The sequence below is a fragment of the Lynx canadensis genome, chromosome B2 (genome assembly GCF_007474595.2).
Source record: "Lynx canadensis isolate LIC74 chromosome B2, mLynCan4.pri.v2, whole genome shotgun sequence".
Classification (NCBI taxonomy): Eukaryota; Metazoa; Chordata; class Mammalia; order Carnivora; family Felidae; genus Lynx; species Lynx canadensis.
Window position 1 is genome coordinate 128,688,331 of NC_044307.1, and position 60,948 is coordinate 128,749,278.

The 60,948-nt window shown below is 36.5% G+C and overlaps 1 protein-coding gene across 1 annotated transcript; it reads right to left on the reverse strand.

Annotated features, from left to right (window-relative positions):
* Nucleotides 1–34,254: 34,254 nt before the first annotated feature.
* On the reverse strand, nt 34,255–51,625 carry NMBR (neuromedin B receptor). Its single transcript, XM_030314627.1, has 3 exons — nt 51,204–51,625; nt 37,711–38,059; nt 34,255–34,677 (listed from the first exon to the last, which is right to left on the reverse strand). Exons 1-3 carry the CDS (start codon nt 51,623–51,625, stop codon nt 34,276–34,278), a joined length of 1,173 nt encoding a protein of 390 aa, XP_030170487.1. The 3' UTR covers nt 34,255–34,275.
* Between the last annotated feature and the right edge of the window lie 9,323 nt (nt 51,626–60,948).

Below are 60,948 nucleotides of genomic sequence, written 5' to 3' on the forward strand. Positions count from 1 at the left end.
TTTATCATAGCTATGATTCATCTACTCATTATTAGTAAGAGTAATCTCTTTCCAGTGTTAATGAACCATACACCTTCCTATTTTCATAGTTTGTGTGCCTGGCTCAACCAGCTGTGGCTTACTTTAGGGCATTTTTCCCTGTGTGAAGTGGTTTAATGTCTTTGTAAATTAAGAATCCTAACTATCTGTCACATTTTATTTCAAATACACTTCCATATTTCTTCATTTAATTCAGGTTTTGTTTTGCTTTACTTTATTGACTTGAAGGAATTTACATACCGTGAAGTGCATTGGTCACTTGTAGGTGTTTGATTTTATTCAGATTCATAAAGTTTGTCTCCACTGACAAATTAAAATGATATTCTCGGTTTTTGTTTTTGAGTTTCAATCTCTATGTTTAGCCCTTGCATCCTTTTTAAATTTATTTGGATAAAATGGAGTGAAGTAAAATCGAAATGGATTTTTTAACTAGCTCCTCAATACTCTCAGCAATACATTTTGAAGGATCCATCTGGTTCACCTGATTCATCAGGTCTCATTTATCATGAATTACACTAAAGGATCTGGTTTCATGAGAGCTATTCTATACCATTGATCTGCCAGTCTATTTTTCACCCGGTAATTACTAGAGTTTAATCATTTAAATTACACATTTAATTATACTCGTCTAAGAAAAAGTTTTATCTTATAGGACTAGTCCCTACATATTATTCTTCCTTTCTTAAAGCTTTGCAATGTTTCGCATCTTCGTATTAAGATAGGAATGAAGTCCCCATTTTTGTTGTCATTTTGTACAGTGATTAAGAGCATTGATTCTCAACCAGTCTGCACAGATTCAAAACCCCAGCTCTATCACACACTAACTCTATAAACTTGGGCAAATTATATGAACTCTACATGCCTCATTTTCACATTTGCAACATGAGTATAATAATAGAACCTATCTCATAGAGCTGTTATAATGATAGAGTGATTGATTAAATATATGTAAAGCATTTAGGAAAGTACCCGGCAACATAACAGAGAACATTACATAGAAGTGTTTCCTATTATAATTTAGTGGCATCCACTTTGCTAAGCTTTATATGCATCCATCATTGAATCCCTGCTTGGGCCCACTTCTTAGGACTCTCTCCTTCTGACTTAATGATCTTGTGAAAGCAACCAACTTAAAATAATTCCATGTTTGGTCATAAGAATAGTCTCACAGGAGAAAAAAAAATCCAAGACTTATTTTCCTATCTCCACTGAAATGATTTATAGGTATTGCCTCACCTGAAGTTACTGATTCTCTTGACTTTCCACTCCATAGGACAGGAAGAAAAACACAAAGGCTCACAAAAGTGTGAGTATGCATGTTTAAAATAACTCCCAATTCATTTTTGTTGAAACACTGCATTATCATCTGTCTTCCGTTATGATTTTATGCAATCTATAAAACAAGATTTTAAGAATAACTCTTAAAACTATCAGATCATAGTTTGTCCCAAGTATACACTCATATATACATAGCATTATCTGAATTGGCCTGTTATGATGCACTCCCAATAGTTTGGGTTCTCAAATGCTAAGGGAGAGAGAGAGAGAGAGAAAGAAAGAGAGAGAGAGAGGAGAGAGAGAGAGAGAGAGAGAGAGAGAGAGAGAGAGAGAAAGGAGATTTACCAGGAGAAGAGAATAGGTTAAAAATGGAGATTCAAAACAAAAAAAGGAGGGGGGCACCTGGGTGGCTGTCAGTTAAGCGTCTGACTTCAGCTCAGGTCATGATCCTGCCGTTAGTGAGTTCGAGCCCCACGTCGGGGCTCTGTGCTGACAGCTCAGAGCCTGGAGCCAGCTTTGGATTCTGTGACTCTCTCTCTTTCTGCCCCTCCCCTGCTAATGCTCTGTCTCTGTCTCTCAAAAATAAATAAACATTAAATTTTTTTTTAAAAAAATGGAGATTCCAGAGATTCTGGGTTTGCACATTCAATAAGTCCTTGCCTTGCCTCCCAGGTGATAGAATACAGATGGTTTCAAGGAACATATTTTGAGAAATACTGCCCAAAGGAGGGACCTAAAGGAAAGCATTTTCTATCATTATGATCGCTTCCTTAAGAAAAGAGAAAGACAAACTTCTCAGACTAAGGAATGTTATCAGATTACCTGTGGAACACAGTGAGTCAGGGATGGGAAGAAGATAGACACACCCAGATATGCTGCTGGTGTTGCAAGAACAGATACTTAAAATCAACGGCTGCCATGTCAAGCAGAGTCTGCAGATCATTTTTCTTTCTCCAAGACGTGGAATCCTTGCTGCAGGGAGCTTCCTTCCTCAGGGCCACCTCTTCTGATTTCCACTTCCTCACAAAAACAAAAACAAAACCAGATTGTACTTAGGAACTGTACAATCTACAATCTCCACCTTTCAGATAGTGTCTCAACACATTCCCTATTCAAATTTTGTCTCTTCAGGGGCGCCTGGGTGGCGCAGTCGGTTAAGCGTCCGACTTCAGCCAGGTCACGATCTCGCGGTCCGTGAGTTCGAGCCCCGCGTCAGGCTCTGGGCTGATGGCTCGGAGCCTGGAGCCTGTTTCCGATTCTGTGTCTCCCTCTCTCTCTGCCCCTCCCCCGTTCATGCTCTGTCTCTCTCTGTCCCAAAAAATAAATAAACGTTGAAGAAAAAAAAAAAATTTTGTCTCTTCATAAAGACCCCAAAAGTATGGGTGTAGCGGTTGTGTTTTCACCATCCATGACTGGCACCTCATCAAACTATGGCCAGTTCAAGAGGAAGATGGGGATATCATTAGGTGTCTGTATACTTACACATAAATATGTGGACATTCTCTTTCAAAATGCTTCCAATACATATCCAGAATTCTACATTCAATGATTTCCATACAAATTGAGACTTTAACTCAATACCATCACCAATATGTCATGCAATACGAGTTAAACTGTCTACTTTTCCAGGTGGCCAACTCAGATGTCTTCTCTTGCATATATTACCTCCTCTCTTTGCTCACTTCTCCTACCAACAGCACTTAATTGTAATGAATTCCACATGTCAGTGAGATCCATTGATATTTTGAGAACTAGTCTAAGGATTAATGTTTCAGCAAGTTCAGAAAAAGTAGAGTAAGAATTATGAGAGAAATGGGTTCCCAGAGAAGTATTAATCATGTTTAACTTGAAACAAGTTAAAATTCTCATGGTCTAACATGCTTCAAGTGTATGATGAACTTTTATAGACAGAAAATTATGCCAGTTCCCCCCCCCAAATTGGTTATCATTCACTGAGTTTCTCTCAATGGTTTAATATTTGCTTAGAGTTTTACAGACCATTCATTGGGTTATGTGAGAAATATTCATCTTTAAAAGATACTTAAGGATGGTAGATTTTAACTCAGTCAGTATCTGGGCAGTGATAAAATAGTCGTAGGTAATAACATCCATCATCCTCAACTCACTGAAGGCAGGTTGCTTTAGTGAATGAGTTGTACATTTCACGGACCAATTTGCTTCACTTAGGGAACAACCTTAGTAGTAACATAAAGCCTGTGGAGGAATACTTCAAAGGAATACAGAATGGACAAAAAAGAATGACATAAAGGACAATGGACCAATATCTATGACAAAAAAAAAAATACCGCACAGGATTTAGTGAACACAAAAGTCTGAAGTATGAAAATAATTAGCTTCTAAATAGAATGAAACCGATTCTTTTTTTCTTAGGCCTTTTAACACACTTTTATGATGTTAACTATACCTGAGAATAATTTCTACCATATCGAGGAACCAATTAGGAACCAACGACTGACAACATTTTAAAGTTACTAGAGTAACATTTAGGAAGCATAATATGACATTTTAATATCCTGAAAACTCTTTTTATGAGCAGGAATCTTCCCTCTGAAACTTGCCATAGCCTGGTCAATCATACATAGAATAGTCTCCTATTCTCAGTGATTATGACTTTCCTCACTCCCATCCTTGTCACACAGACTTGGTTCGGGCCGATAGATACCACAAGAATCTCCTAAAACGCCAGGGGAACTTTAGAGCTGAAACAGAAAACAGCCCAGGAGCACCACTTCCTGACAAGGTCAACTTTTAGCTGGCTAAGGCACAGTGAGAATCACCCCAGACCTGAGATCAGAATTCCCTGGGATCAAATTCAGATTCCTCCGTGTTCTATATGTGCCATCTTGAGCAAATTGCACCACCCTCTAAGCCTTGGCTTCCTTTCCTAAAGCGGTGATGGCAACATCTAAGTGTGAAATTGTCTTGTCCAGAACTTGACCTGTAGCAGCTACTCAGAATTGTGGCTGAACCTAAAGGTAAATGTTGGGAAAATTCCAGGATCCCTCATTTAATTTCTACTCTTCCTCAAACCTAAGAGTTTATGTTCACCTTAACATAAGGGACAGTTCTTCTCCAGTGTATACACAGTTTCAGTAATTGTCCTGTTTGTTATACATAGGGGTGTGCAGAGCCCTGCCACATATTTCATTTACTGGCAGAAGTATTTAATAAATGTTACTGACTTGAATGCAAATAAGAGCAAACACTATGTGCCAGGCACTATTCTAAGTGCATTACCTGTATTAATTTATTTAACCCACACAATAAGCTAATGAAAAAAAGAGTCAATTTATTTGTGTGTGCCTAAAAGCTCAGGCAACAAAGAGAACAGAATCCCTTGCGTCTTAGAAATGCTTCTAAATAATGAGGAGCCTGATTTCGTGCAGCTGTTCTTTTCTGCATCCCCTAAGCTCGTTTGTTTTGAGAATGCATGGAATCACTCCAAATCCAGGATGCAGAATTCCATAGAAATGGTCCAGGTGGCTGGCTGTTGAAGAGAGAGGTATATAACAGCTATAGATGTAAGCATTTGCAGCTAAGGAAGAGGAAAGGTCAACCTAATTCTATCACAATACCATTAATCAAAACAACTTTTCCATAAATCACTGGGGATTATAAAGGATGAAGGGAAATTTTCTTCCCTTCACTTTTTAGCCTTCCTTGATTTTGTGTATGCTCCAAATCAAGAACTCTTTTTTTTTTTTTTTTTTTTTTTTTACATTGATGGTGGGTATAGTCTTTTCTCAGATCCATCAGATGGTTGGGAGTATTAAAAAGATCTCATTTGAAGATGTCAAAGAAAGAGACAGAATAAAGACAGGCTCATGTTGAGAGCATTCAATGGCATTTGGTGACACTTTCACCTGTAAAATAGTGTGCTTCTTATTGTTCTTTTTATTCCACTAAACTTGCAGCTGTTACATAAATGTTTCCCAGGATACCAAATTTTTGCTTAAAGTATGAAATTAAAAAGACAATTATTGAACCATCCACCAGCTATACATAACTTTATTATTCAAAACAGACATAAAACACTGAGACATTACCAGAATATACAATGCTTTTTAAAAATCAACAAATTTTGACAGCCTTGTTTATATTAAATTTTCCAATATGATAAGGAGACAATGTTTCTTTCTATGTTATAATACTTCTTGTTTCTTCGTAGCAAATTCTTTTGCTTTAAGTTTATATATTCTGAGAGAGAGAGAGAGAGACAAAGAGAGAGAGAGAGAGTGCACATGAGCAAGGGAGGAGCAGGGAGAGAACACCAAGCAGGCTCTGAGCTGTTAGCACAGAGCTTCAAGTGGGGCTCAAACTCACAACCTATGAAATCATAACCTGAGCCTAAGAGTGGGACGTGTAACCCACTGAGAAACCCAGGCACTCCCCCACCTTTTTTTTTTTTTTTTTACAATACACTATTTAACTATAGTTACCCTGTTGTAAGTGGCTTCTCCAGATTTATTTACCTTATAACTGAAAGTTTGTACCTTTTGACCACCTTCATCCACTTCTCCTCACCACCCACCAACTTCTTCAGCATATGATAACTCTACTTTCAAAAGTACAAAGCTCATTTTTTTTCAATGTTCTCTTTTTCAGTATAATGCCTTAATATAAATCCAGGAATTATGTTATTATACTGCCAATGTCTACATTTCCATATAAATTGGATTCTCTCTCATTATATAATTAATGTTTTAAGAGGTGCATTGCTTTCCTGTGTCTCTAAGTTTATTATTGATAAAGATACTAGACAGCCATATAGTTTTAAATAAATTTTTACTGAAATATTATTTCAATGTTAGGAGTAAAGTGATTTTTCAATTGTTTAAGTTATTCTGTGTCAATATCATGTGATGGGGTTCTTGAGCAAACAGCTAAGAATTTTTGAGATGTCTTTGGTGCAAAAAGGTGATTTTATTAAAGTAATGGGATAGGACCCATGGCAGAAAGAGCTGCCTTGGGGTTTGAGGAGTGACTCATTTTACACTTTTAAGTTAGTGAGGGTTAGGAATAGCGTAAGTCTCTAAGGAATTTGAGAGCAAGAGCTTTCAGGACCTTGAGGGGCTAGCTACTGTTAAGATAAGGTTACTTTATTTATTTATTTATTTATTTATTTATTTATTTATTTTATTTTTCTAACGTTTATTTATTTTTGAGACAGAGAGAGACAGAGCATGAACAGGGGAGGGTTAGAGAGAGAGGGAGACACAGAATCTGAAACAGGCTCCAGGCTCTGAGCTGTCAGCACAGAGCCCGACGCGGGGCTCGAACTCACGCTCCTCAAGATCATGACCTGAGCCAAAGTCGGACGCTTAACCAACTGAGCCACCCAGGCGCCCCACTTTAGTTTTTAATAAAACAAAAACATCAAGGAAGTAAGGCAGCTATGAATTGCTTGAGGAAGATCACTCTCTGTATGTTTCAGGTGGCTATCTGTGGGCTGCAAGCTGTAAAAAGATTTAATTTAAGCTACATTTCTCTTGCCTTTGTTTCCCTCATCATTTTCCTACCTTGACCCTTAAATCTTTAAGGTTGCTGAAGGCTGAAGGTCTTATTTTCTTAGCTTCTTCCTGCTGAATAAGGGCACAAAGATGTCTCTACCCATGGGTCAAGGTTGGTCAGTTGAGAATTTAACAGGAGTTAAGAAAAGCTAAGGCAGCTGTATCTAGAGTTGATAACATTTAGGAGTTTTCTTGAGTAGAAAGAATCATCTGTTGGCTTGAAGTTGTGACACTGAAGGAGTCTTGGCACCAGGTGGAGAGACATGGGAGAAAACAGCAAAACATGATTAAAATAACAAAAGAAAGAGAAGCCCACATAAGAATACTTTGATATTGACAAATATCTCTCTTTAGTCCAGGAATTTAACCAGCTACTAAAGGAAAGAGAGGAATAATTTAAAGCACCAATTTGAGTATTTGTTAGAAACTCAGAAATATTTTTGTGTAATCTCGAATGTATACACAGCATTCTGTTTTTATGAGAGCACAAGCTCCACCTTGTGCAGCAGTTAAAACATCTAATGCCATTTTATTTTGTAGAACTGTTTGATGCATTTGAATTATTTTAGTGTTTAATAATATACTGTTATTTTTTGAGAGTCATTTAAGGTCTTGATTGTGTAGTAGGTGGTGTTAACCATCATACAGACTCTGTTTCTCTCAGTCAGCAGTCAGGTAATTAATAAGAAGCACTGTTATAGAAACAAGAAACATATAGGTTAATGGTTATAGCAAAATTATAAACCCAGTGTCTGCCAGTGCCATCAGTGAGAAGATTTCTGGATGTCAGGCTTGAAGCATCCTCAGATGGATCGGGAATAGGCAGAATCAGATGGGCTGTTTGTTTGCTTGCTGGTTTGTTTGTCTTTACTTTGTAATTCACATGTCTGTAGTGATCTTTTAGAATGGCCCATAGAGCAACAGGCACAAAGATTGTCTATATATGAGTTTTGGGCTATTTCTCTGAAGGGTACCTCAAGTTGCCTAGTGTGGGCAAACAATAAACATTTAAAGACAATCAGACCTAGAACTTACCATCCATAAAGATGCAATATTGAAACATAATTTTTCTCTCTAATAGCTCTCATTTCTAGAGATATCCAAATCAAGACTAATTCATATGTAGAACAAGTTCAGTTTTAACAAACTTGGCCTAATTATTTACATAAGCTCAGCAAGAGCAGTGATTGGTCATATAGATTTTTTAAAATCTGCTTTGCGGGAACTTTTTATAAGGAATCTATATTGAACTTTTAGTAGCCCCTCCAGGCCAGAAACCAAGCCAAGTACTTGCCATCAGACATGCCTGCGATACCTGTAGATTTGGGCAAATTTCTTTTCACATGGTCCCCAAGATATCCTGAGGTTCCTGCACCTGCCAGGAAGTGACATTCTTTACTTGCCCAGTAAGGCTGCTGGGAACTCTGTAAGCAAGGCATCAGGCCAGCATTTCCAAGGGGCTTTATCGCTCCATGTTTCATAAAGTCAACCTTAGTTCCTTAAAACTGGTCATATCTGAGTCTATGCATGTTGCTCTCAAATATGACATTCTAGTCAAAGACTTGGTAAAATAACCAATATTTCCAATGGTGGCCTGTTACAAGGAGAACAGATTTTTATTGAACTTATGCAAATAACTGTAATTGCCATGAAAGAAGGAATTCTTACTGAGAGCTTTTGAATTTCAAAGCGTTCAGGTAGAAGAAAAGTTAAATGCCTCAGTTTGTTTATAAATGAATACTTTATCACATTTTTGTATGTCATAGATATTTTAAGAGAAAGTTTCCTTAATCTGGAAGAGCAAACATTAGAGAACCAGCAATATTTCCAACAAGAGTCACAGGTTACTAATTCTTGTTTAGTTTGAATGCAGCTTTTTAATTCTGAAAATGTTTACGCATTTGTTTTTTGATCTTAGAGATGTCAAATACTTGTATTTGTCCTAAAAGTCCTTTTATAAATCTCCTTGAAGATGAAGCACATTTTTAAGAGCATCAGAACAATAACCGTAAATGACAAATACTCAGAAGTGGACATGGTTAACAATCTGATATGAGAGTTCACTATGATGCAATTCACAAGGAAACTCGATTATTTCTGTGATACATAACACTTTGATAATCAGAATATCAACCGATGACCTCAAATCAAAACAAATTAAAACTTTTGGAATTTTATGTATATATTTGAGCATTTACTAAGGCAATATAACCTAAAGTTTACTATTATTTATTTGACAAGGCTTTACAGGTAGTATACCAAATAAAAAGGCCCAATTGGTCAAAAACATTTTATTTAAAATTTAAATCCTGGGAGGTTTGTTAAAACCTTAGAAAGTTATAAAGGTCATCCCAAATAGGATAACAGATCATTATAAATCTTAATTATTTATTTAACCAACATGGCAATAAGAGATTCTCAAGGCAAATATGTAGGTTTATATAGTTGTTAGCAAAACCTAGCTCCTTTAACTTTGAGAGTTTTAAGTAAGCAGTCAAAGACTTTATAAAGCTTTGGTTTTCCTGGTAGACAAAAGAGAAAAAACTTTTGATTACATTTTTTTAATCAAGAGCAGATCCACAATCCAAGAAAGAGAAAAGCAGAATTTTAATCTTATACCAGTGTATTTTTAAAATCCATCCATTTCAACCTTAGTCTGTTTAACCACACATAAAATTCCTTTCCAAAGATTTCCTTTCAAGAACCTTATACAACTTTCCTTTGCATTCAGATATTGACCCAAGCATTTTTCTCCAAACAACGATTCTTATTTAGGACAAATTTACTTTCTTTTACCTTTAACAAAATTTATTTCCATTCCTTACCTCTTTCTTACATGTCTCCTGCTCTTTGATATAGCAAGTTGTTTTCCTCATTTCCATCAGTCTTAATTACATTTAGCAGAGTTTTAACTCTTAGAAACTTTAGTCTCCAGTGAAAACTAGGTAGTAACCAATTGTGAACTGTGATGCCAGAATTTTTTCGATGGCAAACTTATGAATTAATTAAGCACAAAGCAGGTTTTCCAACAGACCCAAATATCCTTAGTTTCACTGTAAAGGCACAAATCTATGTTTAATAATCAGTGCTTCAGCATTTACCAAAAACCCTGAAAGCTGTTAGCAATTACCCATGAAAACTTTGAGACAGACAAAATTAGCCATCATTTTAAGTTGTCTTTTTGTTAACAAATGTCTATCTTAATTAAACCAACGAACTTAAATTACTTTAAATACCAAATACTTTCCACTTGGGTCCACTTAAAAGTCAAGCAATTTGTTCACCATTGTCAATTTTTGCCTGGGACATTGGTGGGGAGATCTGAAGTGGACAGTGTAAGTCCAAGAGGGTGCTCTTCACTCCTTGACAGCGAGGGAAGGCAGAGGATCTGATGGTGCCAGAGGCATGGAAGATGCAGGTTGCACCCAAGTGGTAGAGAAACAGGAAGGGGAGGGGAAGGGAGAAGAGGTGAGGTGCAACCAGAAAGGCTGGAGGTGTATTAAAGCCCAGAGGACAGAGAAAGATGTCTCCCAGTCTTAAAGTCTGTCAGCTCAGACAGATGAGCAGATGCAGATTTTTTTTTCCCACCAAGTGGAAATAGGCCATGTCAGGCCAGAGAAGACAGGGGACTTCCCCAAAACAAAAGGAGTTTCAGCAGCTGCTTAGGAAAATTCCTTAAAATCTCCTTCCTGAGGTAGACTAACCAGAGACAATTGGCTCCAATTAGCATAGTCATTAACTCAGTAAATGAATGAAGGAGAGACCCCACATACAGCTAGAGTAACCCGAGTCTGTTAGGAAGGAGGAATAGTGAGAGAGGGTATCAGAGTCCCCTTCACTAGGGATGGACTGTGTTTCTTCCAGCAACCTGAGTTTATTGGGAAGCTTGTTTAAACAAGGTTCCAATATATCACTAGGGAGTTTATCAGCCTGGTCAGTGGCCAAACACACTCTGCAAAAGGCCCTCAGTCCTGGATCCTGGTTTAGGACCATGAAACCTGGACATAGGGTACCTCAGTCCATTTGCCCGGTTTCTTGCAGAAGAGATCTAACTGATAGATTGTATTAAGGTCATTCAGTGTTTCAGAAGATCAGTCCTTTCCTAAATTTTGCAATCCAACTCGATTCCAGTAGGTTGAAAGACATCCCAAGGGATAGTCCTTAGGGACTGAGGAAGAAGATCCCATGTTTCCAGAGAAGTAGAGAAGGTCCATTACCAAAAATTCCCCTGACTCCGGGGTGGTGTCCCACACACGATATGTCAGAGATTCCTGGTATCAAAGCTACAGGAGGCATCCCTCAAACAAAAATCACTATGATCCCTGACCAGCCGCTAAGGGTCCCTGGAGAAGGGATCCTAGCATCCCTTCACTTCCCCATTGCATCCTAGGCTACAAATGGGTGCCTGGCATATGGACTGAAATACTGTGCCATGCTGTGCCATCTGTGCCTTGAAAGCCATACTGTAAAAGGCCGTGCTTTAGTTTACCTTGTCTTAAGAAGCATGCCATGAAGGTCATGCCTTTGTTTTCTTGAAGGCTGTGCCATTTTTAACCCATGGAAAAAGACTAGAAAAGTTTTACAATGGGGAATACCCAATTCTGTAATTTAAGTAGTAGGTAAAGGACATTGACAGAAAACAATAAAGATTGCAATCCATCATGATCTAAGTGACATTCCAACACATAGAGTCTTTACAGCCAACTTCCCTAGGAAACATCCCAGTTGGGTTTTAATTCAATCGGGTACTGGTTTCAGCAGGCTCTCAGTGGAGGTCTCACAGCCAGAAGCCACTAGACCAGGGATGTGGAGGGAGTCTTAAGATTGGCAGTGTGCTAGTCACTTAGGTGGCTGTCCCGTGCCCAAGACAGACAGTTTTGTCTAAGGACAGGAATAAAGAGAGGGCATCAAGTTTCTGAGTTTTATTACCATTCCAGCCAGGGTACTAACTTCCAACCAAAAGGCAGGCTTTCTACTCCCCACAGGGTAGCCCCCGGCTAGATGATTTCAGCCTGGGCAATCAACGTGAAAATATTCCGGTAAGATCATACTCCCTAAAAAGCCCCTGAATTGAGAGTAAAGAAAGAAAAGAGAAAATACTCACCAAGTTTGCACCAAGGCTCAGAGTCCAGATGAAAGGACTCAAAGCCCCACACAAGGGCGCCAAAGTGATAGGGTTCTTGAGCAAATGGCTAAGAAAGAATTCTTGAGATGTCTTTGGTTAAAAAAAAAAAAAAGTGATTTTATTAAAGCATGGGGACAGGACCCATGGGCAGAAAGAGCTGCACTGGGTTGTGAGGAGTGACTAATTATATACTTTTAAGTTTGTGGGGGTTAGGGATAGCATAAGTCTCTAAGGAATTTGGAAGCAAGGCTTTCAGGACCTTGAGGGGCTAGCTACTATTAAGATTAGTGTTTATTAAAACAAAAACATCAAGACAGTAAGGCAGCCATGAGTTGCTTGAGGAAGGTCCCTCTGCATTTTTCAGGTGACAATCAGTGGGCTGCAGGCTGTAAGGGGATTTAATTTAAGCTACATTTCTCTTGACTTTGTTTCCGTCATCATGATGTATAAGGCTATAGTTACAATTTGTTTGAAATACGCAATTATGAATTTGAGGATAAACTGGGTCATATTCCACATTGCTCTATTTGGACATGCAATTGTCATTATAATCCTGAATTATAAGAATGGTGAAGCATTGTTCTAATGAAGAAATGGGGAACAGGAAGATCAAAGGAACAATGCCCAGGCAAGAGAAGATAGAGAGGGAAACTTAATCGCTGGCAAATGCAAATGGCCAGTTACCAAAGAGGACTTGGTGAAAGAGAAAAACCCCAAATGAAGGAGCTGAATGCATTTTTATATTGCAGGAGCAAAGAATTCAAGTTAGCAAGAAAAGGAAGCTTAAGGGAGAGGTAAACCAGAGCAGATTTTTAGAGACTCTATAACCACTAAAGGAGTTTGAAGTTCACCCTGTCAGTGGTTCTCAAACTTAAGTGTGCATTGGAATCACTTGGAGGGGTTGTGACAACAAATCCCACCTGGACCCCACCCCAGAGTTTCTGATACAATAGGTCTGGTTGTGTTGGAGGGTAGGAGGGGGGGCTGGGAATTTGCATTGTTTGCAAATTTCTGGGATTGCTGATTCTGTTAATCCACAGGTCACCTTTGAGAGCCTCTTTAAGGGAAAACCTCTGAAGGATTTCAACAGAGGAAGAGACTAATTGTTTAGAAAATTCACCTTTAGTCTATAGTAGAAAATGGATTCAAGAGGAAGAAGTGTGGAGGATATCAAAAAGCTCTTGCTGCAGTACAGGCAAAGCATCTGTACTTACCAAAACATCACTAGTCAAGAGCTAAGAGCTTTTCATAGGTAAATGTCAAAGATCGTTTCATGCTTCTGGCTTGAACACCTAGGTGAATGGTTGCAACATTTTCTGTAATAACACTGGCTAAGGAAACACTTTTAGGAGAGGTCAGCGTTGGACAATTAAAGGTTGAAGGATAGTGATGCTCTGGTGATTGTTTAACAGCTGTTGTCCAGAGTAGGGGATGGAGGAGGGAAGCATGGTTTGTAGGGCTTGCAAATTTACATGAGGTAAAATTCTCATGGTGGCTGATTTCAGGCTACCTATGTGATGTTGCAGAATAGGGAAGAGGTGTGCAGTAACACCCATTGCGTGGTAGCATTTCAACCATATAAATACAAAACTGAGTTCCAGAACCAAGAGTGCTACTTTGGAGTTGTGGGCACAATTTAGGAGCATATTTAGTTGCCAATACAGCTGTAAGTTTCCATCAGACAAAGAAAACACAGATAAGGATCTATTAGTGATGCCAGATCACAGTCTAAGTGGGTCCATGGGTGACCAAGGCACTAGGGGAATGTTCTCAAGAGATGTGGAAAGAGAGGTGTGGAAGGGGTAGTCCTGGAAGAACAGAGTTTCAGTGGGTATAAGCAGGAGTCAACCATCAGATGGCAGACCCTTAAACACTGATCTAGATGTGGTTTGAGGCCAGGGTTCTTGTCTCCCGAAAACAGCAGGTAAAATAAAGCAGTGACTTAGTGTTAAGGAATAGGGATGTTAGCTCAACTAAACAAGGGTTATGGTATTGAGGCAAGAGTCCAAGTAATAGAGGAAAGACACATGATGGGGGTAGGTTTTAAGGGAAGTGAAAAACCGTTATCTAGATGGTGTCCAAGGTATGGGGAAAAAATGCTAAACTGTACAAATCTGGGATAAATCCAAGCCTTAGATCCTGATAGACCATAGAATCTAAGAGATTCAGCAGAGAGTTATACACCCCAGGTGAGGCTAAAGGAGAATTTTAGAGGCTGGGAATCAACCAGGGTGAAACAGTTATTCAGCTTGTTTGCACTAGCTCCTCTTAATTATTCTACAGAGCACCTCTTCCTCATGACCATCTCTGCCCATGGCCATGCAACTGTCTACTCCCAGCATAAAGAAGAAAGTTGCTTTCTAAAAATGCAGTTTTTAATGTGTATTGCTTAGCTCACTAGTTAGTGGACACTATGTAAAATTAGAATGTAATAAAACACAGACTTCATCAAGTTCTAAATACAAAGAAAGACATTCAGTGCCCTAATGTTGAATGAGCTATTGGAATAGTCAAAAATGATCACTGTACCTTGTAGGTCACATAATAAATAAATTCAGCTAAAGTGGTTGCAAATTATCTGAATTAACAACAGCTTGAGAAGGAGGCAAGAAACAGAACAATTTTGTTTTCAAAGTCTAGCGTTGTTTTGGACTATTTCTGCATTGAATTCTCTATACCCAACTAAAAAGCATGAAACATATCCTGGTCTCTTTCTTGTAGTGAAACAAATAATTTCAGATTCCTACTTGTATATTTATTGCACTTAAAACAATATAAATTAACTTGTTTTAAAGCAGTAGACAATTTTGAAATCAACTTGAATATATTTCTGTTTTTTTAAAAAAAAGCGAGAAAAGAAAAGAAACTGTCCAAAAGAATTTTAAGAGCCTAAGGATTTCACAATGCTGCCATGAGAAGAAAATAAATAAATAAATAAATAAATAAGTGTTTTATTTTCCCTACAACTTTTCTCATAGTATTGTTTTTACTTGATTTCTGAGACTGTTTCTTTAAAAAAAAAAAAAGGTTAAGCCATTCCATTTGGTTTCTATAGCAACAAAAACTAATTTCTGGCTTCCTTCATGAGCTATGATCATGTTGAAACCAAAGAGGACTCATGGGTCTTGCAAAATTCATAAAGTTCTGAACAAATAGGACTGCCATCTTCTGGTATTCATCTGACATGACAGATAATTGTATCAGTTCTACATCCTAACCTTAAGATTTTCCCCCTCATATTTCCTTCTGTTATTTCTAACACAGCATAATGATGTGGCCCAGTTCAGACAGTTCTTGGGTGACCTCATTAAGTTGCAAATAAGCCTTTTGTCCCAAAGGGAACTTGAAGAAGTGAGGATGTCTTAGTGTAGATATTTGTTCCAGAAAGTTGGAAGACAAATACACTAGGAACTGAAAGAATCAGAATCTTTCCATTTCTTTCTAGAGGTTATTTAATTGTTTCAGATTAAAAACAGCTCACAGCATAAGCCATGAGGTTCAGAGGGAAATACTACCAGTGATTACTTTGACAGAGCTTTTCTCTCCCAGGAAGGACTGGAAAGAGGACTAATGGAAGAGGGCATATAGGACCAAGGGACTTCCCCCACCCTTTTCAGCTGACAGCCGTGAGTTATGAGGTGTTACTGAGTGAAACAGAGTTACCGTAAGAGCTGTCCAAATAACTTATGGCATTGAATCACAACACCATCTTCGGGAGATAATTCATGTCACCAGTGAGTGTTCAGTAATATGGATTTTCTCCAAAACACCATATTTAACAGGCAGCACCATTAATGGCAGAGTGAATTATTTAATAGAATTGAACTATACTCCAACATGGAAAAAGAGCTGATTAAAATGTATGCATAGTTGATAAAGCCATTTAAACTAAATACTGGTTGTGGGTAGCAAATAATAATGGGTCCAAAATGTTAAAAGATGCCAGCCAAATCAAAGATTAAAGAGGGTAAAGAGTAATCTAATTAGAACGTGTCTATATTTCAACACCAGGTTTTTATTATTATAGACATAATAGTAAATTAAACTTTAAATGCATAAGGCAGATACTATTCTAGCAGAAAAGTTCATAGATACAATACCTGTTCTTTATGATCTCAAGCACAATAAATGATTATTTAAATAAATGATTAATTTATTCTAATGTTGATAAGATATTACTATCCTAAAAAAAATTCCTCTGTGATTAAGCCCAATGCAGTTGGGAGTTTCAGACTTACAAAGTAAAAATGGTTTTATGAAAACTTTAATTTATGAATTAAAAATTATGTGTAGTCTGTCCCAAATATGAGCTAGAGGCTTCTCATCAATAATAGACGAATTGAGATAACTATGGAACATTCTAATATGCAATAGTAGTAAAATATTATTGATTCCATTTGAACAATATTACTACCATTTGCCTCAAGAAAAACTGGCTCAAAAAGACCAAAGTGGGACTTTAAAGCATTTACCCCTGGATCATGCCTCTATAAGAATAGTCAAAATATCATAATTAGCTATTGTTTTTGGCTCCATGATCAATGTGACATTCTGCCTCACTATGAACCCCCACCTCTGATCCATTTTTAACTGCATCTGATCAGTTTACTGCATGACTATGAACATTTCTCTGTATAAACATAGAGTTTCTTTCTCCGAAATTTGAGTCTCAGAGCACCTTGCTCTCTTTCCAGATCAAGTAATTTTCCATTTCATAATTTCCCTAGAACTAATTGTACTAGTTGGGAGTCTTATACACAGGCAAATACTAACATAAAGAATAAATGCCTAGCACAACTCTATTTACCCTATTGAATAGTCTGTGTACTCGGTTTATCTTCAAATTATCTTTTGCATTCACCATCGTCTTTCTATTCCCACTTCCAAGACCCTAGTTCAGGTCTCCACAGATGTTCTTCTTCACTATTCCAGGCAATAGTCTCCAACTTGTTCCCTAACAATTTCTCTCTTCTACAAACCATCCTCCCTGCTACTTTCATATCGATCACATGAAGGAACAAGTCTGATTGCCTTTAACTAGTAACACGGAATCCCGTCATGGCATGCTTCTCAAACCGTGCACAGTCTGACACCAGCTTACCTTCCTAACTCTTGTTTCTGCAATTCTGTCTGGGGAGTTTATGCTGCAGGCAAAATAGACTGCTTGCCATTTCCAAGACTTGCCTACTATGCATTATTCTTTCCACCTGATATTACCTTATCCCAGATCTTACTACATTCAAGACCCTGATTAAATGCTCTCAAAATATTATAATTATTAGCGCTTATTGTTAGCTCCACCTGAGAGAATATAAAACCCTCCAGTCAGCTACAAAATCAATTTTCATTCGCTCTTTTATTCGTAAAGTCAATAAACACTCATGGAGAACCTGCTGAACACCAATCCCCCTGACAGGCACTAGGGATAGAGTCACACACATGCCAGAAAGATACCTGCCCTCATGGAACTCGGTTTAATGGACAAACACTGTACATAAGGTAATAAATAAATAAGAAGCCTAGATATTGGTACAAATGCTATGAAGGAAATAGATATGGTGTTATAAATTTAAGAGGTAATTTTGCCTAGGGTAACAGAAAAGACTGCCCTGAAAGAAAGACAATTAAGCTGTGACTTGTAGAGTAAGAAAAAACTGGCTTATGAAGTGCTCAGGATGGCCATTTCAGGTGAAGAAACTACAAGAATAAAGTCCTAGATTTTAATGGTTTGGTACATTTTTAAAAGTCCAGGTGAACTGCTTAATAGGGTATGAGGTCCACTTGGAGAATTTGTTCTATCATGCCAAACTGTGCAGTTCATGGGTTTCATTTAAGGAGAAATGGGAAAACAGTGAAGTTTATTTATAATGATATCCCTTCATTCATTCAACAAACATTTATTAAGTACCCACTTTATATCAGGAATAATCCTGGCTAGTTATTAAGAACTTACAGTTGAATAAATGAAACTGACCTCTAAGAAAGAGACAGACATTCAAAAAATCATGCAATCTATATACAATTCAGTCATAGCTGGTTGCTAAAGAACACAGAAGAAGCAACAATTTCAATAAAGACCATCCTGAAATTGTTCATCCCATTTTCAAGTGACAAAAAAAACTTAACTTGCCTGAAGCTTCAACCTGCCTTAATGGCCATGAAATAGACGTAAGCAAAGGTGATTCCTTTTTTCAAGACTATGGCCAATTTAGGGCTGGTACAATCCTAGAGAAAAATCTGGAGAAAACTGTGAATGATTAAAATTAGAGAAGGCCTCAGGAAGCCTGATGGTATTGTGCTATCAGATTGATAGCTAAAGTGAAGCACCGTGGCTTCCTCATTCATCAAAGAATTGGGACAGGCATTATGTCACAGTGGAGCCAGTTAGTGTATATAGTATGTGGGGAGTGACATAGTATCACATATGAGATCAGGTGCATCACCATGATAGTAATGGCATGGTGATTACTTAACTCTATGCTTCTCATTATTGCTGGCTTTTGTATCATTCCGCAAAGTGAAAAGATGAGGAGAGAAGGAATTCCAGGCAGGGCTGCATGAAATTTACTGGTTGCTACTTGGTCATTCCTCTGAAACTTGAATAAAGATTTTGTTGTTGATGTTATTGTTGCTTGTTTTGCATTTATCAATGATAAAAATACTGATGCCGATGCCCTCTAGCTAAAGACTACCAGGAATAAAGCTATCGTTGAATGAGTTGAGTTTCTGCTTGTTGTTATGAGGATAAATGCGTATCATCAGGACCCATGGGGTATCTCGGTAGGGGGGTGTTGGGGAGGACTTTTTACAGGACTCAGGTTTGTATTAAGTGATGTGGGGAAAGGATCTAAGAAAGCGGGACTGGGTTCTGGATTAGACGCTATCAGGAAGCAAGGGTAATTCTCTGATTTACCCAGGCTAACACTGTAAATGGCAAAGAAGCAATAGTTACTCATAGTTAGTCAGGATAGCTTAGGGGCAATTTGTGTGACTCGGAGAATGCACATATTTTGTGTTCAGGCATGACTACATGATGGTATTATTTTTTCTTTGATCCATCATGGTCACAGTAGAGCCTTATCGGTGTTAATGTTACACAAAATGGTTTACATTCAACAGGAGAACATTAAGGGTCTTGCTTGAGTCTGGGCCGGCTCCTGCGTGCCAGGTACTACTTTTGTCTTTCTACCGGTTGTTCTGTGGATGGTCCCCTCCAGCTGAGGGAGATGTGGAGTCAGCAGGCAACTCAGATAGAAACCCCTCGTCCTTGGGGCTCTGTGTGGGGTGAACAAACGTGTCCTCTCTGCAGTCTGAAAAAAAAAAAAGCTGTGGATTGTCACAGCTTTGTTTGTTTTGGTATGCAGAGTTAAGTTTTCGCTCACACCTTCACAGGGTAATAACTGCTGCCCCCCAAGAAGTAAGCATATGCATCAGACCTTAGACACAAGACTTGGTCACTGCAGCTGCACAGAACACCCAAGAAGAGCTTATCAGAATCTTTCTCAAATATTCTTGTTTCTCTTCAGATCAAATAAATCTTTGTCTTTTACGAAAAAAAAAAAGAGAGAGAGAGAGAGAGAATCCTTCTCAGAGACTCAACACAGATTGTGGATGAAGAAATTTCTCTGATTCCTCTGATATTTTTACCTTAATTCTGCCTGAGATCATGTGCCCTAAATCTTGAAGAAAGGAGAGTAACATAGTTTTTTCATTATTAGATTTTTAAAAATTTATTTTATTATTTTTTTTTTATTTTGAGAGAGAGAGAGAGAGTGCGAGGTGAGGGGTGAAGGGAGACAAAGAGAATCTTAAGCAGGCTCCACTCTTCTGGGACAGAGCACAATGGGGGGCTCCAACCCAGGGCCCTGGGATCATGGCCTGAGCCAAAATCAAGAGTCAAACACTTAACCGACTGAGCCACCCACGTGCCCTGAGAGTACCATATTTTTTAAATACAGAAACAGCGGTGCCTGGGTGACTCAGGTAAGCAACAGGCTCTTGATTTGGGCTCAGGTCATGATCTCACAGTTCATGGGTTTGAGCCCCACACAGGACTCTGTGCTGATAGTGTGGAGCCTACTTGGGATTAGCTCTCTCTCCCTCTCTATCCCTCCCCTGCTTGCTCTCTGTCTTTCTCTCTCTCTCAAAAATAAATAAATAAACTTAAAACTTTTTAAAATAAAATAAAATGCAGAAACAGAGAGAAGAGGTTGATACAACATTCAGAAATAATCTATGGGCTTGGGCACAGTTTTGCCTAAAGCCCTAATCCACCTTTTGATTTCCCAGCCATACCAGCCAATAAATTCCTTTTTTCCTTAATCTAATTTTAAGTAGATTTTGGTCATTTGCAGTCAAAAGAGCCAGGAATAGTGCAAATATATTGTGCACATAAGTGAAAGTTCTCCATTCAAGAACCAAATGTCACCTTACTAAAATTAGTATATAATTCATCAACAATTCCTTGCATGTATATTCTCATATATCTTGAATTTGGCCACTTCTCCCCAATATACTTTGCCACCATGTTGATGCAAGACATCAATGACAACATCTTTCACTGACATGTATAACACGGCTCATCTCCCAACTTTTTTCTAATCTGTCTTCCACACAGCAGGCAAAGTCATCTTTAATAAATAGAAATAATGAATATATACTGGCTTGGTTAAAACTCTTTAAAATTTCCATTTCCCCTCCAATAAATTCCAAAGTCTGGAATCAGGACCACTGCCTAACTCCCAAGCCTCATCTCAGTTTACCCTCTCCCTCCCCCACTCAGTCTCAGCCAAACTGGTCTCCTTTAGGCCCATCAAAGAAATCCTGTTTTCTTTCTGCCATGACAACTTTATAAGCACTATTTCTTCTACTTGGAGTCCTTCCCTAACCACCACTGCCCACCAAACCCACCCGAGCCCCGAGGTATCAGTCATACCTCCTTCAGATATAATGATGCAATAAAAACAACATTAATAATAAAATAATTTTTAAAGCAAGCATTTTGAGAGTCTTCTTTTTATCCTTCTTCTCAGCTTACATGGAGTTTTTTTTTTCTTATTCTCTCCCCAACATTGTTATTCTCTATTTCAGCCCCTATTTCTTTAATAGCACCAGCATCACATTATACTTATATATCAATGGTTTTTGTTTTCTTGGTTATTGTATTTATCCTGCACATCTCCATAAGACTCATGAGGACTGACACTTTAGCTATTTGACTATTCAGCATAAATTATTTGTTCTTGCCTAGTTTTACACTTTGAATTAATTTGGGGGAATTCTTAATACTCTTCCCCAAGATTTCCCTTCTGCTTGAGTTAACCACTGCCTGTTGCTGACAATTAAAATTTCTCTCATCATGTCTGTTTTATTTACAATGTATAACCAGGACTTAATAGAGCACCCATATATACTTGTTGGTCCATAAACATTTGTTGAAATGAAATTTTTATGATATTTCAAGTAGAACACAAATATAAGAACTGTTGCCATAATCCTCCACACACAAAAACAAAAACAAAAACAAAAAACAGTAATCAAATCAATATAGTTGAAGGCTTTCTCTGCACACATTCAGGCAGAGTCTTATTATAGGACCTTGATCTCAGGCACAGAGAGATTTCAAAAACCTGGAGACCAATGATTTTCCATCTGGTAAGGGCTCTAATCATCTGGGGACTGTGAGGTTAAAATCATCATCAAATATAAATAGTCATAGTAGACCACTGTGTAAAGTAATAATTGATTTACGGGAGTTTCATAGGCTTGTATTGTATGGTTTGTACATGCCTTTCTTACTATTTGGGTCTGTTGGGTAGTTATCATAAAATGTTGTCTTGGGAGGCTTAACCTTGAGGTCACCAAAAAAGTTTTTTTCATCCCTAGTTGAATCATAACAAAAGAAAAAGAAGGGTAAACTATTAAGAAAAATGTTCTGACATTGAAGCTGTACACTATTATACATTACCAAGAAAGCTGTACGATTCTTTCTCATGGAGACATTAAAGATAAGATACCACGGTTTTCTTACTAGTGGTTTAGATGTCATCTTACACACAGATAAAGCTTTGACGCAGATTATGATTCTAGTGATTTATGGTTGTTTAGAAGTTAATACAATGAATCAATAAGAAACCATCATACTTAACCTTGCTCTACAGTTTAAATGCCATTTTGCCATGCAAAATTTAGGGATAGGAGTAAGATCAGAATCTACATTAGACCAGCAAAGGACAGCCCCTTGTTATCCTGATGTGTTAGACTTCACATTTATCCCAAGGCTGATTATTTCCCCACTTACTAATGTTTTACCAATGTCTGATTCTGGGCAACTTTATTTTTGTTTTTATTACTCTGCATAAGAAGATAAAAAAGAAAAAAGACCAACCATGTTTAACTTCATCTATATCTTTTGGTAAGTCAGTGAAATAGTCTCTCTCAATCAACAAAACATCTGGCATCCAGCTAGAGAAAAAACAACAACAACAACAACAACAACAAAACAAGAGTTATAATTCTAGCTTTTCTCAGTGCTGTTGTTCAATTGTACCCAGCCTTTTTAGGCAACATGCATCCCAATGGATAAAAGAACTGAATGTGGATGGGTGAAAGATTGGTAAATCATACAAAATATGGAATTTACAGCATTCAGAAGTTCAAAATTTTCAATTCAAGAACTTGATTAGAAAAACAGATACTCATCATAGCAAATGCCCATAGCTGACCCCAAATCTGTCCTTTATATTCTAATCGGTTGACTATATCCAACTGTTAGCATCTAAATTGGAAAATATTTGGCAGGCATTTCATAGATTTTATACATTATCTTAAAAAAATGAATTTATCTGTACTGTGTATAGTATTAAGAATACAATCTAGGGGCGCCTGGGTGGCGCAGTCGGTTAAGCGTCCGACTTCAGCCAGGTCACGATCTCGCGGTCCGTGAGTTCGAGCCCCGCGTCGGGCTCTGTGCTGACCGCTCAGTGCCTGGAGCCTGCTTCCGATTCTGTGTCTCCCTCTCTCTCTGCCCCTCCCCCGTTCATGCTCTGTCTCTCTCTGTCCCAAAAAATAAATAAACGTTGAAAAAAAAATTAAAAAAAAAAAAGAATACAATCTAAAATTACATTACACAGTGACTCTTAAAATTTTTCTCACTTAGACAAACCATCAACAGAATAGAATGCATCCAGGTTTTAGTTACAAGTCCCTAAAAAGGGAAGAAAATTTTCATGAAGATATGAGAGTCAGTGGATTACTATCCAGCTGTAGTAGAGTTATGGTCCCACATCACAAAGTGACTGCTTTTACCTTCAAGAAGGATTCTTGGGGTACACAAAGAGTTGTTTCCTGATGAGCAGCTGTGAGCTTTCTTCTCCCTTCAAACCATGGAGCATTCAAGATTAAGGCAAATCCTAAAGGCATGAGCATCCCATGTGGTTTCAGGAAAAACATTCCAGTTTTGCTTTATGCCCTTGGCATTTTCCCTGAAAGATATAATCCAAATGATATTTTATAAGAAACTCCAAGCTTTGGGAGGCCAAAGATACAAAGCTGTAAAATTCTATCAGTGCCTGACAGGGGGAAATTCATGTTTATTGTTGTATAGTGGTGTAGAGCAAAAGATAATGATGAACCCAACGCTTCGCAGACTTGGATCAATTGTCTTCTAACTCTTATTTCAAAGGAAGTATGTCCATTTAGCTCAGTAAGAAGAAGTGGTGCAGGATGATCCCTTGAGACATTTCACAAAATACTTCCATTCCTTATTTCCAAGTACCCTCTTTATCTTGCAGCCTAGCACCATTCAACTCTTCATTTATTCAGTCTTGAGTTGGTGAGCACCAACTACATTAAACTACATTCCAAGAACTGTTTTAAGCCTTGGAGATATAGTATACATCAACACAGATAAGTGGCTGCTCTGGTCGGACTTATGTCTGAGACGATACAAGTGAGTAAAGAAAAAAAGTAAGACAAATGCTATAGGAGAAGAAATAAGAACAAGGAGATGTGATAGAATGATTTGAGTTGGCTACTATAAATTTTTGATCAAAGACAGCATCTCTGACAAGAGTCAGCCATGTGAATATCTCAGAAAACTGAGTTCTAGACACAAAGCAGAAATGTAAAGGCATTGAAGTGGGAAGCTGTCTGTGTGCTGGTGGAACAAAAATGAAGGCCAACAAGGCTATAGTTCAGTGAGCTAATTAAGAAATGAATTTTAAAAGGTAGTCAGGAGCCAGATTATGTAGCCTAAGCAAGTAGTTTATTAGAAAGCCACGGTGTGACATGATCTAAGTGTATCATGCTTTCTGTTCACAGTGTAGAAAATGGATTTAATTGGAGACTAAACAGGGAGATCCATTAAGAACTTATTGCATTAATCTAGGGGAAAATTTGGTTGTTTAGAGTATGTGGTAACAGGCAAAGAGGAGTGAGAGTGAAAGACTCAAGATACATCAGCAGAACCTGCTGATGGATTGGACATGGAGAAGAGAAAGGAGAATTAAGAATGACACCTCTGGGGGTGCCTGGGTGGCTCAGTTGGTTAAGCACTGGACTCTTGATTTTGGCTCAGGCCATGATCTCAAGGGATCAACTGAGCCCCTCCCCCCACTGTAGATTGCTGTGCTGAGCTGACAGCAGGGAGCATGCTTGGGATTCTCTCCCTCCTCTGTCTCTCTGCCCCTCCCCTACTCTCTCTCTCTCTCTCTCTCTCTCTCTCTCTCAAAGTAAATAAATAAACTTAAAAAAAAAAAAGAATGACACTCCTGGGTTTATTTTTCTTCAGTAAAGGGTGAGAAGCACATTTACCAAAATGTGTAAGAAAGAAGGATCAAGTTTGGAAACAGAAGGATGCAGTTTGGGAATAATGAGTTAGCTTCAATCACACCAACCTTAGGGTAACTTTGAAATATCCAGAGCAGGGGTGCCTGGGTGGCTCAGTGGGTTAAGCGTCAGACTTCAACTCAGGTCATGATCACCCGGTTTGGTTCGTGGCTCTGTGCTGAAGGCTCAGAGACTGCAGCCTGCTTAGGATTCTGTGTCTCCCTCTCTCTCCGCCCCTCCCCCACTTGCACTCTGTCTCTGTCTCTCTCTCAAAAACACATAAACTTTAAAAAATGAAAAAGCTAAATGAAATATCCAGAGCAGATGTTTGGCGATACAGTGAAATTTGCAGATCTGGCCCATACCTGTTGCCCTCTCAATGCCAGCCCAGTACCTATGTCCTTGCCCTTGGGAAAATCAACCTTAAGTGACTCAACAATCCTTCCACTTTACTTCTCTTTTACTTCTTCATCCTTAGTGGAAGTCTTCCTTTCCTTATTCCCCCAAAAGTTGAACTGTTCAGCCTAAGATCCTATGACATATTTCAACATAGCTTTGCAAGTTTAAATGACTGTACTTGATCCTCAACATACCTACTCTACCAAAAAGAGTCTATACTTACTTCTGTTATCTTTGTAATGACTGATGATGAGCCCACCTCCCTCAACCTAACCTTAATGCACCAACTTCAGACAGCCACTTCCAAATCAAACCCATACCCACCCTGTCTCCACTTTAATTGACTGCTTCTACATAAGTCTTAGGGCCCTCTTCAAAGTCTTCACTACAAGTTAAAACAGTCAACAATGTCCTCTTGATTTTTTTTTTCACAAATGTGGGCATTTTATGAAATATTTATTGACTGCAACTCTAAAAGGCAGTTTTTAAAGTTTTCTGGAACCTTCATAAAGAATGCATTAAAGATGCCCGAGAGTCCATACTAATACAACAGAATACTCTTTGAAATACATAAAAGTGATCATATAGAACATTTTGACTATGTTTCCCTGATAAAGAAAAATATCTTGTAGAGTAAGCACCATTAATTATACTTCTTATTTTGGTCTTACTCTATGAATATTTTTAGCTAAAATAAAAACAAGAACAAACAAAAAATGCTAGTTTCAGATTTCTTTCACAAGAGGTTATTACAAGAAGGCAATGACTTTTTTAAACTCGTCATTGTTGTTGTCTCCTACCTTCTATATTTAATAAGCAGAACAACAAAGGCTTTCTCTGAATATTTTTTTTTTTTTAATTTTTTTTTTCAACGTTTATTTATTTTTGGGACAGAGAGAGACAGAGCATGAATGGGCGAGGGGCAGAGAGAGAGGGAGACACAGAATCGGAAACAGGCTCCAGGCTCTGAGCCATCAGCCCAGAGCCCGACGCGGGGCTCGAACTCACAGACCGCGAGATCGTGACCTGGCTGAAGTCGGACGCTTAACCGACTGCGCCACCCAGGCGCCCCAGGCTTTCTCTGAATATTACTCACAATGGTTATTATTATTATTCTTAAGAGCTCAGAACAGAATTCTCAGTTATCTAGATAAATATATTCATTATTTTTCTTTCATCATGATTAAAAAGTAGGCATAGATGTTAAAAATGTCAATGTCATATATATTAAGGTAACTGACTCAATCTAAGAAAAACATTAAACTAAACCTAAACTAGTCAAACAATTAATTTGTACTTAACTTAGTCACTAGGACCTAATACGAAAGCTTAAGCTGTATCAACACTAAAATATTGAGATAAGATGGAAATAATCATCACACAGGTGTTTCATGTAAAGCCAAATAGTAAGAAACAATAAGACAATTGTATGGATGTTTTATTTTCCATCCAGATGTTTCACACTCTGTCAAAATACTATTGGTTTATAAGTTTCAAGTGAAAAAGAATGTTATCTAACCATAAAGTATGTGTAAAAAAGGGAATGAAAAATAGCCTTTGAGACTGATTGAGTATTATAACTTTTGCTTCAAGATTCCAGACCCATTCTCTCACTTTATGACACATTTACCTCATGAAAATTTGAGTGAAGACATTCTTTCATTTGTCACCACTTTTCCAGTCTTTCTAATAGGAGAGACTGAGGTACAAATACACTTTAAATCTTACAATAAACTTATGAAAAATATGTGTCAAGATATACTTCCATTAAGGGTAGTTTTAATCATTATAGAAGACAGTCACAGCAACAGTGAAACATGAAGGTAATTCATATATTTACCAAACATCATGATACATCAAGCAATTAAACTGTTAAAAGCACAAGAGACTTCTCACATATTGAACTTTGAAGTAAAAACTCAACTATACTGAGGGGCAAGATTTTCTGTTTTCTTAGAATATGTAGTTGAAATCAAATCCAAATTTTCGTCAATGAAAATATTTGTGTCTAAAAGGAAAAACCAACTTATTTTATTTCTCTGTAATCCTTACCGATTTCAAGTTTCTGACATATGGCTTTCTCCTCTTTGTAAGGAAGTATAAATTTTATACATTCTTTTTATGTGTTTTATCTGAGACAATACTCCACAAATTTGAGTTTATGAACTGTTATTACAAGAAAAAAATTAATTCAGGATGCACTAACACTCATTTTGCTTATTAAATCAAGAGATAAAGAAAAGTAATCACACATGCTTTAAAGAGGCAGAATAACTACAGTCAGTCCCTGGCCTCTGCTCATCTATTAGTGACTATTCTGTTACTTTTAACTAAAATGTTATATAATTACCTTAACAGGAAATGATATTTCAGTCATATTTAAATTTTGAATGGTTGCAGGATATGTTAGTAAAGGAAAAATTATGATTATTAGAAAATTTAAATAGAAATTTCCCCACTCGACACCAAAACAGTGTTCTAAGGATTGTAGAACTTGACCCTAGAACTTTGTGATTTTTGTCTTCATATGTGTAACTTTCCACCCTAAATTTTATTAAGTAATATTTTATTGATTAAACAGAAGCCAATATGGTATTCTAAAACTGCTAACAATATAAAGAACTAAAAAGCATAATAGTGTTCAGACATTTATCTTTATTTTATATTTCTTGATTTCATTCACTAATAAATTCTCCTAAAGAAAATGCATCCTCTCAAGTAGAAGCAAAACAACAGAATAAGAGAAGAAAAAAAGGAAGGAAAGAAGAAAGAGGAAGAGGGCAAAGGAAGGAAGGAAGGAAAGAAGGAAGGAAGGAAGGAAGGAAGGAAGGAAGGAAGGAAGGAAGGAAAGAAGGAAGGAAGGAAGGAAGAAGGAAGGAAGAAGGAAGGAAGGAAGGAAGGAAGGAAGGAAGGAAGGAGAGAAGAAAATGTATCTTCCTGTCCTGTACCAAATCATTTTACTTAAAAAGTGATACCTTTCATTGATATGCTTCTTGGCAAACCACCTGGAGAGGGGAAATAAATTCTAATTTATAAATACTCTAGACAGCTTATTATAGCTGAAATACAAAACTAATGCAAATCAAGCACACCTCATATCTAGCATGCACTGTTACATGGTCCTTGTTAATTCCAAGAGATTTATTTGATTAAACATTTAAGCAGAAATAACACTGCTCTTGGTAATTTGCTATTTGAATAAATTTATGTTTTTAAAATAAGTTAAAGGAGCACACTAAATTTAATTTCTTATTGAATTTTATTAAGTATCTTCAAGATACCACGTAGTTGTTTAACCAAAGTTTTCTTGCTGTTCCATGGAGAAACTTTACCTGTTGAAAATCATAAACTTAAGTGAGTGAGTGATTCTAATGGAGCCAACAAGGTCGTATTAAAATGACTTTGGGCGGTGGGAGGGGGAGGCGCCTGGGTGGCTCAGTTGGTTAAGCATCCAACTTCGGCTCAGGTCATGATCTCGCCGCCATTCACGAGTTTGGGCCCCACATCAGGTTCTGTGCTGACAGCTCAGAGCCTGGAGCCTGTTTCACATTCTGTGTCTCCCTCTCACTGTTCCTCCCTCACTTATGCCCTGTGTCTCTCTCTCTCAAAAATAAATAACATTAAAAAAAAAATTAGTGATTTTTTTTTTGTTTTTTCCTCCTACTTTTATGTTCTCATAGGACCATGTTTACTTATTCTCTTTTATATAACCACACTAATAAATGTGCAAAATGATAAAGGATGGGTCATACTGCTGAGGACTTAATACTTTTTGGTTTGAAGAATGCAACAAAATACTACACAGTCAAAGTGAATAGATACATTTCTAACATTCAGCAGAAATTTAAAAGTTTTAAGCATACTCATGTTTCCAATTAAATTTTGCAGCATATGAAAACAACAGTTTGAACCTTCTAGTACTTGATTTTCAGATTTGATTGTGTACAATTGCCAAAATACCGCAGGTGATTACAGGTTTCCCATTTCAAATAGTTCTAAGTACCATTAAATATTTTGTAAAATACTTTTTAGGATCCTAAATGGATTCAACTTATATTATTCTTCTACTCAGAGGAGTAATGGGTGACTGTTATCTGCTTATTTCTCAAGAGAAGAATTAGTTCCCAGAAATAAAATCTTGGTTAAATTTTGCTGTACATTGCTTCAAACACAAATTACCCACCACAGATTAAGACTTGGCTCTGTATATAAGAAAATTTCTCGTTTGAAATTTTGGTAAAACACCACATATGGAAAAAATAGACTTCTTGGAATAGCTTGGTAAAATAATTTAGAAAATGAAATGGTGTAAAATGCTATAACCACAGCATGTAAGTAATGTTTCCTCCAATAATCATTAAAGACCCACTTATAACCAGACTTTCTTTCACATTCTTGTTATTCTTTTACAACTTTATTTAAAAAAAAGGCTCTCTGCACTAAAGCTGACCGTATTTACTTACACCTTGCCCCTGGCTTTGAAAACGTTTAAGGAAAATGTGCACAAATATTAACTTATTTAAAGTTGAAATACACAAGCTTATTCTATTTTAAGAGAAGTTTAATGGCTGGAACATTTCATTTCTCAGAAACTTAGTGGAAATATTTCCTGTGTGTGCAATGAAGCCAGTAATAAAATATTAGTAAATGGAAAAATTATGCTTGTTCAAAATCCATTAACTGTTTTACAGCTCTATACAATCATATAGACATTTAAGACATGTTCTAACAAGCAAACAGTCAAATAAAATATGTGTTTTGGTATAAATAAGTTCCATTAATTTTTATTTTATCTCCTCTTTCTTTTTTTATAGGGCATGCACAAAATGGAGAAAGAAATTGGGGGCAGATATTATGAACCCACATTTTTGTGTATGAAATTATTTTTGTAAAGTATTCATATGGGTGACCCAGAATGTAAGCTATTATTCTTAGCCTGGAATGATAAAGGTGAACTCAAAGATCCATTTGTGTTTGTCCTCCATCATTGGGTAACCTCCACATTCCAGGGAAGAAAATGATGTCATGCTTATTTCTATCATCCAATGAATGAACTGAATTGCAGATTCCTGGCACTGTTGACTAACATAGAACATATGAATTTGAAGTCTTATAGACAAGAGTTCAATAAGCTCTTCCATTTTGTCTACCTGCTTATTAACCCCCAACCTCCTCATCCAGACAATGGGAATCAGAATAACGCCTGCCTTATAAACTGATGTGAGGCATTCCTGTAAAATATAGGATCTGGCACACAGTAATTCTTTAGTGAATTTTGTTACTTTACTACATGAGGAAAGAAAACTTTTAAATACAATAAGAGAAGCTACTCTTATTGAACACTTACTATTATGCCAGGAATCATGTGAGTACTTTACAGACATTACCTTATTCAACCTTTACAATATTGTTAACCCATTTTTCAGACAAGTAAGAGGCAGCATCCTCTGGTCCCAAGCATTGCAAAGATCCTATCATTTTCTAGTTCTTTTGAACTACACCTGGTTTAAAGAAGATATTAACATATAAGGACATTCATCTACACTAAAAATAATAATTTGGTGGAATTTCCCTCCAATAAGGCAGATATTACCACACTAGACATAATTTTTTCCTAATATTACCTTGAATTAAGATCCTACTAGATAGAAATACAAAAATCAGGAAATTTAATTACCTTTTCAAAGATCTGTTTCACTCTTTGTTAACAGATTTGGGGGTTTGCATTTTTGTTCTACTTCTGACTAATATGCATAATTTGTTTTATTTCCTTCTGTAGTTTGATTTCATAGAGAAATTTGGGGATTACTTCTTTAAACTCCACTCTCTGGAAATTAAAACAGTTTTCAAATGCCCAGAAATAAATTTAAATAGCTTAAAAATAAATATGTGAAGCACGTATAAAAAAAAACTAAACATATAAAACCCAACCAATGCCAAAGTTGTGTTCTTTTTTAAAATGAACTCAATCTCATATTCATGCGAGTGTATGTATGTGTGTATAAGGCATGAAGTTTTGTTTGACTTGAGAAGTATATGATAAAAGTAAATGTTAAATACTTGCCTTCATCGTGCTGTATACAGAATATATACTAATATCTTAATTCTCAGGCATCTATTCCCAAGAAAAGAAGTATTTGAGAAAATGGTACAATTCACAGGACTTCTTGAAAATGAGAAATCATTACAGTTAGTGAGTGAATTAGGATTATAACCCAGCGGTAGAGTGCAACAGCCAGACTCAAAACAAAGTTTGCATAGGGGCACCTGGGTGGCTCAGTTGGTTAAGTGTCTGACTTCGGCTCAGGTCATCTCGCGGTTCATGAGTTTGGGCCCTGAGTCTGGCTCTGTGCTGACAGCTCAGAGCCTGGAGCCTGCTTCAAATTCTGTGTCTCCCTCTCTCTCTGCCCCTCCTCTGCTCTTGCACTATCTCTGTTTCTCAAAAAATAAATAAACATTAAAAAAAGTTTGCATAGATAATCCTCAACCTGTTTAATTTATGAACAGAGTTCTGAGTTTTGACAGATTCTCTACACTTCAGGGTTCAACAACTTTAAGAGAAAGTTTGATTTTCAGTAATAATAGTAACCAGAAAGAAAAATTTTAAATGCAGCCAATAAAATAAAGACTCAATAAATAAAATAAAGTAAAATAAAATAAAATGCACCTAAGAGTTTGATAATATTGATAATATTATATAATCAGGCATATAGCTATTTTTAAAATTCTTTAAAAGAGGAAAAACTGAAATTTGATACTATTATTACTCCGTTAGTGTCATTACATAACATTTTTAACAAAATATGTATAAATAAAAAAAAGTTCTAAAATATCTCATGAAAAATGTTTTTAATTCCTAAAAAACAAATCAGATAACAGATTATATAAAAACATTATTCACTTAAACTTTAAATCTTAGGACTTTATAATTAAGATGTATAGATATCCCTTTAGCTTTATATATACATACATATATATATATATAGTTTCATACATATATATACAGCATATGTATGTTGTAATATATATGTATATATCAGAAACTAAAAGAATCTTGCAAGATATATTTGCATATACCTTGCAATCTTTCCTAGATATACCTCTACTCTCATCTTAATACTAGTGGACCAAGGATTACCTTTGGTTCTTTAGATTTTAATGGATGAGGCTTGAAAGACTCAGATACTCAGAATTCATGTAAAATTGGTGTGTAATATTTTGCACCTTTCTGATGAGTGGATTGACCACCTTTGCCAAGGTTAAGAACAAATAATCGAGATAAAAGAGAGTTACAACTGAGTTGTAAAGGAATAGTGGTGCACACACCATGGTAAGGCATCTGGTTTCAGATATCACCTTCCCCACAAGGATGTGTAACTCCTGTTTAACTTTCTTAATATTCCTGAGCCTCAATTTTCTAATCTATAAAATAAAGATAATGACAGCACATATTTCAGAGATAATTCCATGAAGTGAAGAAAGCCTAAGATCGGAGCTCTGGCAATGTGTTTATGTGATCGGGTAAAATTTGTAAAATTTACTAGTGTATTTCTTTAATAGACATATTCCTCAAATTGTGTAACTTTTCATACCCTACTAAATTTGATATTTCTCGGGGTTTATACTGAGTACTAAATTAGATATATAAAATAGGTAAAGCTTTAGGATTATGCCTAGAATAAGGAAAACACTTGATTCATGTTCATTACCATTATTATTATTATTATCATAGGTAATTTGCTTGTGTTTATTTTTCCCATTACTGCATACAATTATTTCACATCCTAAATAGTACAGCTTAAGGGTGTTTAAGAAAGAGCTCAGCTATGTAATATAATAAGAAAATACAAAATATTAAAAAAAATAAACCTGTAAGTACCTTTAGAAAAAAAAAAAGAAAGAGCTCACCTAATTTGTAAAGAGAAATTATATTAATTTTATATATTAATTTTATAAATTATATATATATTATAATATATTATATATAATAAATTATATATTAATTATATATATAATTTTATAAATTAAATTTTGTATATTAATAATTTATATTAGTATATATACTATTAATATACTTTATAATAACTAATAATTATAAAGTATATATATTAATTCAGATGTTAGATTTACTGATACAAATCTGAGAAAGGGTAGCTTTTAGAATTTAATCAAGACCATGCTTGCATTTTAGAGAAAACTCTAAGATGGTAAGTCAGAGGAAACTGTGGTACTATGCCAAATAAACTTGCTTAAATGAGATTTCACACACTTGTTAGGTGGCTATTGTAAGAGAAGACAAGTAAGTGACTGACCTCACCAGAATTACACTAATCTTCTCATATCTATACAGAAACATCGAAATGTTAAAGGACTTAGAAATGTATACACAAATGGCCATGCAATTTTATGAATCATCATTTTGAGACATATGATACCTGTTTTACATCCATAATGTAAAATCATATTCATATGATATCTATTTTACTATTCATAATCAAATGGCATCATACCTTTTAATCACATACCTAAAAGTTACAGACATAAGCTATCTCTATAAATTATGATTAATCACACAAAGAATCACAATAAATGTTATTGACTTGTAATTAAACTCTACCTTTTTAATTTTCTATTTTATTTAAATAAAGGAAATATATACATGCAGTGGTTATGAACAAAATTCACCAGGGAAATATGATTTCTTTTCCAAATAATAGGAATTTGAATATTACCATCACTGAATCAAGTCAATATAGGAATACATTTCAAGATAAAACAAAGATAAATACAGTAGAGTTGGCTCTAACAACAGCTTAAATCCTGAAGCAATATTGATTTATACACAAACAGAATTTCATTTGAATGACTTTTAGTGTGAGATATATATTTTTCAAGGCAAAATCCTGTTCAGAGAAGAATGCTAGCTGTGTTTGTCTTGCCTTTTCTGAGTCAATCATGAAATCGCCTGATGAACCAGCTGAGCAATAGTAAGAATCAGAAAATTGTTTCTTTCTGCTCTACTCCATAGAGATAGCAAGGTAAGTTCTTTCCAGGTAGTGAGTTGAATGGCTGAAATCACAGTGTCATTTCCTGCTTCATGCTGTTCCCATTTAGTAAAATAGAATTGGTCACCACGTTCTTAGCATTGCTTTTCAGAGATGTCATACGCACTGCAGAAGAGCTGAGAAGGTAGCTCGTTGATCTCTCTTGATAGGACTTCCTCCCACAACACAGCTGGCTATTGAAATGCCTCCTGAAGCTTTCACTGAGTAGATAGAGAGCAAATGGATTGACACAAGAATTGCAAAAGCTCAGAACTCGGGCAACTAAGGTGACAATCATGTGGCCTAGAGATGAGTCAATCTCATTATAGTTGAAAGACCTATACATGTAGAGAATGTGATTTGGAAACCAGCAGAAGACAAAGCAACCCACAAAGACCAGCACAATTTTAGCCAGGCGTTTCCGTGTTTCCATCTGCAAATACAAGCAAACAGTCCCTTTGGTTAAAATGAAAATGGAACCATTGACGTGAGAAACATTGCGCAAAAGAAGTGAAACTTACCATAGCATGCAAATGCATCCCAAAATACAAAAACTATTTTCCTCAACAAAGTGATGATTTTAACAGTTTGACAAAGCTTATTTTGGTCACTATGCTCTTTCATCAAATATATTTAGCAATATGATTTTAAGCGTATATGGAATTTAATAAACAAAACAGATGAACATACAGGAAAGGGAAAAAGAGAAGGAGGCAAACCATAAGAGACTCTTGATGACAGAAAACAAACTGAGGGTTAATGGAGGGAGGTGGGCAAGGGATGGGCTAAATGAGTGATGGGTATTAAGGAGGGCACTTGTGATGAGCACTGGGTGCCATATGTAAGTGATGGATCACTAACTTCTACTCCTGAAACCAATACTATACTATATGCTGACTAGAATTTAAATAAAAACTTGAAACTAACTAAATAAGTAAATAAAATAAAATTATTTGACAGCTTATGTAAGACCAGATGATAAATTACTAATAAATGGCTATGTCTTCAAGCTAAACTGTGACCTATAAAAACTCTCTCTTTTTTTTAACTACTTTCCTGTTGCTAAAGTCTTATTGTGTTCACTTTAAACATTAATCATTTCTGTTTGTATTAAATCCGCTGAATTAATGAACCACAAAATATATTTGGTATTAGATTTTGTTTAAATCAGGGTAATTGAAATAAAGCTGACTTTTTAAATCCTTATTAAACACACACACAAACACCCACACAGACACACAAAAACTTGAGATTTCAACTTCTGACTCACATAAATCAGAACCATCTGACATAACTGTCAATCCTATAAGTATTAACTATGTTAGATTACCTTTAAAAATAAAAGTACATTTTCTTCCTTTTCGTAAACTTTACATACTGTGTTTACTGTTTTATAGGAAACTCTTCAGGAATGTGATAAAGAGACAAAATTCAAATATTGGACATATATCTCTTCTAATCTAAAAATTATTTTCCAATATGTAGAGTTCAGGTTTAGCCCGTATTTGTCTTACTTGTTTAAATATTTAAATACGGCAACATGAGTATGAAAACTTAGTTTATCAAAAGATATTGATAGGAGGCAAAATGATATATTCTGGGCTAAAACTACTGGTAGTCAACTAGAACATACCAAAACTGGAAAGGTTTACAATCCAAACATAACTGGTATTGGGGGGTAGTAGTGAGTGGCGACAGGGGCAACAAATAAAGGTGCAGTAAAGAGGAGGAACGACAAATGCTGTGGTCCAGATGTATCCCAGTGGCATGAGTTAAGCAACTTGACTGTAAGATAAATGTGAAATTTATATTACAAAGCAGTGTCCACACTAACAGGTGGAGTATGGGTGGAAGAATTTCATGCCAGTCTGTGTCTGGAGACACACAGGCAGGCCGTCAGCACTGAGATTACTTCTCGGCAGATATCAAGCCCCGTTACCCAGCCAGGGTTTATAAGTCCCAATAGAAAACTCACAAAACACAAGGCAGAACTAAGGCCATTTAAAAAAATAAAATAAAAGTGGAGGTTGGAAGGTGGGAGGAACTCAATTTTAGAAAACAAAGCAAAAACTCAAATACCCAAATTGAGATACAATTTGGATCACAGGGCAAAGGAAAAAGCACAGTGAGTCTATGAACTGGATTTTTTGGCTACCATGAGGCTAGATATTTATTTTTACTCACCTATCCATGTATCTATTTATTTATTTATTTATTTATTTATTTATTTATTTTAAAGTCTATTTATTTTGAGAGAGAGAGAACCAGCGGGGCAGGGGCAGAGAGAGAGAGGGGGAGAGAGCATCGAAAGTAGGCTCTGCCTTGACTGCAGGGAGCCCTATGCAGGGCTCACACTCACAAACTGTGAGATCAGGACCTGAGCTGAATTCGAACACTTAAGTGACTGAACCTCCCAGGTGCCCCACGATGCTAGATATTTAGATAATGAATGTATTAATTTATCTAACAACTATTTTAATGATTGGTTGATTTTTTAGCTTTCAAAAAAGATGTGGATCTCTGATTCTGATGGTCATCAATAAATAGAGGTTACCTTCCATGCAAGAAACCCTTCCAGATTCTGCTGTTGCTGAAGTGTGCAAAGCCTCAGACTGTGCCTCCAACTACAGCCCAGCAAATTTTAATGATCCGCCATTCAACTTGCCTTTAACTTGGTGAAGGACACCCATCATATCCCTGTACCTACAGAACCTTTGGAAGAGGTTCTTCGCTAAAAATACACAAATGCACAACTTGAAACTGTCCCACTAGAACAATATTTCCATCTTTTTGTGGATTAACACAACTGGTTTTACCTTAAGTTAGTATCTCTGAGTATTTTCTAAGGAAGAAAGACTACATAAGGTGCATACTGTAATTTTTAAATTAATATATAATTTTTATAGGAAAAGCTATAATGTTGAGTTAGAGAAAGTACAACTTCAGCATCAACCACCTCTTGATCACTCTCACCTTTGTTCTCTACCTGCTGTTCCCAGAGCCCCATTCTGGCATCCTACCAAACCTCATCCCCAGATCCTAGGTCCTTTCCTGATGAATCCTTGTCCCAGACTTTCTGTCACCCTTAATGGGCTAATGGGAGAACAGACAATAATTAAATAAATTTATAGTTAATTTTCTGGTTTATTATGTTGTTTTTTGCATGAACATTTGCTGGTAAGGAAAAGCCTTCAAAGACATTAAATTTTAATAGCTGTAGGCCCAGATGGCAGATACGCTGGACCTCAGTGGGCTTTTACAAAGCTCTGACATGGCCACATACTGGAGATGCCCTCCCCTCCTCCTCCCACCCCAACATCTCTTCTAGTTCAGGCTAATGCTTGTGCCAGTGCCCTGTGATTCTGTTCTAACCATTCATGGTATTGAGAACCCATGCCATAGAACAGCAGACAGCAGTTATTGCATCTGACCCACACACCCCCACCCACACACCTAACAAGCTTACCTGTTTTTTGGTATGTTCATTGTATTCTCCAGGAAGATTATGTGCACTTTTAATTAAGGTCTTTGCAATATGATAATAATAAACGCTAATAATAGCAAGTGGTATGAGGAAATAGACCAAGAAGATGAGCACTGAATGAATCTTTGGGTGTAATTCATCCGTCTGAGGGTAGGGTACACACGCCGTGAAGCTGCCATTTTCAACGCCCTCAATTCGCGTCACTTCCGAAAACACGGCTTCCGGAAGCGCCAGCAGCACGGAGACCACCCAGATCCCCACCACCTTGACGCAGGTCCACAGCAACGCCCGGGACGTCTGGATGTCCATGGGGTTGACGATGGCTCTGTACCTGGGAAGACAACATGACTCATATTACTCTCTTAGAAAGAAAAATGTAAAGAAGAAAGAGGAAGGGAGGGAGGGAGGGAGGGAGGAAGGAAGGAAGGAAGGAAGGAAGGAAGGAAGGAAGGAAGGAGAGATCCTACTGGCTGAGAGAGAGGTGCTAAAACTCTGTTATTCCCTAGCTGTTTTGCAGTATATGGAATACTTAAAATCTTTGATGTCTGTCTACAAGACATTCCATAGCTTATTAACACAGAAGACGGAGAAAGGAAAAGATTTTAAATTGTCATTCCCCAAATTCCATTAATTTGCTTACCTCTTTTGCAAGTATTTTTCTAAATCACACATAGTACAAGTATCATCAGTTATTGAATATTTTCATTTTTTTTCATTTAAATCACTGCATTTTCAAAAAACTATCACTGCTATAATTGCAATAATAGAAACCCTAAAATATAAAATGTCTACAAAATAATGTTACCAACTTCTATTTTGCTGCTCTTCACCTTCTGTGACTTAGTCTCCCACTTTTTTTCCCTAAGGGCATTAGTAAACCTTAAAGACTGGGATTTTCTCCATAATTCAATCATAAGAACTGAAAGAACTGAAGATGGAATAACATCCTGTCTTTGTAGCTGAAATTTATTTCCTGTTGACACCTCATGAAAGCCTCTCTCTTCCTATATAACACCATCATAATGGTAAAGGAACTACACTCCAGGACACAAGGGCTTAAAGAATATAAACAGCTAACTCAATCACACACTTTAGGGTAATCATAATGCAAACAAACCAAAATTATATGTGAACATCAAGTTATTTATATTTTTCTGAAAGTATTTCAGGTTATAGGACACCTAGGAGGTTAACATGATACAGTAAAAAATTATTTTAGTCAAACAAACCTGAGCCATTTTCTTAACTCTACTATCCTTTGGAAAAATCACTTAAGGTCTTTTTCTTCACCTGTAAGGTGGGGATAAAAACATTTTTCTCAAAGTTTTGTGATAAAAAAAAAAATGGAGAGACTATCTATTACTGTGCCTGCCAACTAGCAGATACTAACCATGCCATGACTCTATACCTTCTCCTTATTTACAGTTGATTTAGAATGCTGCTCTAAAAATTCAGAATACTTCAAGCAACAGAACAAGCAGATAAGGTCTGAGGTTCTGTAAAGATGTTTCCCATTGCCCGGAAGAGAGAAACAGCTCCTGGCCTCAATACCTCTCTGAGGGGAGCCTCTCTTTCTTCTTCCTGATTTGCGTCAAGCATCATTCCCAGACCCTCAATCAGAGAAAGACAGTTTGCATTTTGATCTAGAGAGTCTACCCCTGTATACCAGGACACATATAAAACTTAAAGTAGAGCAACAGCAAAGGGCCTCAACACCAAATTAAATAAAGTAGCGAACATACTGCATTTGTTTCACCTAGACTTTGCACGTGGCAGAAAAAAGTAGGCATGTGTTTCCCACCCCCCCACTTCTGCTTAATTACATGTTCAGAAGAAAGTAAAAGTCGAATTACAATCGGTAACTAGAATTAGCTGGTTTTTTCTGTTTCTTTTTAATGTTTATTAGCTTAATGCATTCAAAGAGGTGGGGTTTTTTGTTTGTTTTGTTTTGTTTTTAATCAGAGAACACTAAGAGCCTGTAAAGAATAAGAAAAGCAGGACCTGATTTCATTTCAGGTCCTGCTCCTGAGTTGAACCAAATTTCATATCATTACCTCCATATGTCTAAGAAATGTCCTTCTGCCACTATCTCTTGAATTAAATATTGTAGACATTTGCTCTTGACATCCTATTATGGAAGTTGAAGATTTTCTCTCTTATATACTTCTATCTCTCCCATTACCAACTTCCTAATTCAGTAAATTATATTAAATGTTTATAAAATAGTCACTAGATTGTTATTATGACCAACCAAATATCTCTTACTGTAGAATTAAGTAATATATTGTTTTCTTTCCTAAACATGTCTTCGATTTACCTACAGTTGCTACTTGATCTTTTTTTTTTTTTTGCATAATTTTCCCTGTACCTGAATTTACTTCTTCCTGTTTTTTTGCCACCTTGCTTTATAATTGGAGTCTCAGTACTTGAATCTAATTCCTCCTTCACTTTATCAAGCTCATCTCCACCTTCTTATTGGTTTTACTTTCTAAGATGCTTTATTAGCCTTAGCGTCCATTCTTTCTTATAATTTTTTTTATTTCCACCATTAGATTTTTAAATGTGCTTTTCAGTTTTATTTTGAGAGAGAGAATATCCCAAGCAGGCTCCACATTTCGTGTGGAGTCCAATGGTGGGCTCGACAACCCTGGATCATGACCTGAGCTGAAACTAAGAGTCAGATGACCAACTGACTGAGCCACCCAGTCAGTGGTCCCTCTGCTATCATATATTTAATTTCTAGAAGTTCTTGTTTTGCAAGTGAATAGATCATTAGAAGAACCGTTCCCTTTATGGATTCAAGTAACTATATTTTAGTACCAATATACATTATTTTCACTTGTGGATTCATTTTTTTCTTATTTCATGTTCAGATATCTCTCTTTGCCTTTTTTTTTTTTTTGGCACTAGTTACAATGATGTTACTGGAATTCATGGAAATATAATTAAATCAGATTTTTAAACAAACCAAAAATGAACCAATACACTTAAAGATATTTATTTGGTGGTGTGTTTGCTTGGCTTCTTTATGCTGGAATTTCTCCTCAAAAGTTAGGTATCTACTACCTCCCAGTTCCTATTTAAGATCAAAGTGCCAAAAAGCCAATCACAAATTATTTTGTACGTAGAGGAGATGGAGAAAGAGCAGGGAAGTTTTGGGGGGTGATGGTTACCAAAAATTAATCAATTAACTAGCCTTCCTTGTTATGTTGTCAGAAAACTCAAAGAATATTCTGAACTTTCCTTTGTGGACTTAAAAAGGAGGAAAACGTCACTCCCCTATTCCCATTTCCACCTTATCTCTAAGCACATAAACAGAAAGCATGTTGGGGAAACTGCAAAGAGGAATGGAAGTTATACCTCCTTCATTGTAATAACATTGCCAATAACATGCCGCTAACATTGTAATAACAGAGCTGTAGCAACAGCTCTTGGATTCTTGGTTTAGGGGAAGTAAGAAACCTAGTTGGAGTGTAAGGAAGGGGTAGAGAAGGCTTTTTCGACAGGGACAGTTCTTAGCCATGTCCTGCAGGAAAGGGAAATAAACTTTGGATCTTCTTGTAAATGATATACATTTGCTAGAAAGGGGAGTATTGACAATTCTATAAAGCTGGAAATTATAGTTTAAAGCAACAGATTAGTGAAGCATCAATATTAGTCCTTAACCATGGTTTATAATTGTCAGAGAAGAAGGTTTACACCAGTGTTTCATGTGCATCTTTGAAAGGATAAAAGGTAAAACAATACAGAGCAAATATGGACATGTTTAATCATCCTTTATTTAAAAATTTATGAAAATATAGGAATGAGGGGTGTCTGGGTGGCTCAGTCAGTTTAGCGTCTGACTCTTGGTTTTGGCTCAGGTCATGGTCTCACATTTTGTGGATCTGAGTCCCACATCGGATTCTGCACTGACAGTGCGGAGCCTGCTTGGGATTCTCTCTCTCTTTCTCTCTCTCTGCCCCTCCCCCCCCTCAAAATAAATAAATAAACATTTAAAAAATATAAGAATGAAACAGTCCCTCAGTATGAAAACTATCTCATTAAATTTAGTAGCATAATACAAATGTGTGAAAAGTTATGTTTGTTTTCTTTTAGACAGTCTCAGAAAGGTATCCCTAATTGAAAACTTAAAAAATAATGAATCAAAAGGGATTAAAGAAAACATAATCACCATTCATGTATTAAATATCAATAAATACATATGCTTCTTCATTAATTTCTGTTTTGAATCTTGCACTTACCATATCTGTATATAGTCTAAATTTAATGTAAGGGATAATGAAATCTCATTGTATTAAAATACATATAATGAAAGTTAGATCAATTTTAGCTCATATAAAGTCATCTCAATTTCTCAAAATCTCCTTCTACACATTTCTGCACACATACTAGTTAGACTATCCATAATCTTTTTTTTTTTTTGCTTGTCATTCCTTCATTTATAAGAGGCCAACAAAGAGTTTAAATGTGAACAATCTGACCAAGGAGAAAAAGATATCACAAAAGCAAGAGAAAGAGGAAATTTCAAAAAGAAGTGTAGACCTCTGTGTCAAATGCTCCTTAAAGATAAAAACAAAAACAAAAACCTCCTTTGAAACTGGAGCCTATGTCTTACTCATTGTTGTATCTAAAGTGCGTAACAATGCCTGACCCACAGTCATTTCTCAGTAAACGTTTGTTGAACTAATAGGGAAATGTGGTCCGAGCAGCAAGGAGATTGCTTATCAAGACAGTTTTGGAAGAGTGGGATGGTCATCGGATATTAGGTTGAGATGAAAATGATGTCAGGGATGGAGACAAAGTCTAGTGAAGCCCAAGCTGGATCAATATTCAGAACCACCTAGAGAGCTGAAGAAAGATAGAGTCTTAGGTTTCTCTCCAGACTTACACATTCTCTAAGATATAGAATGTGAGGCTCTACATTTTACTAAGATTTTCAAATGGTTCTGAATATAAACCAGGTTCAGAAACCACTTTTCAAGTAGATTGACTGTGGCAGTAAGCATCTTTCTGCAAGACCCCTGTGAGCTTGTCTGGTGCAAAGGACATATGTTCAGCAGTAGAGAGTTTCTGGAATCCAGCAAAAGTTCAGCGTTAAGAACTAGATGCCTGCCCTTTATAATACGTCACATCATGTTTTAAAAAGTATTTATAGCTCACAGCAGTAAAATTTATTCTGAATAAAATTACTAAATTTATTATTTAAAATATCTATTCACGATCATAGAACAGAATGTCTAAAATGATAATCTTTTAAAAATAATGTAGTAAGTGGGATGTCACCTTGGAAAAAATGAAAAATACTGGATTCAATTACAGAGGGCTCAGTAATTCCATTTGACACAAATGGATTTACCCTCTGGCCAAATCACTTTGTTCTTAACCCATTAAAGTGTGTGACTTAAATGACATATGAAAGTCTCATGAGAAGGGGAATGACAATGACAAGTCATGTTGATGAAGGCAACAGGTTGGAACTAGCCAGTCTATGATTAAAGGAATTGGGGAAGGGCTATAGAAGGTAGAGAGATCACCATCATTAATTTTACAATAGGCTCATTTTGCACCCCACTTTACTGCCTATTATCTAATAATTAACTGCATATGTGAATAAATATTATTTTGAATTAATGGGTCACTTGTCATCCTGACACATAGATGACATAGCAGAAGTAGTTACACAGCAACCTACTGTTTATGTTAATTATGTTAATTATGTTCATGTTAATTATGTCATTTGATAAAATAATCCTGTGTAGTAAAATTGATTGGTGTACCCATTTTACAGAAAAGCTCATTGAGACTATGGGATTAAGTGATGTTGAAATAGCCACAGAGCCAGTAGGCAGATGACTTAGAATTCACACAAGACTATCTTGTGACTTCAGATTCTATATTTTTTCAGCTATGGCACATCACAGAGAATGCAACTGAAGAATTAAATTCCTTACCTCTTCTACCCATTTTCTCTTAAAATGTGATTCTTTTCCAAAAATTAACTTAAATCACAATTATTAAAATTTCATTTTCAAAATATTCTTCTCAAATTTCCACAAATGATAAAAGTAAAGAAGCTCTACATTGAAAGTTGAAAAAATATTCTTGTTTGTTTATTTTAGAGAGAAAAAGAGTGAGCAAGCACATTCACACACTCAAGTAAGTTGGAGGGGCAGGGAGAGGAGCAGAAAGGGAAGAGAGAATCTTAAGCTCAGGTCCATCTGATGGAGATGTGGGGCTCCATCTCATGACTGTGAGATGACCTGAGCCAAAATCAAGAGTGGGACGCTCAACCGACTGAGCTACCCAGGAATCCCTTGAAAAAAATATTCTTAATGAAAATCTGCAGAAGAAAAAAATCAAAACTTAATTGCACATGTATTAATGAAGATAAGGACTTGGGATAAATAAATGTTTAATGTTTATTCTTGTTCCCCTTGAAGATCCATGAATAACTGGAAATAGAAAATACTGCCCGGCACATCAATAAATCAGTGGCTTTCACAAAGATGGGCTATGAGCCTAATAGCATTGAATATTTTGTATCAATAATTAAAGCAATAAGTTAAAAGACAGTTCATTAAGCTTGAACCTAGCAATATTAAGCTCGGTCATCACTTTGGAGCTTGGACTGAAACTGAAAATAACTTTGGTCATACAGAAACCAGTAAGAATACAGGAATAAAAACAACAGACAATTAAAAAGGGAAATGTAATGAAGACGTGTATCTTTTTGTATAGAAAAATAAACAAACTTTCTCAATACCAAAGTTGTCAGTATATTTGGTATGTGAGTGGGTTCTCCATAGAGCTTACAATAATCTACTAGTTACATAAATATTATCTAAAACCTACATACTATTTCACAAGTAAAAGTAATAATGGAAAGTAAATACACAAATATAGCATATAACTATCTCGTACTGAATATTTGATCAACACCTTCTAAAAGAGAATCATCTACAACCCATATCAGCATCAACTTTTCTAGAAATGCAGTAAGTAAAAGTAAGGACTAACTAAAAAACTTTAAGTAAGAACTTATTGAATGGAATATTACACAGCCGTAAAGAATGAGATCATGCTATTTGTGACAACATGGATGGACATAGAAGGTATTATACTAAATGAAATAAGACATATGAGAAAGACAAATACCATATTATTTCATGCATGTGTGGATTCTAAAAAACAAAACAAATGAATAAAAAAAAAAACAGAATCAGATCTACAAATACAAAGAATGTGCTGATGGGTGCCAGAGGGAAGAGGGGTGGGAGAGGAGCAAAATGGATAAGGAGAGTGGGAGATAGAGGCTGCCAGTTATGCAATGAATGTCACGGGAATAAAAAGAACAGCATAGGGAATATAGTCAACGGTATTGTAATAGCATTGCACAGTGACAGATGATAGCTACACTCGTGGTAAGGATAACATAACGTATAGAGAAGCTGACTCACTATGTGGTACACCTAAAACTAATATAACATTGTTTGCCAACTATACTCAAATTTTAATTTTTTTTTTAAAGAGCTTGTTGAGAATGAAAAAATAAGAATGCAATTAAAACTACTAAAGACCTTGGAGATCCGTCAATCCTCCTGAGCAATCAGCAACCAAAGGACCAATGTAAATCGTTATTTTTGTTCTTTAAACACACAAACAGCAAGTGTACTGGTGGGACAGCTAACAGTAGAGAAAGTGTTGAACTTCACTGACTTCCTGGCTCAACTGGAGCAGATGGCCCCTTATTTAAATGCCCCACCACAGGCAAAAGACTGACAAGGTACACCGTAGAGAGTGTTTCCACTGAGAAGTGGACCAAATAGAATCAGCGTAAGTGATTAACTGAAAGACTTGTTGCAACGTGGAGGGCAGTGATAGAGCCCCAGAGACAGAACTCACCATTCAGCTGCCTCACCAATATAGTGTCTCTTCTCTTTGGGCCTTTCTCCACTCAATACTCAGGGAGGGAAATAATAGGATCCTATCTACAGTCCCTTGGCTCTACAGTTGAAGACATTATTCTTATTTTGCAAATGAGGAAAATACTGCCTTATGAGCATGTGTTTTGCACTATTTTATCGTCTCCAACTAGAACATTGGAACCTAACAGATACAGGATTATCACCCACATGTCCGGGGCATCCCTCCTTAGTTATAGTGTGTCCCAAAAGTTTCGGACCAAGGTGCATGAATAATCTTCAAAAACTATAAAGTAGTACACAAGTTATGGCAATAGTATGAATATTGTGAGAATTATACAGCCTCTCCAATGTCTCAGATTCCTTCTAAAGAGAAGGAGAAAGGACATAAGCTAGAAGCATTTGAGACTAATGAATAAAAGATATCTGAGTTATTGGAGTCAAAGATAGCAACTTTTATTCAACAAAAAAAACCCATATAAATTCAGATTAAAAACTGATACATTAAGTGCAGATTTCAATTTATCCTGTTTTATGACTACATAAAAATAACAGCTGAGCACTTCTTATGAAAAATTATCCTTTTTGCATTGGCAGCTAGAAAGTTCACAAACCTGTGACTCACATTTGTGACGGTATAGGTCACCTTAGTCTTCAACTTTTATTTTTCCTCTACCTGGATTTCCTCCCTTTTTTATATCTGTTGTGTGTTGTTTGTATCTTTGTTTTTAAGCTCCCTTAAATTCTTTTTGGAACAAGTTGAAAATAAAAAAGTCCTTCCTCTGGTAAAATGGGTTATCTGTAGGGTGAGTGTGGAGTATTCTCTTAGGTAGGTATGGCCAATCTGAACTCCCCAGAAGAGTTAAGAAACACACTCTAAGTGCTAATCTCAGCACCGAGAAGTAAGGGCTTCTCAGCATACTATCCAGGGCTCCAGACCAAAGAAGAAAACATCCCCAGTGGGGCCAGCTGGTTAATCAGTACCTGAGCTTCACTCAGGAGTTTTGGTGAAAACCCAGAAAACAGATTATGGCATTCCCTCCCATCGCTGGACTAAGACTCATAAAAATGCTTCTGAAGGCCTTGGGACTGTTAGATCCACGGTGTACATTTCATCTGTTTCAATATTTTAACAAATAATTATACCGAAGAGAATATCTGTTTGCATTGGTGTAATATCCAAATAATATTAATGATTCAAGGTTCATCATACCTAACAGAACTAGCTTAGTTATGGAATTAAATCTGAGTATCCTAACTTGCAACTAAAAGCTTGAAATCATTAATATGTTAACACTTTAGTTAGATTTGGCAAAAAATTTTGTTTGCATTCAATCCAACATTGGCTATTCAATACCAGAAAAACAACATAATCTGATACATTAAATTAATATTAATTGCATTTTTATTATTTTATAGGTTTTTAATATTTAATTTAAAAATGCATTTTAGGGGCGCCTGGATGGCTCAGTCGGTTGAGCGGCCGACTTTGGCTCAGGTCATGATTTCGTGGTCCGTGAGTTCGAGACCCATGTCGGGCTCTGTGCTGACAGCTCAGAGACTGGAGCCTGTTTCAGATTCTGTGTCTCCTTCTCTCTGACTCTCCCCCGTTCATGCTCTGTCTCTCTCTGTCTCTCTCTGTCTCAAAAATAAATAAACATTAAAAAAATTTTTTTAATAAAAAATAAAAATGCATTTTAATTAACAGTTGTATTTAAAAAATAAGAAGAATTGATGCCTAGTTTTACATTGGTAAATACATAAAATTATTAAGTTTATAGTTCAGCCCTAGGAATCTGGGAAATTTTTCCTCTAAAGGAAAGAGGAGAACTCATTCTCAAAAGTTATTTGCATTTTAATTAGGGGTTTTTAGAGGCCAAAAGGTCTTCAGGAATCAAAGAAATTATATCCTAAGTTTGGAAATGAAGCCACTGTAATAGATAGTGATGGAGATACCTGTAAGCCAACCACAAACAAAGTATGTTTATGGGATCCCACCTGCTCAGTATCCCAGCGTGTGTGTGTGTATGTGTGTGTGTGTGTATGAAAAACTGTTAAAAACATAATACCACAGAGAATATGCACATGCCTTTAATCAGCTATTTCATGTGAGCAAGCAAACAAGTACATTTTCAAAATATAAAAAAAACATCAAGATAAAAGTAGAAAATAAACTAAAATCACCAGACTCACCATCTCGGATGGGGCCCTGTCTCTCCTCCTCCACTGGGGTTATGAAATGCCCCTGAGGCACATCTACAGTGGACACAAAAGACCTTTCCTATGGATGTACCCGTTGAAACTTCTCAAAAAAGCTTGGCAATTCAAGGAATAATAATCTCAAGAACCAAAAGTGTCACCCACCCAACACTTTGGTCATATCGAACAAGGTGATTTAAGCCCCAAGGTTGATTCATAAATATTATATTTCTTATTTCAGTCTCTGCTCTCCGGTGATGCTGATATCGATGCTCTATAACACTGAAGTCCGCTTCACATTGGGATGTGCTTTCTGAAATAGAATGATCTTCCTGTTTCTTTTTCTACATTACAGTGATTTCTACTTCTATACTCTATTTTCTTAAGGAAAGACATTGAAGCCATCTAATGAAGATAGGATATTTGGTTTAATGAACAATTGAATTTGTTGCTTAAAAAGTTTTCCTATTGCCACTACCACTACTTAATTTTGAATTTTTATGATATTCTTTCCTTTTGTTGAATCTAATGAATCAGCTTTCGAAATCATTATTCCTTTTGTACTCTTGGGTGCTTTGCTTTAAATTGAATTTTTCAGTCTATTTACCATTAAATAGGAAAAATCATTAATAATTTCTTAGGCCTGGAAAAGTAATACTGTGGCTTAATGGTAAAGAGTATGGACTTTGAATTGAGCTCAAATGTTGGCTCCATCACTGTGAGACCGTGAAAATGTTGCTTAATTTCAAGGCTTAGATTTCTTCACTTTAAAATAGTACTCTTATGTGGATCCTGAGAAACTTAACAGGAACCCATGGGGGAGGGGAAGGAACAAAAAAAAAAGAGGTTAGAGTGGGAGAGAGCCAAAGCATAAGAGACTGTTAAAAACTGAGAACAAACTGAGGGTTGATGGGGGGTGGGAGGGAGGGGAGGGTGGGTGATGGGTATTGAAGAGGGCACCTTTTGGGATGAGCACTGGGTGTTGTATGGAAACCAATTTGACAATAAATTTCATATATAAAAAAATAAAATAAAATAAAATAAAATAAAATAGTAATAATAATAATGCCTGCTTCATAGTATTGTGAGGGTAATAAACTCACACACAGAAAAGCACAGTGCTAAGTACAATTAGTCTTCTACTTGTTTCCAAATTCACAGGAAATCCAAACATTTGGTGAGATAAAATGGGAGGAGATTAAATACTTATCAACACTTGATCACTATGTTCTGGAAAAAAAATAGAAATGTAGACAATATATAGCAGAACATTTCCAAACCACTTTAATTGACTATTGGAATGTATTGGGTAATTTCATCACCAGTGATTCCAGTTCCTTAATTTATATTTCCAAAACACACAACGTAGAATGTGGACCAAGCAGAAGAGGCAACCCACCTTTCTTTATCCTTATTATTAAAGTATCCACGCTGCATTTACAAAGTACATGATATATATATAACAGAGCAAAAAGGTCAGTAAATACATGAGTAATAGCATGTTCTCAGACCTTGGTCAGAGCCAGCCAATTTACCTGTGGGTCTCCATGACAATAGATTGAGAAAAATGGCATAAAATAAACTCTAGCCCTGGATCTTGCTGCTAGCAGAAATCAAAGCACAATTATAGTAACTTTAACTATTGTATTCATAGCTATTCAATATGTTTTATTCTAATTGTTAAGTAGTATTCTTTTAACTTTCTAATTAAAATGGGTCCTACAAAGAGGGGCAGCTAAACTAAAAAGTTATATTTTAATTACAGGGTTCAAAAAACTGTATAAAAGGTAATAGAAATAGTGTCATCTTAGCAAAATGAGGTACATATAATTTACCCAAAGGCACCCATTTTTATAGGAATGTGGTTTTAGAAAGAATATGACACAAACTAAAAAGTCAATCATATTTGGTTTAAAAAGACAGAAGCTCTCAACTCGCCAGTGATTGTTGTCTTTCCTTCAACAAAGATTAACTCTTCAATGCCAGAGTGATGGAAAGGTATTAATGCAAATACCGGGACACTTAGATGGAGTCATTTTCCACTCATAACATGTAAATTGAAGAAGAGGAGTGCATCCACCACCTTAATCATCCAAGTTCAATTGTTTATCTAAATAGCTTAAGTCAACACCCCATCCCGAAGAGAATTAAACCAGGGCTCCATGCACAGTTGCCTAATAGGACATTTTGTCCGCACCCCCATGCAGACATTTCTCCTGCTTAAATGTGGGAAAGCATGATGATAGAGAGACTGAGGGAGAGGCATGGACCAACAGTCAGCAGTCCCGGATTCTCCAGCCTGCCCTGCCAGCGGGATTCACTTTCCCTGGGCCTCAATATCTCACCTCAACACCTAAAAATGACATGGTTGAACTTAGTTGGTCTGCAAGGTAAAACGCTAGACCTGTCTCACCTTTAAAATATGTGAAAAGCAGGTTTGATATCAAATTTGTATTTTTACACCACCATTTTAAGATACTAAAATTCCGTACCTACCTGTTTGCAGGGGAGGGGATCACTTAACTTGAGGCATTAAAGCAAGAATGTGTAGTCAACTGTCTGAAGAGCATTTACTATTGTAGTTGTTTGACTTGGAATAAATAACAGAATTTGGTTAATAAGTACAAATGATGTTTCCCCATATTTGAAAAAAAAAAAAAACTCAACATCAAACACTTTCCTAATATTAAGTTAGACATTCTTACCTATTGACTGAACAAGGAAAGTGCACTTGTAAGATTTTAGCACACGGAAAGCTCCTACGTGATAGGTGCCCTGTTGCCCAATTATTCTATAGCTTTTCTATGAAATAGACAGTAAAGATTTTCAAAGTGTGTGCAGGGGAGGAGGGAGACTAGGCTACGCAATTTTAGAACTACTTTCTTTTTTTTTTTTTTTAATTTTTTTTCAACGTTTTTATTTTTGGGACAGAGAGAGACAGAGCATGAACGGGGGAGGGGCAGAGAGAGAGGGAGACACAGAATCGGAAACAGGCTCCAGGCTCTGAGCCATCAGCCCAGAGCCCGACGCGGGGCTCGAACTCACGGACCGCGAGATCGTGACCTGGCTGAAGTCGGACGCTTAACCGACTGCGCCACCCAGGCGCCCCTAGAACTACTTTCAAACTAACACAATGTTAATTATTTTTAAAGGAATATTTTTCTTATATATTTTTTCGAGCTTCACAACTCAGTCCGTTTTTAACTCCTTTCACTCCAGTTCCCAGATACACTCTCTCTCCCTCTCTCCCTGCCCACCTGCGGGCTTTCCTTTCTCCCTCCCCCCCCCCCACCAGGGGCACCCCTGCCCCTCTGCGCCGCTTTTCCAGGCCACCACTACCTGCGCCCTTACCTGTCGGCGCTGAGGGCGGTGAGAGTGAACACGGAAACCCCCACCGAGGTGAGCTGGATGACCGGGATCAGTTTGCAGCCCACCTTCCCGAACATCCACTCGTCAAAGAAGTAGCGCGAGGCATCCACCGGGACGCAGGTGAGCAGCAGCATCAAGTCCCCGGCGGCCAGGTTAGAGATGAAGATGTTGGGGGCGCTCCTCATGGCGCTGTTGCTCATGAAGATCTTCACCAGCATGATGTTGCCTAGCAAGCCCACCGCGATGATGAGCAGGTAGAGGGACGGGATCGCACAGCGGATCGCGAACTTGGCGCTCGTCCCGTCGGCGGCGGCCAGCAAGTCCCCCTCGGACACCCCGGGAACGAAGCCGCTCTGATTCGCGCCTGCGGTCTGGGAGAGGTTGCAGAGAGACTTGGGGGGCATGTTCTCCTTTCCAGGACAGTCCGCTGGGTTTTCATGCGCCCAGGTGCCCTGAAAAGTGCAACACCCACTTGGCCTTAATCAGTTTCCCTCTCACGGGGACAAGTTTACCGTCTGGGGAGAGCGAGTCACGCTGCCGCGTCCCGAAGAGGATCGGGCCTTGGGGAGAAGTCTGCCCACGCTTCGGGACTTCACTTCTGGAAGGGGCACATGGCTTCCGCTGGCTCCGAATTAAAAAAAAAAAAAAAAAAAAAAAAAAAAAAGGGCAGAGCAATTGCGTCTTCGTTCCAGTCTTCAACGGTTTGTTCCCTTTCACAGAGGAACCAGTCCTTTTGTGAACAAAGATTTTTTCCCTCCGGAATTAAAAAAAGTACCTGCCGGACAGTTCGCGGGGAGGGGAAGAAGTCACCTTGTCCTTGCCCAGCGATCCGCAGGTGAAACCCTGGGGGCGGCAGGCACTTTGCTCTTTGCACAGCTTTGCTCTTGTTTCTGCAGTGCCTGCCGTAAGGTGCGGAATTGGAGGGGATCTGAGTCCTCTCTCGCTCACTCTGCGCCCCTACATAGTTACATCCTTACCCGCCTCCAAGCGGGAGGAGCCCCAGTTTGCAATCCTCAGGATTCAGGGGCTGAGCTGTCAAGGCCTTGGCACTGTAACACTGAATTTAGGAAAGAGAATGAGTGACAAAGGACGGAATAAATGAACGGAATTCCGCAACCCCCCCCCCAACACACACACACACTCTCTTCTTTTCTGATCCATTTTTCTCACCCCAAAGATGGAAACTCTTTCCAACAGCTGCATATTAGTTTTAAACATATTTATTGAAATATAGCATGCATAAAGTACACACTTCTTAAATGTACAGCTTAATGTAATCACCATTCAGAACCTACAATCTAGCTGCTATCTCTTGAAATAACCACTATTTATTCTGCCTTTTATCATCTAAGATTAGTTTGCTGCTTTTGAGGATCCTATAAATGGAACCATAAAGTGTTTAATCTTGTGTCCAGTTTCTTTCAGTTAACATTGCACCTGTGAGACCCACTCATGATTTTGTGTGTAGCATTTTTTCATTGTTGCATAGTATTCCAGTATAAATATACCCACTGTATTTATTCCTTCTAATGATGACATTTGTATTCTCTATAGTTTTAGCTGATTTGGACAATGTTTCCATAAATACTCTTTGCCTGTCTTCTGGTGCATATTTGAATCTACATGTAGATTTGTTAGGTCACAATGATTGAATATGTTCAACTTTAGCAGAAATGGGAAATTTTCCAAAGTGAATTCCGCTTTTTTTTTTCCTTCTGGAAACTTGCTGGACGATATCTATTGAGGCTGAACATACATATGCCTATGACTGGGCAAGGCTTCCCCTAAATACATCCTTGATATATATGCAACACACTATTTTTTAGTTTCAGGTGTACAATAGAGTGATTTAACAATTCCATATGTTAGTCAGTGCTCATCCTAATAAGTGTACTCTTTAATCCCCATCACTGACAACGTTGCTTTAAATAGGGTGTTCCTAAAATCAAAATGACTTTCCAAATTCACACTATCTGAGTTTAATGTAATCTTCTCAGAAGTGGCACAGTTCTGAAGTGAGCCAAATAACACTCTTCATTAGGAAAAACATTAGGCAGGTTCTTGGTAATTAAAGAAGAAAATTATGTGATAAAAAGAAAATTAGTCAAAAACTACCTACAATGATGTAGCCAGAAGCTAATGAAATGTGCCAACCCATTTCTAAAATGTACACATTTTTTTTCAGATGTTTCTGACCAAGAACAGCATTTAATTATCGTAGTTCCATTAGACAAGTTAAACATTTGCACTATAATGAATTGTATGTTTTTTAACTCGATTACAAGTCTTTACTATACTCTTCTTGGATTTCATTACTTGAAATAATTTGTTATTAGGTTAAGTTTGGCTAAATAAAATAAGTTTGGATATATGTATATAAATCACAATTTTTATAAGTCACTTTTATATATCATATATCAAGGCCATTCATATTACTTATTTCATGTCTCTAGGAGTTTTATCTTCAAAGTTATTTAAATTTTGTCTTTTAACATCCAACCTTATTATGTGAAGTAAATTAACTACTAAAGCAATCTTCTACATTATGAAATCTCTCACTTTCAACCTGCAACTATCCCACTTTAACCTATTTTATATGAAAATATATTATACTCTAAATTGCTCTATGAATATCTGTATTCTCCTCTAATTGTGTCTGTATGATGCTAAGCATTCAGATGAAAAAAATGTGTAGTTTAAAAATTGGATTAATAAATATCTAATTGCCTGACATTGTAGAAATGAGGCATCTCGATCACTAAATTTTTGCACTTTAAGTGAGTCCATATGTATTAACTCAAAATCTTAGGTTCATGGGATTGGAGAGTATAATGAATGATTTAATAATGATAGCCTTACTGATATTTTACTAAAATGTTATGAAGTTATTATTTGGATATATCACCAACTTATATTTAGGTGTAGGGGTATTGTCTCTTTTGTATAGAATCAACACACATCAGAAAGACATCTACCAAAGGGACATTTTTTAAATTATAGTCCATGCTTTATACATCACATTAGGTTCCTTAGAGTCATATCTAATTTAATGTTTGTAAGTGTTCTGTGAGGTACATATTTGAGTCTTAATTTAACATATGAGACGATCAAAACCCATAAAGGTAAGGTAACTTACTTAATTTTCTAAAAACTTTGGTAAAATGGTATTTTGACGTTTATTATATATGCCTTCAAAGTCTACTGTATCTCTTTGTACCAAGAGAATAAAATTGCACGAAAAAATGTGATTTCTATATAATTGAAGGACACATTTTAACTGAAGTATTCAATGTTTATAAAATATATATTATACATTTCATTTCCCTGAACTGAACAAAATCTATTCAGAAGTATATGTAAACATTCCTTGTTGTTTAAAATTCATGCAAATAAGCTGTAAACCACAACCAAAAAAAGAAAGAAATAAGTCAATGAAAACTAAGCTAATAATGATACAGATGCTACAACAAGTAGGTAAGGATATTAAAAATGTAACCAAAACCTTACACCATGTGTTTGAGTAAGGGAGAAGAAAACATTAGCATTAACAGAGAAATGACTATAAAAAGACATATATCAAATTTCCACAGGGGAAAAAAACAATGTCTGTGATGGGAAGTATTACAGGATTAACAGCAGACCAAACACTGCAGAAGAAAAGATTGGTGAACTTGAAATATACTAATAGAAGCTACCCAAAATAAAATACCAACCTAAAAAAAAAAAAAACTGAAAAAAAATGAACAGAGTATCAACACACTGTGGGAAACATTTAGTGGCCTAATCTTTCTGTAAGTAGGTCCCTGAAGGACAGGAGAGAAAGATTTCAAATAATGGCCCCATATTTTTCCAAATTTGATGAAAGCAAATCCCAGGCAGAAGAAAGATGAAGAAAATTCTACTAAGAAGAAAAACTGGAAGCTTTCCCACCAAGATTAGGAACAAGGAAAAGATATCCTCTTTCACCACTTTTATTACACATTGTACTGAAAGTCCTAGCAATGTGATAGGACAAGAAAAGGAAATGAAAGGTACACTGATTAGGAAGGAGGAAATAAAACTGTCATTATTCAAAAATGGCATGATCATTTATGTAGAAAATCCAAAAAAAAAAAAAATCAACCAAAAATCTGCGACTAATAAATGATTAGTTGCAAGGTTGCAGGGTATAAGGTTAATATACAAAATCAACTGCTTTTTTATATACCAGCAATGAATAAGTAGAATTTGAAATTAAAAATGCAATACCATTTACACTAGCACCCCAAAAATAAAATACTTGCACAAATCTGACAAAATATATCTAAGATCTATATGAAGAAAACCATAAAAACTTGATAAAAGAAATCTTACGAATAAAGGAATAAATGGAGAGATAATTCTTGTTCATGGATAGGAAGACTCAATATTTTTAAGATGTCACTTCTTCCATCCTTGATTACAATGCAATGTCAATCAAAATCTTAAGTTAATTTGTGGATATTGACAAAATGAATCTAAAGTCTATATGGTAAAGCAAGAGACCCAGATTATTCAACATAATATTGAAAAAGAACAAAGTCAGAGAACTTACACTACCTGACTTGAAGACTTACTATCGAGCTACAATGACCAAGACAATGTGGCATTGGCAAAAGAATAAACAAGTAAATCAATGGGACAGAATAGAGAGCACAGAATAGACTCACATAAACATAATCAACTAATCTCTGACAAAGAAGCAAAGATAATATTTTGGATAATACATAATACTATGGAGCAAAGATTGTCTTTCAGCAAATGGTATTGGAACGACTGAACATACACATGCAAAAAAAAAAAAAAAGAATCAAGACACAGACCTTATACCCTACACAAAATTAACCATCAACCTAAGTGTAAAACATAAAACAATAAAACTCCTAGAAGATAACATAGGAGAAAACCTAAATGACCTTGAGCATGGCAACAATTTTTTAGATACATAAAAGAAAGAATTTATAAGGTTTACTAAATTAGTGAGTCAAAATTACATACTTCTGTACTGCAAAACTGCTGTCAAGAAAATGAGAAGACAAATCACAAAGTGGGAAAAGAAATATTTCTAAATCATATAGCTGTAAATGTTATTCAAAAATACAAACACTTAATAGTCAACAATAAAGAACCAAAAAACTCAATATTAAATAGGTAAAAGAATCTGGACAGCTTACAAAAGAACATGTACAGATGGCAAATAAGTAAATGGAAAGATGATCAACATAATTAGGGAATTACAAATTAATAAACAGTGATCTTTTCCACCCATTTCCCCCTCCTCCAGTATGCCCTTCTGATTGCATCCCACTTACTGCCAGCTCTGGGCTCATGCTAAGCTAGCACCACCATTGACTCTCTGCAGCCATTGTCATGATCATCTGCTGGGACCTCATCAACTATGAGGTCAGTGAGACAGAGAGTAAGACTGATGAGTCACTCATTAGTGGAAATGCTTTCACTGGAGGCCCTGAGGACAAAGGTACTGGAAGCATGCTAATTGCTGATGTTGATATTGTCATGAACTATCACTTGCAAGAAACCAGAATCACAACAGAAAGCTACGAGAAGCACATCAAAGATTATATAAAATCAATCAAAGGCAAACTTGAAGAACAGAGACCAAGAAAGAGTTAAACTGTTTATGACAGGGGCTGTAGAACAAATCAAGCACATCCTTGCTAATTTCAAAAACTACCAATTCTCTACTTATGACAACATAAATCCAGAGGACATGGTTGTTCTGCTGGACTATCATGAGGATGGTGTGGCCCCATATATGATTTTCTATAAGGACGGTTCACATGTGACAAAATGGTAACATAATTGGCTGCTACTTCGGATGTTACTGCCCGTTGCCATAATTGGCTGCTGCTTTTCATCCACACAATGCCAGAACTTAGACAAAGGGAACGTTATCATCTTGAGTTCTTCATTTATTTTGTCCTTGATTTATTTGAAGCAGAGGAATTGTTTTTAAGCAGAAGAAACATGTCATGTAGGCTGTCTAAAAATAAAATGCATTTAAATTCAAAACAAGAATGACAACGAGATGCTACTACATGCCTATTAGAATGGCCCGAAATCCAAAATACTGATGATATCAAATGCTGATGAGGATGTGGAGCAACTAGAACTCTCATGTATTGCAGCTGGAAATGCAAAATGAGACAGCCACTTTGGAAGACAGCTGGAAATATAAAACTAAATAAATTCTTAACATAAAATGTTTCAGTTGTGCTTCTTAGTATTGACTTGAATGAATTGAAAACTTAAATCCACACAAAATCCTCTCTAAGGAAGTTTATAGCAATTTAATTCATAATTGCCAAAACTTGGAAGTATACAAGATGTCCTTTAGTAAGTGGACATATTAACTATGGTATATACAGACAATGGAATATTATTCAGCATTGAAAAATTAGCTATCAAGCCAAGAAAAGACCTGGGGAAACTTAAATGCATGTTGCAAGGGAAAAAAGCCAATCTGAAAAGACTACGTGTTGTGTGATTCCACTATATGATAGTCTGGAAAACACAAATCTATGGAAACAGTAAAGGATCAGTAGTTGCCAGAGGTTACCTTAGGAAGGATGCAGAGAAAAGGAGGCAGTGCACAGAGACGTTTTGGGGCAGTGAAACTACTCCATATGATATCATAATGGTGGATATATCTCATTCATTTGTCAAAAGCCATAGATGTTCCAAAGGTGAAGTCTAATGTAAATTATGGACTCTTGGTGATAATGATTTGTCAGTATTGGTTTGTTAGGTATAAAAAGTGTACCAACCTTTGCAGGACGTTGATAGTGAGGCTATGAGGGGAGGTAATGTACAGAAAATCTGTAATTTTCAATCAACTTTTTTTGTGAACTTAAAGCCACTTTAAAAATTGCTCTAAAAAATAGGGGTGCCTGGGTAGCTCAGTCAGTTAAGTGTCTGACTTGGGCTCAGGTCATGATCTCATGGTTTGATTTGTGAGTTCGAGCCCTGTATTGGGCTCTGTGCTGACAGCTCAGAACCTGGAGCCTGCTTCAGATCCTGTGTCTCTCTCTCTGCCCCACCCCTGCTTGCACTCTGTCTCTCAAAAATGAATAAATGTTAAAAAAAATTTTTTTAATTGCTCTAAAAAATATTTTTTAAAAAAGATAACTATGATAAAATCATATTTAGTTACTAAGGTGCTGCATTTTACCTAGACATTTATGTCTATAAGAATTCCTTGGTAGAATTATCTGTTCTACATTTTAATGTCAAAAGAAGTCTTTGGGGGATTGTTCTTGCTTTTTTTTTTTTTAATAAAACCTCTACCTATGGTTTAAAAAAAATGGTACCAAAGTACATCATAGTCAAATCAGCACTCAATGACAAAGAGATTCTGCACAAGGAAGAGATAAGCTGTGAAAGCAGAAAGCTCCAAAGCTCTCCCTAAGGGAACTAACCATATCAGGAACAGAGTATGAGGAAGTCCAAGCTAATAGATACTCTTGAAAACAATGAAACAAAGAAAGTGACGCTGACAGTAGTTCAAATCCACATGAAAAATTAAAGAATGTGGGTAAATTTAATTAGAAAGGATAGCGTATCTCTTAACTTATTTTTAAAAGCAGTTGTATAAAACAATACATATAAAATTGTATTGTTGGGCCCATAATATATAGAAACATAATAATATTTGACAATTAATGCACAAAGTAGGTGGGTGGGAACAGACCTAGATACGAGTAAGAAAAATATGCTAAATGAACCCACAAAAACAAATGAAAAGAGCCAGGATGGTAAATCGGAAAGTTACTATAACAAACAGGAAATACATACTCACTCTTTCCTCTCCCAGCATCTTTAAAAGAAATAAATTATATAAGGTAAAAATTATAACAATGTATTGTTGGGCTTGTACCACACTCATAAACAGGTATTAATTTAGTGTAAGTTCGAAGTAGATTCTGATAAGATATATGTGATAAGCCCTAGACAAACCAAGAAAAAAGCAGAAAACTGCAGTGTCTGGGTGGTTCAGTTGGTTAAACATCCAACTTCAGCTCAGGTCATGATCTCTCAGTTCACAAGTTCAAGCCCAGCATTGGGCTCTGTGCTGACAGCTCAGAGCCTGGAGCCTGCTTCAGATTCTGTGTCTCCCTTGGTCTCTGCCCCTCCCCCGCTCATGCTCTGTCTCTCTCTGTCTCTCAAAAATGAATAAACATTAAAAAAAAAAGAAAGAAAAAAACATATAGTAAAACAACTATTTAAAGCATTAAAATGTTAAACTAGAAAACATTTACTTTATACAAAAGACAGCAATAAAGAAGGAACAGAAGAACAAAAAAGATATGACACATGCAAAAAACAACAAGAAAAATTTCACACAAAATCCAACTGTATCAATAATAACATAAAAGGTGAGTGGATTAAACAATGCAAGTCATGAGCAGAGACTGGCAAACTGGAGTAAAAAAAAAAAAAAGAGAGAGAGATCTAAATTTGCATGAGGCAGACACACTTTAGATTCAAAGGTACACATAGGTTGAAAGGGAAAAAAAATGGAAAAATATATGCAAACAGCAGCCATGAGAGAGCTGGAGTGCTATACTAGTATCAGACAAAATCGCGTTTAAAATGGGGGTGCCTGGGTGGCTCAGTCGGTTAAGCCTCTGACTCAGTTTGGGCTCAGGTCATGATCTTACGGTTCACGAGTCTGAGCCCTGCATTGGGCTCTGAGCTCTGCAGTGACAGTGTGGAGGCAAGAATCTCTTCTCCCTCTCTCTCTGCCCCTCTCCTGCTCATGCTCTCTCTCTCTCTCTCTCTCTCTCCAAATAAGTAAACATTTAAAACAATAGCCTTTAAAACAAAAAGGGTACTAGAGATAAAGGGCATTTTATAATGATAAAAGGGTCAGTCCATCCAGAATATTTAACAATTCTAAACACATTTGTACTTAACCACTACATCTCAAAATACATGAAGCAAATATTGGTGAAACAAAAAGGATAAACTGATAACCAATAGTAATAGCTGGAGTCATTAATATCTCACTTTCAATAATGACTAGAACAACTAGACAAGGAAGCAACAAGAAACTGGAAGGCGATAAACAGACTAAACCCAACAGACATCATTAGAACAATCTGCTCAGCAACTGAAAAATACATATTCTTCTCAAGTACATATGAGACATTCTCCAGGATAGATCATAGGCCAGGCCACAAAACAATCTTCAATAAACATAGAATTATTAAAATCATACAATGTATGTTTCCTGACCACAGTGGAATAAAATTCTAAATCATTAACAAAGAAATGTAGGAAATTCGCAACTGTGTGGAAATTAGACAACAAATTCCTCAGGAACCAATGTGTCAAATAAGAAATCACAAGGGAAATGAGAAAATATTTTAAGATTAAAATAAAGATGCAACATACCAAAATTACAGGAATACAACCAAATCAATGTTTAGAAAGAAATTTATAGCTCTAAACACCTATATTTAAAAAAAAGAAAATAGACACTTCTCTAAAGAAGACATCCAGATGGCCAACAGGCACATGAAAAGATGTTCAGCGTCGCTCCTTATCAGGGAAATACAAATCAAAACCACACTCAGGTATCACCTCACGCCAGTCAGAGTGGCCAAAATGAACAAATCAGGAGACTATAGATGCTGGAGAGGATGTGGAGAAACGGGAACCCTCTTGCACTGTTGGTGGGAATGCA

Coding starts and splice junctions, on each gene's coding strand:
- NMBR (XM_030314627.1), bottom strand. CDS start 51,625: ATGCCCCCCAAGTCTCTCTGCAACCTCTCCCAGACCGCAGGCGCGAAT. Junction 38,060..51,203: donor ACCGCCCTCAGCGCCGACAG/GTAAGGGCGCAG, acceptor TTGTCTTCCCAG/GTACAGAGCCATCGTCAACC. Junction 34,678..37,710: donor ATGAACATACCAAAAAACAG/GTAAGCTTGTTA, acceptor TTGTATTTGCAG/ATGGAAACACGGAAACGCCT.